This window comes from Euleptes europaea, chromosome 15 (genome assembly GCF_029931775.1).
Source record: "Euleptes europaea isolate rEulEur1 chromosome 15, rEulEur1.hap1, whole genome shotgun sequence".
Classification (NCBI taxonomy): Eukaryota; Metazoa; Chordata; class Lepidosauria; order Squamata; family Sphaerodactylidae; genus Euleptes; species Euleptes europaea.
The window spans coordinates 890,328-962,067 of NC_079326.1; the positions used below are offsets into that span (position 1 = coordinate 890,328).

The 71,740-nt window shown below is 46.5% G+C and overlaps 1 protein-coding gene across 1 annotated transcript; it reads left to right on the top strand.

The window, feature by feature from the left end:
- Positions 1-30,666: 30,666 nt before the first annotated feature.
- TMBIM1 (transmembrane BAX inhibitor motif containing 1) lies at positions 30,667-47,163 on the top strand. The gene is made up of 11 exons (XM_056861411.1): positions 30,667-30,868; positions 35,180-35,274; positions 35,946-36,010; positions 38,530-38,583; positions 39,694-39,744; positions 40,224-40,263; positions 40,905-40,942; positions 43,287-43,374; positions 43,824-43,919; positions 44,356-44,409; positions 47,009-47,163. Exons 1-11 carry the CDS (start codon positions 30,667-30,669, stop codon positions 47,153-47,155), a joined length of 930 nt encoding a protein of 309 aa, XP_056717389.1. The 3' UTR covers positions 47,156-47,163.
- The last annotated feature ends 24,577 nt before the right edge of the window (positions 47,164-71,740 follow it).

The following is a 71,740-nucleotide window of genomic DNA, read 5'->3' on the forward strand; positions in this document are numbered from 1 at the left end:
TAGCTTTATCACAAGTCCACCACATATGATAGAAGGAACCAATTTCCTTATTACATTTCCAACACTTAGGAGATGTCACTTTATATATCTTTGCAATCGTCTTAGGTGTTAAATGCCATCTATACATCATTTTATAAATGTTTTCTCGAATTGATTGCGTATTTATTCCTTTCAAATCTTTTGACCATAGTCTTTCCCATTTATTTAAAGCAATATCATGTCCCATGTTTTGAGCCCAGTCGATCATAGTTGGTTTAATCGTCTCCTGCTCACAATATATTGTTAAAAGTAGATTATACATTTTCGAGATCAATTTCAAATTATTATCTAATAACATCTTGTGGAAAGGGGACTTTTCTTTAGAAAATCCATTTTTCATATCTTGTACAAAAACTGATTTAATCTGACAGTATTGCAACCATTGTAGATCCTCTTTAATGGAGGAGAGGGGTATTCATGGCTTTTAGTTAGAATGGATACTAGTCATGCTGCATACCTATTCTCTCTAGTATCAGAGGAGCCTGCCTATTATTTTGGGTGCGGTGGAACACAGGCAGGATGGTGTTGCTGCACTCGTCTTGTTTGTGGCTTCCTAGAGGCACCTGGTTGGCCACTGTGTGTACAGACTGCTGGACTTGATGGGCCTTGTTCTGATCCAGCAGGGCCTTTCTTATGTTCTTATGTTCTTAAGAGTTGTTTTCTGTTGCCCCAGGAGGTTGGACCAGAAGCAACGGGTTGAAATTAAATCAAAAGAGTTTCCGTCTGGACATTAGGAAGAATTTTCTAACAGTTAGAGCGGTTCCTCAGTGGAACAGGCATCCTCGGGAGGTGGTAAGTTCTCCTTCCCTGGAGGTTTTTAAGCAGAGGCTAGATGGCCATCTGTCAGCAATGCTGATTCTATGACCTTAGGCAGATCATGAGAGGGAGGGCATCTTGGCCATCTTCTGGACATGAAGTATGGATCACTGGGTGTGTGTGGGGGAGGTAGTTGTGAATTTCCGGCATTGTGCAGGGGGTTGGACTAGATGACCCTGGTGATCCCTTCCAACTCTGTGGTTTTATGATTCTAGGTTTAATTATGTACTGTAAAGCAGCTTTCAGATGCGATGAAAAACACTGGTTTGTTCATGACAAGCAAGCCTGGTTCATTCTTGACTTGGATGTTCCCTATTTTCATTGGTGGGTGGAGTATATCTGTTATTAGACTTCTAGTTTCATTCTGGTGTACCCTGCTTGGGTTCTTGTGCAAGTTCCGCCACGTGGCCTCTCATCCCCTACTGTAGTTAGAAACCAGTAGTTATGCAGCACTTATATCCCTGTTCCTGAACATGTGTGAGTGACAACATGGGTGAAATATGGAAATGTTTGTATTTATGGAAATACATAAAGAAAATATCTGTTTGTGCTCTGCAAAGAAAGTTGTCAACTCCCACATATTATTATATAATAAAATGTATGTTACACACCTGAACTGACAATAAAGGGCTGGCCATTCCTTTGGAGAAAATAATCATCATCACATATCACTGGGTGACCTGGGGCCAGTCACTTCCTGTCAGCCTAACCTACCTCAAAGGGGGTATGTTCTGTGGAAACAATGGAGAAGTACCTCATAAAGTGTTGGGTCCTTATTGGGAAGAAAAGCATGGTGTACATATCTAAATAAATAACACTGGTGAAATCCAGCTGAAGATTTTCCCCCCATAAACTTGTCCAATACTAAAAACAAGGGGTGGGGGGGGATAAGATTACTAAAATATAGTAATTAAGACTGAAAAATAGAAGAAGAAGAAGAGTTGGTCTTAAATTGATGAAGAAATCCCAGTGTAAAATAAGGAAGAGGAAGAGTTGGTTTTTATTTGCCGACTTTCTCTACCACTTAAGGAAGAATCAAACCGGTTTACAATCACCTTCCCTTCTCCCCACAACAGACACCCTGTGAGGTAGGTGGGGCTGAGAGAGTGTGACTAGTGCAAGGTCACCCAACTGGCTTCATGTGTAGGAGTGGGGAAACAAATCCAGTTCACCAGATTAACCTCCGCCACTCATGTGGAGGAGTGGGGGAGTCAAACCTGGTTCTCCAGATCAGACTCCACCGCTCTTAACCACGGCACCACATGGGCTCATACTTTCTTTCTTTTTTGGCCATCAAGTTGCAGCTGATTTATGGGGACCCTATAGGATTTTCAAGGCAAGAGACAGACGAGGTACTTTTGCCATCGCCTTGCCTCTGTGTTGCAACCCTGGACTTCCAAGCACTAATCAGGGCTGATGCTGCTTAGCTTCCAAGATCTGATGAGATCAGGCTATCCGGGCACTTAGAAAATAGTTTTGTAATCAGAGTATTTATTTATTTATTTTTCAGATTTGTAGCCTGCCCTCCCCAGCCTCAGCCAGCTCAGTATATGTAAACGCATAGCATAAAACGTAACACATAACATAAAATGTAAACGCATAACATAGAGAGACACTGTCCTTCAGTGTTACTCCTCTGAAGATGCCTGCCACAGCTGCTGGCGAAACGTCAGGAAAGAAAATACCAAGACCACGGTTACACAGCCCGGATAACCTACAAGAACCAGCATAACATAGAACTACATTATTTGTGGTTAGCTGCTTCTGGACTAATGAAAAAGATTCCACTTCTAATCACTTTCTGTGCAATGCAACACAATAAGTAATTAACGCAGTGGTACTAAATGTTGAACATTTTATTTGTGAATGTATGTAACAGCCAGATCCCCCCAGCTCCTCCTTGCTTTCCTGCCCTAGAGAGATTCTTGTTATCTTCTACTTATTTAGGGCCCACCCATGAGATGTTCATTGTGCTGCAGAATCATGTTCCCTTCCTCCCCATCACAGCCTAATCTTTCAGGCAACAGCTTTTTGCCGGCACACCCAGGTAATCAGAAGTAGCGTGAAAAGAGAACTCTTAGGATGTCCCACAGCTGACCAGTAATTGTGTCATCCTCACAGGGGTTGAACGAAAGTGACAGAGGGGGGTTGTGTCTAACAGTATATCTACATTGTATATTTATATATGTATGTGTGAATGGAAAGGTGCCCTGGCCTGAATAGCCCCAGACTAGCCTCATCTCAGAAGCTAAGCAGGTTGGCCCTGGCAAATATTTGGATGAGTGACCTCCAAGGAATGCCAGGGTGGTGAGGTGGAGGCGGGCAATGGGAAACCTCCTCCCAACGTCTCTTGCCTTGAAAATCCTGCCGGGTCGCCCTAAATCAGCTGTGACTTGACTGCACAATAAAGATGGAAAGGCAGCATATATGGAACATTTCCATACAATACACACACTGGCAAACTAAGTGTGGGTTCAGTCATCATTCTGTGACCTTTTCACAGCATAGATCTTTAAACAGTTCTTCCCATATAAATATTCCTTAACCAAGATTCAAAATGTTTCCCTTCAAGTAACTCTTTTTTTGAGCCATCTTTTATGTAACTATTGCCTAGCAACCTGAGGAGTTTTGTGTCTGGAACCCCTGCGATCGTACTGTGTGGGCCACCCCCAAGTTTCCAGTGAGTCCACATGGGATCCACTGTAGCTGTTTCCCATGCTGTTTAACAGTTATGTGAAGCCGCTGGGAGAAGTTGTCCAGGGACTTGGAGCTAAGTGTTGTCCTTGTGTGGTTTATGATGTATGGTGTGCTGTTTCCTTTGGTAGCCACCTTGGCCCTGATTGGGCAGAAAGGTAGGATGCAAATGTTGTAGATAAATAAATACAACTACTCTTTCTCAGGAGGCTGAGGTGAGGCAGCCGATTCACTGAACCGGGGTGTGAAGTTGGTGATAGGCTGGGTGAGGCTCAATAAACTGAAACTCAAACCAGACAAGGCTGCAGGGCTGCTGGTTGATACAGCAGAGGAGGGGAAGAGGAGTAGCCAGTCTTGGGTGAGCCTTCATTCCAAGCAAGTTCAGAGCTTGGAACACACTAAGAGTTTCAGATGGACCCTTGGGTCTCACCTGTGGTATGTATTGCTTTTAATCAACTTTGATTGGTTTACCAGCTACGCCCAGCTGGTGCAACAGACCATCCTTGTGCCACCACGTGGGCGAGTGTGCCACCGGTTGGATGCCTTCCTGCTTGCCCGTGTGTGTGTGTTTGTGGGTCATCTGGGGCAGCTGCCTGCTTGGGGCTTGGTCGGCTAATTTTTAAGTTGATAATTTTGTATGGCCCACGAATGATGTTATAACTTTCCAAATGGCCCTTGGCAGAAAAAAGGTTCCCCACCCCTGCTCGAAAGACTTTTCTGTTCTAGTAGGCATTCAACATTAGCTAGTGTTTATGTTGATTTGTACTGGCTGGTATTGCTTGGCTTTCAAGACTCATTTACTGTTTTAGTTACTTGTGTTTTTTTTCACGTTAGTTGCTGCTTCCAAATACTAGCGTATTAAACTGATTTATTGCAGCTTATTTTTTCCTGCTTATTGTTGAATAGTGATTTTCTGTTTTGTGTTGGCTTGCTTAATTGTGAACCACTGGGATCCTCTTGCTGAGAGCCAATTGAGAAATCTTTTAAATAAATAGAGGCGAGATGACAGCTTGCAGTATTCTGCTACTGATGTAATAGCTGTTTATCCTATATGAAGTATTGGCCACAGAGGCCTTTCGAGCACAGCTAGTCACAACAGAACATGTGGGGGTTCTTGGTATGGCCCTGTTTCATGGCTGCCGTCTCATGAGCGTCCTCTTTGAGCTCAGCATGTTGGCAGGCGGAGTTCCGTGTGCCGCTCCCTGTTTTCCAAGCAGCCAAATGCTTGAGGCCTGACTCAGAGGGAAGCGTTGAAGAGCTAAGAATAGAACTCACTCTGCAAGAACAGAGAACAGTATTGCTCTGGCAGAAGCACATGCAGCAGCCGTACCTGCTTAATAGTTAAAGGCCCTGTTTTCTTTGCTCTTTGGACTAAAGGCTGCTGTGTACTGAGTTTGTGCCTAATTGTAGACTTTATCCTCCAAATGCATTCGTTTGATCACTAAAACGTTAAATTTCTTGCTCTGGTTCTGCGTTGGATAACATTGCTGTCATATGATAACTATCTTAATGTTGGAGATGGCTAAGCACAAGGGGTAAGGAATTTGCAGAGGAAAGGGTGAGGGGACCCACCTGAATGCAATGGTACAGGGGGCTGCCATCAGCTGTTGTCGGATTCTTCCTTGTGCCTGTGGATAACTGGGCTGCTTCTTCTAGAGTCAGTGAAAGGGAGAATTTCTCCCTAATTGTCCCTCTCCTTACAGCTGTTCCCCCCCCCCCCATGCCATGTGCCGTTTTGTTCATGAGGCTCCCTGGCACTTCAGCATCAGCTCTTCAGGCAGGAACAGTTTGGGGAAGTGTTTTCCCCTCCAAATGCCACTGTGTTTGGTGCTTGATTTGACAGTTGGAAATTTTGGAGATTTATAGTATTCCAGTATTTAAAAAGCCTTTCTTCTAGCAGGAAGAAAGTCTGTGTCCTCATGCATGTTTAATATATAAGAGTTTCATGAAAACAGTTCATCTCACTTCCTTACAGTCCCACTCTGGGTAGACCACTGTATAAATGCAGCTATTTGGAATGCATGTTTAATATATAAGAGTTTCATGAAAACAGTTCATCTCACTTCCTTACAGTCCCACTCTGGGTAGACCACTGTATAAATGCAGCTATTTGGAAAACAATATTTTCAACTGACAATCAGGCAAGAGAGGATGCTTTAATGTTGTCCAGCATTTGGTACATGGACCCATACACCTACGGAGGATGCCCATTAATTCTTTGGCTTTTGTATTCCTGGAAGATTTGGTAACCCAAAAGATTGAGAAAGAGTAAAACAACGACAAAATACCTAAATAAAATCAGATAAATGTCTTTAATAAATCTCATCAAGTACAATAAATATCTCAAGGTATCACCTCCTCATAACATACAATTCACAAGGGACATCAGTAGGTCCTCGGGGTTATCTAAAATTGATCAGCATTACAAGGCCAGCACTTGGTTGTTAGCATCGTCCTCAATGCAGGACTTCCATGTACGGTACAATTTTGGCTGTTTCATAATGCACATTTTTGCAAATATGTTGCATTTATATGTGATCTGTTGAATCAGATCTTTGTAGTTTTTTGTACTTGACACCTGTGTGCTGTGCTTGTTCACGTCAGACTTTTTTTTAGATGTAGGGGGTGTTACTTTGATTTATTATTAAAGACATCTGACATTTATACAAATATGTTGTTGTTGTTTTTCTCAGCCTTTTACATTGCCTAATCATTCTGTCTTCTCTGGTTGAATCTTTATTCCTCTTTTTTGTTTCCCTATTCCTGGGTCAGGATATCAGAGCTGGAGTTCAGAATTCTGTGCAGTTGGAACTCTCGTCAAGGCATGTGGGTAGCAGGACAAATTGCCTGGGACTTAGCATAACAGCCCCCCACCCAGAACTCTTATTGATTTTGCAACATCTCAACAATATTATAATGCTCCTTGGGCTTGATCACTGGAAACAGACAATAATGGGCCGGAATTTTTGCTCAGTCATTTGTAATCTGGGGAAGTATCTTCGTGGGCATGTTGTCGTGTTTCTAGGACTAGCTAATGGAACAGGAAGCAGCTGCCTCATCTGTTCCTTTCTCTGTACTGCTTCTCTCCCCCTCTTTCATAACTCTGGAACCAAGTACTCTGCATTTTGCATTTCAGCAGTAGCTGTATCTGACCCCCAGGGGTAGAAAAAGCTTTTCCAGCCCTTTAGTTTCCTGTGTAATAGGTCATTTCTTCTTGTACTTTTCCCTGTGCCATCTTGGCCACCTGATCCCCACGGCATTAGGTGATCTGTGGAGATGAACTCTGGTCTGGTGCAAACAGTTTGTATACCATTACTGAAAAAAGAAAGTGCCAAGATGTGTCGGTTGTATGCCCTTGCTTTTGTTGAGACTATAATAACTTCAGTGCATTTTTAAACACTGTATTTGCTTCATTTTTATTCTGCCCTTTTGCTGAGTCTCAAGGCAAATTACAAAATTAGAAAACAATGGAATAAAAATTAAAAAACATTGCAATAGAAATAATGTGACAAAAGTGGGTTATATAATTGGAAAACAATGCAATAAAACATTGCAAAAACAAAAATACGTAAGTAAACAATGCAATAAAACTGCCTAGGATTTTTCACAGACACTAAAACTACAGGCCTATTTATAAAAAGGCCCTGTCCTTCACCAATTCTGTTTTGCACATTCTGCAGAATTATAAAATCGGTGGGGGGGGGGGGGCGGACACGACATTCCTGACCTCATCAGATTTCTTGCCCTTCTAAAATATGCCTGAAAGCACATTGTTTCTGCCCTAAGCTGTGGGAGATGGGTTCTTAGCACATGTAGCTGGATGAGTATGACCTTCTCCTATTATATTCTCATAAGCCCCTTGTTAGTTGTGCTTCATTTTACTTGAAAACGTCATCCTACATTCTGTAATGTTACTTCCATAAAACGTAATAATGCTTCCCCTATTTTTAAATACCCTGTGATACAGACACATATGTGATTGGATTTCCTACCGCCCTGTTCGCTCTAAAGCAGCCACTGGGGGCTGCTGGAGGAAGGAGAAGGAAACTTTCCTCCCTGCTGTAAGCTCTTGACCCATCGAACCAGAAATCACTACAGAGACAATCAGATTCCAAGCAGATGGCTTTACTGGTCAAATAGGCAATACAGTGCATTGAGGATAAGATGACAGCTATGGGTTGTCTTGCCCGTTATTTGGAAATATAAGGCAGAGAAACGGCGGGAGATTACAAAGCATAAACAGAGCATTATTTCCCAGGGGTAGCGTTCCCAGGCTTTGGTATGTGTAGCCGTCCTTGAAGTCTGGACGGTTCAGCAGAGAAACGAAAGGAAACATCTAAACGGAGATAACAGCCTGACATCCTGCCCCCCTTAAGGCCCCCTCCCATCCGGCAAGGGGGCTGGTCTGTCCGGGTAGGCATTGTGAAAGGCGTTGACGAGTTTGGGGGCGGAGACATCCCGTGCGCGAACCCATTCGTCATAGGCAGGGGGGAAGTGTTTCCAGCGGATCAGGTATTGCAAGGCCCCGTGGTGTATGCGGGAATCCAGGATTTTGGAGACTTCGAAATGTTCTTCCCTCCCCCCACCATTATGGGTTGTTCAGGAGGCGGCTCCGGGTGCCATTGTGGGGAAGCAACATGGGGCTTTAGAAGGCTGATATGGAAAACGGGGTGCACACGCCTCAGAGTTTTGGGGAGAGACAGTTCCACCGTGACAGGATTTATGAGGCGGGTGATGGGAAATGGGCCAATGTATTTAGCACTGAGCTTATGGCACGGACGGGTGGAGCGCAGGTTCCTGGTGGAAAGGTATACCAAGTCACCCACTTGCAGGTCCCTACCGGGGGAACGATGCTTGTCAGCCTGCGCCTTGTATTTGCGCTTGGCTCGGTCTAGGTTGCTAAACAGCCAGGGCCATGTTGTACGGAGGGTGTGTGCCCAAGAGGCAATGTCGGCATCCCCCTCCCCCTCTGATCCTTCTATTGGGGTGATAGGACCGAAGTCCTGTCCATACACCGCATAAAACGGGCTGAAACCTGTGGACTGATGTACAGCATTATTGTAGGCATATTCTGCAAAAGGCAACAGTTCCACCCAGTCATCTTGGTGGTAATTGACATAACAGTGCAAATAGCATTCAAGTACAGCATTGACACGTTCGGTTTGACCATCCGTTTGGGGATGGTATGCACTAGACAACCCCTGCTCCACCCCCACCAATTTGAGAAAAGCTTTCCAAAACTTAGCAACGAAACTACTTTCGCGGTCGCAGATTATCTTGCGCGGAAACGAATGTAGTCTAAAGACATGTGACACGAAGAGGCGGGCCAACTTCTGAGCGGAGGGGATCCCCGCACATGGAACCAAATGTATTTGCTTAGAAAATAAGTCAGTGATAACCCATAACACAGTTTTTCCCCCGCTGAGAGGGAGATCTGTCATAAAATCCATAGCAATCACTTCCCAGGGTTTGCTGGGTATTTCAAGTGGTTGCAGTAGTCCTGGGGGCTTGCCTTGAGATCGTTTGACTGTGGCGCAAACAGGACAGCTGCGAATAAAAGAGTCAATGTCAGAACGCATTCCCCCCCACCAAAATTGTCTGCGCAACAGGTGAAGGGTCTTTAGGAACCCAAAGTGTCCAGCTGTTTTCACTCCATGAGCCAAGTGTAAGACGTCTTTTCGGAGCGCTTTGGGCACATATAATTTCGAGTCTTTATACCAAGAGCCTCCTTGTTCGATTACACCAGGAGGCAGGGTTTGAGCAGAGCGTTCCATAAGGCATTGTTCCCGAAGGTGTGAGGGTCTCTGTGTCTCTGACTCTGTGTCTCTGCTTTCCATCACCTGCTGTGTTATCAGTGAACTCATAAAAGCAGTTCACACCTTCAGGTCCCAGGCGCCTGGCCTGATCGCCCCAAGTATCTCCCCCCGCTGTTCTTCCTGTCTGTACTCCCTCAGGCCGGTGCGGCCTTGGAAGTGTGATAGCTTCAGCAGACTTCCTGGGACTCGTTTGATGTTTTGTATTATGCCAAGCTTGTAACTTCCCATAACAATAAGTGTGAACCCCAGTGCCCCAGTGCCCTGGAGTCAATATATTCTGTAAACCCGATAAGCCCCTCACTTGCAACTTTCTACCTGTGCCTGTCTCATCTCCTGATGTCTTCAATAAATCCTTTGTTTCCGTATCAACGCCTGAGCAATTGATTTGGAGAATTAGACTCAGAGAGGGGGAACTCTCACATTAAGTTGCAAGTCTTTGCCTCTCGGACTGCAGCTGTACCTATTGGGACAGAATGTCAGCCGACGAGGAAACCACCCCTACCCCAGAGGTACCGGAGGAACCAGAGGTGCCGGAGAAACCGGACCCCAAGGAGGAGGGCGCCAAGCCAAAGAAACCTAGGGGTCCCATCCCCGACCAGGGCCGGGAAGGACGCCCCCGGGGATTCTTCAACAACTGGCTGGACTCCCCCAAAGGTTGGTCCCTCTCACGGACTGCGGCGAAGGAACGCCGGTTGGCCTTCCCCAGTACGGGACTCGAGGGGGATCCGGCACGCAAGGAGGCTGTAATGGAAGAGGAACGGCGGCAGTGGCAGGAGGACCGCCAAGCCATGCAGGAGCAGATGGAGACCATGCAGCGTGTGATGGGTGAGATGGCAGCGGCCCTCGATGCACTGAAAGTGCAACCACCCGCCGGCAATCCCCCGGATGGGGCGCCGACAGCTCCTCCCGCACCTCCTAGCCTCCCGTCCCGTCGGGACCTGAAAGTCACGTATGACGGTTCAGGGGACCAGTTGACCTTTTTTATGGTCCAAGTGGACATTTTTATGCGGGAACAAGGTCGGACCTTCACCTCCGAGGAGTCCCGGGTGCAGTACGTGGCTTCCTTACTGCAAGGGGAGGCGGCCGCCTGGATGGTGTTGCAGTATGAACTCCGCTCGCCGGTGCTGCGAACCCTGGACGAGTTTATGGTAGCACTCCGAAACCGCTTTGAGGACCCGACTCTGGGCGAGCGGGCTAAAGCCTCCCTGATGCAACTGCGCCAAGGGACCAAGTCGGTGGCGCAGTATGCAAGTGAGTTCCAGTCGCTGGCTAGCCGAATTCTGGACTGGAGTGAGGCCACTCTGGTACAGTGTTTCAGGGAGGGTCTCAACCCGGACCTCCAACATTGGGCCTTCATGCAAGGGAACCCCCCGGATGTGGAAGGCTGGGTTCGCCACGCTGCGGACATTGAGAATCGTAAACAACTCCTGAATTTGTCTAAGCAGCGCATCAGACGAGACCCGAGACCCCGGAGTGACCGGGGCCGAGACTTCCGACCGGGAGGGAGCGGGGGTCCCTCGGCCGCTGAACGCCGCAAGCGTTTTGAGACCGGTGTCTGCCTGACCTGTGGGGGAAAGGGACACTTTGCATCGCAATGCCCCTCTCGTTCGGGTCGTCCCAACCCCCCTCGCCAAGCCCCGACCGAACCGCAGAAGGCGGCTGCTGAGGACCAGCCCCGCCGCAGGAGCGGACCACCGGGCCGACGTTCCGGCGCACCCTCCGCTCTCCATGCGCGCCCCCAGGATGTGATCTCCACCTCTACAGGCCCAACGGGGTCCCGGATTACAAATACTACTTTTGATTCGGACGGATCCCCGAACGCCACCACTCCGTCCCCCTCTTCCAGCGAGGAGGAAGAGTGGGAACAGCCGGCAAAAAACGCCGTCGGTCTGCTGTAGAGGGGGCTCCGCAGCAGACCGCCCCTGTCGTTGTACAAGGAGCTCCACCGATGGTAAGCGCCCAAGAGGACAATGTGTATGTGCGTGTTCACCTGTCCCTACCCAAAGGGGGTCCCAGTTTAGAATTCCCCGCTTTGGTTGACTCGGGGTGTGCCCGCACCATGATTAGTGAGGAAGCTGCCAAGAAACTGGGAGTCCGGCGCAAGCGGCTTCCGGGACCCCTCCGCTTTTCCCAAATGGATGGGAGCGATTTTAAACGGGGCCCAGTGACCCACAGAACTGCAGCCGTGATTATGTCTGTGGGGGAACATTGGGAACGCTTGTATTTTACCATCGCCCCTATTGTAACCCCCGTGGTGTTAGGGATGAACTGGCTACGGGGACATAACCCCTCCATTGACTGGGTTAAACGGGTGCTCTCGTTTCCCGAAAGCCCTTGTGGGTTGCATGACAAGGAACAGGTACTCAGGACTCCGGCCGCCGCATTGGTAGGGTCCCCCACCCCAGCCTCCGTTCCTCCTCAACTGCCCACCGAATACTCGCAGTTTGCGGATGTCTTTGATGTTAGAGAATGTGACGAACTACCTCCCCACAGAGAGACGGACTGTGCCATCGAAATTGTGGGGGAAGGCAAGCTGTCTAAAGGGAAGGTCTATCCCATGAGCCCTAGTGAGAAGGCGGTGTTACGGGACTATCTGGATGCCAACTTGGCGAGGGGTTTCATACGCCCTTCCAAGGCTCCTTATTCGGCCCCAGCCTTCTTTGTGAAGAAAAAGACGGGAGATCTAAGACTGTGTATTGACTTTCGTAGGCTAAACGCAGTCACCCAGTCTAACGCTTACCCTCTCCCTCTTATTCCCGACCTTCTAGCACAATTAAAGGAGGGCCAAATCTTCACCAAACTGGACTTGGTGGAAGCATACCACCGCATTCGCATTAAAGAAGGAGATGAACCCAAAACGGCCTTTTCCAGCTGTTTTGGAATGTTTGAATATCTAGTCATGCCGTTCGGACTTTCGGGGGCTCCCAGTGTTTTTATGCAATTGATTAATGAGGTTTTACATGATTTGCTGTTTCGTGGGGTGGTGGTATTTCTCGATGACATCCTTATTTACTCTGAAACCATGGAAGAACATGTGCGTCTGGTTCGAGACGTGCTCCAGCGGCTACGGGAGCACAAACTGTATGCTAAAGTGTCCAAATGTGAATTCCACCAACCTTCCATTACTTTCCTTGGGTACGTGATCTCCCACCAGGGTTTGGAAATGGACCCCGCTAAGGTCCAAGCGGTGCGGGATTGGGAAACCCCCACTACCCGCCGCCAACTCCAGCAATTTTTGGGGTTCGCCAACTTTTACCGCAACTTCATTCCTAACTTTGCCCAAGTTGCGCTTCCCCTCACTGCCCTGTTGCGTACCAAAGACAAGGGGGCTAGCGCCGCGCTTCCCTCAGCCCGTTTGCAGTGGTCCCCCCAGTGCCAACAGGCTTTTGAACGGTTAAAACTACTTTTTTCGTCCGAACCCGTGTTGGCTCACCCTGATTGCACTAAACCTTTTGTGGTGCAAGTAGATGCCTCGGATGTGGCCATGGGCGGGGCCCTATTGCAAAGGGATGTAGGGGGGCGGTTGCGGCCGTGTGCCTACTTCTCCAAAAAGTTTTCCCAGTCCGAAATCAACTGGGCTATTTGGGAGAAGGAGGCGGCAGCGGTCAAACATGCCCTCACCATATGGAGGCACTTCTTGGAAGGGGCCGAACTGCCATTTGAGGTGTGTACCGATCACAAGAATCTTGAGGCTCTCAAGGGAGCTAGAAAGCTCAACGCCAAACAAATTCGGTGGGCCCAATTTTTCGCCAAATTCCGGTTCACCCTCAAACATGTTCCTGGCAAAGAAAATGCCCTAGCCGATGCTCTGTCACGACTTCCCCAGTATCGCAACGATTTCGATCGCCCGGTCGACTCCCTGTTCACTCCCGAGCAGCGAGGGGAGGTCCCAAGCTTGGCCGTCACAACCCGGTCCCAGGCCCATCAACCAGGGACCCCCCCTACGCTCAAGGGTATCCCGGAAGCCTTTCAACAGCGGCTCCGGAACGCCTCCTTACAGGAGGAGGAGCACCATCTCCTCCCCACTGGCATGGAACGAACTAACACCTGGTGGGTACAAGGGGGAAAGCTATATGTCCCATCTTCCCTTCGCAAAGAGGTGTTGGGACTTGTACATGGTGCCAGGTTGGCGGGTCATTTCGGCTTCATAAAAACTCTGCACCTGGTTAGGAGGCAATTCTGGTGGCCCGGTATGAGGTCCGATGTGGAGCTGTATGTGCGCAGCTGCCCCACTTGCGCCACAGCCAAGAAACGAATGGGAAAACCCCCCGGGCTTCTCAAACCGCTTGAGAACCCCTCCCGTCCCTGGGAAGTCATAGCCATGGATTTTATCACCGACCTACCTCCCAGTCGGGGAAAGACGGTCCTTTGGGTAATCACGGACCTTTTTTCCAAACAGGTCCATTTCGTTCCATGTGCGGGACTTCCGTCGGCCCAAGGCTTGGCTAAACTGTTCGTCACGCACGTCCTCAGACTACACTCGATCCCTAGGAAGGTCTTCTCCGACCGGGGGGTCCAGTTTGTAGCTAAATTCTGGCGAGCCTTCCTAAAATTGATGGGGGTGGAGGAACAGGGCCTCTCTTCCGCCTATCACCCCCAGACTGATGGTCAAACTGAACGTGTAAACGCGGTGGTAGAATGTTATTTGCGTTGCTATGTGAATTTCCACCAAGACGACTGGGTCGACCTGCTGCCATTTGCCGAATATGCGTACAACAATGCGCCCCATTCCTCTACCGGCTTTAGTCCCTTCCAAGTAGTGTACGGGACGGAATTTGGTCCTTTCGGTTCCGCCCCCGTCACGCCAGAGCTCCAGTCCACCCCCGATCTTCAGGAGTGGATTCAGGTAGTTAAATCTACCTGGCCGTGGCTGCTCAAAAACCTTGAGAGGGCAAAAAGCAAGTACAAGGAACAGGCAGACAAACACCGGTCTCCGGGATGGGAACTTAAAGTGGGGGAGCAAGTTTATCTGTCCACCAAAAACCTCCGCTCTCTTCGTCCCTGCAAAAAACTCAGCGACCGTTATGTGGGACCTTTCCCCATTACCAGGGTGATCAACGAGGTTACCGTGGAACTAGAACTCCCAAAGACCCTCAAGGGAGTCCATCCCGTCTTTCACATAAGCCTCCTCAAACCCTATGTGGCAGCTCCCCAGTTCCACCCCCCTCCCGAACACGAGATTCCTACCGTGGTGGGAGGGGATACCCATTTGGAAGTGTCCAAGGTTTTAGATTCCAAATGGAAGAAAGGGAAACTGTATTACTTTGTTCGTTGGAAAAACCTTGGATCCGCGCACGACGAGTGGGTGGCCGCACCCCACATGGCGGCCCCTCGCTTGGTCCGAGAATTCCACCTCGCTTATCCCGATAAGCCTCGTCCTCTCGAGGACGCGGGAGGGGGGCCTTAAGGGGGGCAGAATGTGAGGGTCTCTGTGTCTCTGACTCTGTGTCTCTGCTTTCCATCACCTGCTGTGTTATCAGTGAACTCATAAAAGCAGTTCACACCTTCAGGTCCCAGGCGCCTGGCCTGATCGCCCCAAGTATCTCCCCCCGCTGTTCTTCCTTTCTGTACTCCCTCAGGCCGGTGCGGCCTTGGAAGTGTGATAGCTTCAGCAGACTTCCTGGGACTCGTTTGATGTTTTGTATTATGCCAAGCTTGTAACTTCCCATAACAATAAGTGTGAACCCCAGTGCCCCAGTGCCCTGGAGTCAATATATTCTGTAAACCCGATAAGCCCCTCACTTGCAACTTTCTACCTGTGCCTGTCTCATCTCCTGATGTCTTCAATAAATCCTTTGTTTCCGTATCAACGCCTGAGCAATTGATTTGGAGAATTAGACTCAGAGAGGGGGAACTCTCACAGAAGGGAATTTAAGAAAGACTCGGAGACGGGAACCCCCCCCCCCTGTTTACGGTGGTAGTAGGAGCAGTTATGGGGGTTGACGAGGGGGAAACGCTTACGTGCGGTGGTGTGCAGACTGCAGGCAGCTGGGCGGCCGGTTGGGTTGGAAGAGCTGGAGCGTCGGCTATCGTGTGCTTCCGTTGTGGGGGCAGCTGGGCGGCTGGTAGGGCTGGAGGAGCTTGCGTGCCGGCTGTCGTGTGTTTCCGCTGGGGCAGCGTTTGGGATCGGGTTTGTACAGCCAGTATGGGCAGGGCTTCTCTTTGCTCGGGCGTAAATAAAGAGTCTGTTGGCCGATCGAGTTTAGCCGGGTATTGAGGCAATCGGGGGAGAGCATCTGCGAGAACGTTTTGTTTTCCAGGGACATGCTTCAGGACAAAACGAAACTGAGCAAAGAATTCCGCCCAACGTTGTTGTTTCGCGGATAACTTATGGGTTCCTGTGAGGGCGGCCAGATTCTTGTGATCGGTCCAAACTTCGAAGGGGACTTTAGACCCTTCCAGGAATTGTCGCCATAGAGTAAGCGCATGGTGAACGGCCGAGGCTTCTTTCTTCCAAATGGGCCAGTTCAATTGGGAGTGTGCAAATTTCTTTGAGAAGTAAGCACAGGGGTGAAGGAGACCATCTGGTCCTCTTTGGAGCAGGGCCCCTCCCATAGCTACGTCGGAGGCATCGACTTGTACAATGAACATTCGTCCCTTAAAGTCCCTTAAAGCACTACTGAGGGGGACAAAATACTAGGGCCAGTCCAGCTACTTATATCTAGGTTGTTTCTCCAGTAGAGCTAGTAGCACATTGGGGGCCCCCAGGGGATACTTCAGGGAGATGACTGTGAGAGAAAAGTCCAGCCTCCCCTTTCCTAGTGCTGCTGCTCTGATCAAAATCATTCCCCCCCACACACACACACGTTTCTTAAAGCCCCCAGTGGGTCAGCGGACGACAGACCCGCTCCTGTCCTGTCCTGCTGTGTCGTGGTTCACAGGTTCTGCTGTGAGTGGACGCTGCAATCTGCTAGCCGGGCGATTCCGTGTATTGGGGACCAGAGAGCTCTCAGCTCCTTCTCACTTGTAGCATCACTTATGGGATCTCAGAGTTCTCATCCAAACCCAATCAAGCCATTTAATTGGCTCTCATCCAATCAAAGAGGGTTGCGAAAATTACCCAACCCATCTAATCGAATAGGTTGACTGGGTTTGGAGGAGAGCTCTGAGACGCTCCTCAGATTCACAACACTTTTGGCACGATAGCCCAGGAAAGCAGCCTGGGTCACTCTAGGATCTCGCTGGCCAGACAACGAACAAAGAATGGCTTTTGTGGGGGTGTCGTATTCCAGCCCTCCCAGCTCCCTCTGTCCGGAAAGTCCTGGCGCGTGTGGGCATCTTAGCCAGGGCAGCTTTACTCTCCAGCACAAGCCAGTTGGGCTCTTGCGAGTAGTCAGCTCACCTCAAGAATTCTTCCCTTTGTCTGTCTGGGGTTACAGTAAAGTTACTAGTTGGTTGCACAGCTCCTTTGTGTCCTTGTCTTCGCAGTGCCTACTTGTTTTGCAATAGGTAGCTTTGTTCAGCACAGGGTGTGCTGAAAAGAATTGTGTGTGTTAGCTGTGAGGTGAGTAAAGCAGAATATCTGTTCTCGTGGGCATTCCAGCTCCTTTCCCTGAACAGTTAGCTTTTGCTTGAAATGGGGCTCGAGGCGTTTCACTTCATGAAGAGAAAGGAAAAACTCCGCCACAGGGTGGGGAAGCTTTGTCAAAAGGATCCCCTCTTCCCCACCTTTCCAGTATTTTGTCCAGCGCTTGCGAGTCTCTAGCACAAAGATGGGGTGCATTTTAAATTTGCATTCAGCTTTAAGAAAACGTGCATAAAAAAATCCCAAACACGTTTTTATCTTATTGTCAAACATTTTACACATTTAAAACATTAAAAGGTTTTAAAGAATTTAGGATTTTAAATTCAAGTACATTAGACAAGTTGTATTTTAAGGTCTGACTTTTCCCCACAGGCCCCCAAATGTGAAATTTCAGGTTACCTGTGTAGTAAGAAAGAAATGCCCCAGTCTATAACTTTGACTCATAAGGGTTTCAAAAAGCTCTTGGGAATTGATCAACCGTGAAAATGGCAAAGCCTGACAGAATTAGTCGTTGGGCCGGCAAGATCCCCACTCTGTGTTTGTTCCTTTTTCTCTGGTGGAGGAGGGATAGAAAGAGGAGGCAAATCCAGACAAGCAGTTTATTGTGCTTAGGACAGAGCTCTCTTCAGGGCAGAGTTGTGTCTCGGAGGCAGCGTGTGGGATTCTCTCACCTCCCAGAGAACATCCTGCCTGCAGCCTTCAGAGCGACAAGCCAATGGGTGCATAACGGAGCCTGTGATGCTCGTGCACCTCTTGCTTCTGGGGAGGGAGGAGGAGGAGAAGGAGACACCTGCCCTGCCTGCCGTTTCCAGAGGAGAACTTTGTTAGGGAGGGGGCTTTTTTCTTTTATGCAAGGAATGGGAGGGGGCCCCCTCTCAGTTGGAGACCTGGCTTCTAGGATGCAGTTCTTCCTTGCTTTAGGTGATAAGGCAAGTGTGAACCTGTACTATATAGGTGTTTGTGGCAGCTCAAACTCCATCTGCCATCCAGTGCTCAAGGAAGTGTTTTGTGATGAAAGTTAAGACTTTTTCCTCTTTCCAGCACCAACTTATAACAATGTTGGACTTGCATCAACATCTCCCATGCTGCACAGCAGCTAGGTTTTTTTTTTTTTAATTGGGTACCCAAGGTTGTGGCATTTCTTAGGGTTGATATCTGTAACCACATACCAAACGTGTTTCAGCTGATTGGGCCTTCATCAGTGGTTAATAAAAACCATGTTAAGCCTGCACACATTTACAGAAATAAATAAATACATATACAAACAGTTCAAATCAAACCAGGCATGTGTGTAGATTGTAAAATCTATTACCAATTACTCAAACATCTGGTCATATTGGTTCTACTTGTAATACTGGTTTGTATATGTCTCTAAAATACGATGTGTGCGGGTATCAACCTAGTAGAGCAGTCTTGTTTTTTTTAACAACATAGTTTGGGGTTTGGATTCTATATAGTGTCAGTCAAATGAGATAACTTCACTGCTGTTTCTTTCTACTTCTGAATTCTAAGTTTTGGAAACAGAGTTTTCCCTGACTCTCAGACACAGATGAGAGAATGCAGGCAAGAGCACGTGCTCACTTCACTCACTCACAAAGGTCAGGGCTGGGTAGTTGAAGAGTGGCAAATTGACCTTCAGGAAGACCAGTTGCTCAGCCCTCCAGAGGAGAAGATGGGGGGGTGTAAGGTCTGAGTTCACCTGTTGAATCCCAATCACTAAACGTCCAGACAGGGTATTCTAAGAGGCTGGTTTATTTGGGAAGCATAAGGTGAGTAGCAGGAACTTACAGGGGAAGGTACGAGGACTCTACTGGGGGGAATACAAGCAGGTTGGAACTTATACAGAAAACCAAAGGCACAGTTGGTTACCAGGCCGAGCCTGGTTCCCATGGTAGATTACAGTTATCACACAAACGGAGAGTAAGCAGTCATAACAAACTTCTGAGAAACAGAACCTGGACCTCTCATTCTGCCCCCCCTAAGGCCCCCCCTCCCCTTCTCATTCGATGGGGCGGGTTTATCCCGATACGAGGCATGGAACTGACGTAGTAGGCGAGGGGCGGAGATATGACGATACTTAACCCATTCATCATGGGCGGGGCTGAAATGCTTCCAATGGACTAGGTACTCCAGCCCCCCCCCCCATGGATACGGGAGTCAAGAATCTTGGACACTTCACAGTGTTCCTCCCCCACACACACACACCATTTCGGGAACCTCTGGGGGATTTTCTGGGTGCCACTGAGGTGCTGGCATGTACTGTTTCAGTAAACTGACATGAAACACTGGATGGATTCTCTTTAACGTTTTAGGCAGTTGCAACTCCACCGTTACCTCGTTAATGATTCGAGAAATAGGAAAAGGCCCGATGTACTTCTCACTTAGCTTTCTAGAGGGTCGCAGAGACCGCAGATTCTTGGTGGAGAGATAAACCAGATCACCCACCCTGAATGTCCAACCAGGGGCCCGATGCTTGTCAGCCTGGGCTTTATACTGTCTCTTGGCCCGTTCTAGGTTTTTGGTTAACCAAGGCCGCGTAGACTGTATGGTTTGAATCCAATCCGATATCTCCGCGCCCCCTCCTCCCCCGACTCATCCACCTGACCTACAGGTCCAAATTCTTTGCCGTGCACAATGCGGAAGGGACTGAAACCTGTGGATTGATGAACAGAATTATTATATGCGTACTCTGCAAAAGGTAATAGGTCAACCCAATCATCTTGGTGATAATTCACATAACAACGGAAATAACATTCTTAGTACAGCATTGACTCTTTTGGTTTGTCCATCCGTTTGGGGTGAAATGCACTTGACAACCCTTGTTCCACTCCAACTAATTTGAGGAACGCTTTCCAAAATTTGGCTACGAATACCAACCCGCGGTCGGAAATTATCTTGCGCGGGAAGGAATGATATTTGAAAACATGTGTTACAAACAAGTGAGCCAGTCTTTGAGCCGAGGGCATGCCAGCGCAAGGGACTAGATGCGCCTGTTTGGAAAAAAGGTCAGTAATCACCCATAGTACAGTTTTCCCCCGGCTTAATGGCAGATCAGTCATGAAATCCATGGCTATGACTTCCCATGGCCCCTGAGGCACTTCTAAAGGTTGCCGGTAGGACGTTTTGCATTGGACAGCTGCGGATGAAGGAGTCCAGGTCTGAACGCATACCCGCCCACCAGAACTGATGACAGAGCAATGCAACGTTTTAACGAAACCAAAGTGTCCAGCGGTTTTTCCTTCATGAGCAAGTCCTAACACTTACGCCCATAAAACTTTAGGCACGTACAATTTAGTGTCTTTCACTCATATTTCCCCTCGTCGCTCAAGACCAGAAGGTAGGGCATTGTTACTCATCTCTGCTTGGCATTCACGGATCAAAGCATCACGGAAGGAACTGTTCAGTCTTTCCGAGACGACAGGTTCACTCCCTGCTGGGGGCTGGGCTGGAGCGTTACCGCTAGCATCTCCGAGCGACAGCGGAGGAACAGGAGGTGACGCCCCCTCAGTGGGCGGAGAGGAGTTACTCACAGTCTGGGTTTGCCACGCTTGAGCGCGCGTTTGAACTACTAGGGTGGGTAGGATACCTCTTTGCTCTGGAGTAAACAGGGATTCGGTGGGGCGCTCTACCTTAAATGGGTATTGGGGAAGCCGGGAAAGAGCGTCAGCTAAGAGGTTTTTCCTGCCTGGAATGTGTTTGATCACAAAACGAAATCAAGAAAAGAAGTCCGCCCATCTAACTTGTTTTGCGGTGAGTTTGTGAGTCCCGGTTAAGGCCTCAAGGTTCTTGTGATCCATCCAAACCTGGGAGTTTTAGAACCTTCAAGAAAGTGTCTCCAGACTGTCAATGCGTGTTTCACTGCGGCTGCTTCTTTTTCCCAAATGGGCCAATTAAGCTGAGCTTGGGAAAACTTTTTTGAGAAATAGGCACATGGGTATAATTGGCCGTCCACACCCTCTTGCAGAAGAGCCCCTCCCATGGCTACTTCAGAAGCGCCTACTTGGACAATGAATGAGTGGTCACAATCCGGATGCTTCAGCACCGGTTTGGTCGTAAACAAACGTTTCAAAGTCTCAAAGGCTACCTGACATTCCGGGATCCAGTCTATTTTTGCAGAAGGCTGGGTAGCAGCAACTCCCTTCCCCTTGGTCTTTAGGAGATCCATAATTGGAAGCACCATCTGTGCAAAATTGCTGAGGGAATCCTCGTGCGCCTTCAGGGAAGCCCCGTGAAGGCGCGCGAGGGGGGGGAAACAGATCTGCGCCTCCCAGCTGGAAGGCGCAGATCTGTTTAAAGTGCCCCCCCCGCCCAGCTTCAGGGAAGCCCCCTGAAGGTGTGAGGGGGCTCTAAACAGATCTGCGCCTCTGTAAACCCTTGGTCCAAAAGAACCAGAAACCACATCATAGACAATCAGGTCCAAAGAAGCTGGTCTTTACTGGTCAAATAGATTTACAGAGCATAATAGCAAAGGTAACAGCAATGAAGCCTGCTGGCTTAGCTTGGTAATATAAAAGCCTGGAACAGGCAAGAGATTACAAAACACAAACAGCGCTGTGATCCCCACAGCTTCAAACGGGGCAGAAAGCCATAACAGTCCTTGGGTCTGGATAGTGGGAAGCGAACGTACAGAGATACAGAACGTCACCTGCTGAGAAACAGAAACCGAGATACAGGCCTGACATTCTGCCCCCCCTAAGGCCCCCTCCCACCTTGCAAGGGGGACGGTCTGTCCGGGTAGGCGGAATGAAAGGCGTTGACTAAGTGTGGGCGGAGACGTCCTGTGCCCGCACCCACTCATCGTAGGCTGGAGGGAAGTGCTTCCAGCGGATTAGGTATTGTAGAGATCCATGCCGTATACGTGAATCCAGGATCTTGGACACTTCAAAATGCTCCTCCCCCCCTACCATCACAGGCTGCTCGGGAGGCGTTTCTGGGTGCCATTTCGAGGAGGCGGTGTGGGGTTTCAGGAGACTGACATGGAATACAGGATGAATACGTTTCAAGGCTTTGGGGAGAGTCAGTTCCACAGTCACGGGGTTAATGGTTTGGGCAATGGGGTAAGGACCAACGTATTTGGCACTAAGCTTGTGGCAAGGACGAGTGGATCGCAGATTTTTGGTGGAAAGGTAAACTAAGTCACCAACTCGAAAGTCCTTACTGGGGGAGCGATGCTTGTCGGCTTGCGCTTTATATTTCCGTTTGGCTTTGTCCAGGTTGCTCACTAGCCAGGGCCATGTAGTACGGAGGGCATGTGCCCATGAGGCCACATCAGGATCCCCCTCCCCCTCAGTTACCTCCACAGAGGCAATAGGACTGAAGTCCTGCCCATACACAGCATAGAAAGGGCTGAAACCAGTAGATTGATGTACAGCATTATTGTAAGCATATTCTGCGAAAGGCAACAGGTCTACCCAGTCATCTTGGTGGTAATTGACATAACAACGCAAATAACATTCTAATACAGCATTGACACGTTCAGTTTGCCCATCTGTTTGGGGATGGTAAGCACTCGACAACCCTTGTTCCACCCCCACCAACTTGAGAAAAGCTTTCTAAAATTTAGCTACAAAACTACTCCCGCGGTCGCAGATTATCTTGCGCGGGAACGAATGCAGCCGGAAAACATGTGACACAAAGAGGCGGGCCAACTTTGGGGCGGAGGGGATCCCCGCACATGGAACCAAATGTACCTGTTTGGAAAATAAGTCAGTAATAACCCACAGCACAGTTTTACCCCCGCTAAGTGGGAGATCCATCATAAAATCCATGGCAATGACTTCTTAGGGCTTGCTGGGGATTTCCAGCGGTTGCAGCAGTCCCGGGGGTTTGCCTTGAGACCGTTTGACGGTGGCACAAATAGGGCAGCTGCGAATGAAGGAGTCTACATCAGAACGCATCCCCCCCCCCACCAAAATTGTCTGCGTAATAAATGAAGGGTTTTCAGGAACCCAAAATGTCCCGCGGTTTTAGCTCCGTGGGCTAACTGTAGGACTTCCCTGTGAAGTATTTTAGGCACGTATAGTTTCGAGTCTTTGTACCAACACCCACCTTGCTCGAGTACCCCTTGGGGCAGGGTCTGGGCAGTGCTTTCGGCTAAGCACTGAACACGCAGGGAGTCCAGGAAGGTGTTGGGAAGGGCCATCCTCCCTCCTCTCGCGGAAGAGGGTGCTCTGGGAGCTGGGGGGGGAGATCGGTAGCTGCGGAGGATCGGGCGGTGCGAGGGGTGCCGGCGGGGGAGCTGGCTGATCAGGGCTGAGTTTCCCGTCGGCTCCGGTACGGGGTGCAGGCTGAGGTCGAGTTTGGAACTGTGTTTGTACGGCTAGTCCGGGTAGGGCACTGTGCGCTGGGGTGAATAAAGAGTCTGTCGGTCGCTCAAGTTTTGTTGGGTATTGAGTCAATCTGGAGAGAGCATCAGCCAGTACGTTTTACTTTCCAGGCACATGTTTAAGGACAAAACGGAATTGGGCGAAGAAGTCTGCCCAACGCTGCTGTTTTGCGGACAATTTGTGGGACCCCGTGAGGGCAGCTAGATTTTTGTGATCAGTCCAAACTTCAAAGGGGACCCCGGATCCCTCCAGGAATTGTCTCCATAGAGTAAGGGCATGGTGGATGGCTGAAGCCTCTTTCTCCCAAATGGGCCAGTTCAGCTGAGAATGTGCAAACTTTTTTGAGAAGTAGGCACAGGGGTGAAGGAGACCGTCTGGTCCACTCTGGAGAAGGCCCCCCCCCATGGCTACGTCGGACGCATCGACCTGTACAATAAACATTCGGTTTGGATCAGGGTGCTGCAGCACTGGTTCAGAAGTAAAAAGTCGTTTGAGGGCTACAAAGGCTGATTGGCATTGGTCAGACCAAAGTATCTTGGCAGAGGGCAACGTTGCCGAAATCCCTTTACCCTTTGTTTTGAAGAGATCAGTAATTGGCAGTGCCACCTGAGCGAAGTTGGGGATGAAACCACGGTAAAAATTGGCAAAGCCTAGGAATTGTTGCACCTGTTTGTGGGTGGAGGGTGGAGTCCAGTCCAGCACCGCTTGGACTTTAGGAGGGTCCATGCTGAGGCCCTGATGTGAGATTATATATCCTAAGAAGGTTATTTTCTTTTGGTGAAATTCGCATTTAGACAGTTTAGCATAGAGCTGGTGGTTGCGCAGACGTTGCAAAACTTCTTTGACCAGAGCAACGTGCTCTTCGATGGTTTTAGAATAAATAAGGATATCATCCAAATAAACCACCACGCCGCGGTACAGTAAATCGTGAAGGATTTCATTAATAAGTTGCATGAAGACCCCTGGGGCCCCTTTTAACCCGAACGGCATCACCAGAAATTCATACATTCCAAAACAGCTAGAGAAGGCAGTGAGGGATTCGTCTCCCTCACGGATACGGACTCGATAATAAGCCTCCACCAAGTCTAATTTGGAGAAAACGCGACCCTCCTGCAATTGTCCCAAAATGTCCGAAATCAACGGTATGGGATAGGCATTGGCTTGGGTAACTGCGTTGAGCTTCTGGAAATCAATGCATAAGCGTAGGTCCCCCTCCTTTTTTCGGACGAAGAATGCAGGGGCAGAATTGGGAGCGTTCGATGGTCGAATGAACCCTCGAGCAAGATTCTTATCCAAAAAGTCACGTAACACAGCGCGTTCGGAAGTGCTCATGGGGTAAATCTTGCTCTTAGTCAGTGTGCAGTCCTTAATCACTTCAATTGCACAGTCGGTGGTACGGTGGGGGGGGCAAAGTATTGCATTCTTTAATGTCAAAGACGTCGGTAAATTCTTTGTATGTCTCGAGTAGAGACTTTGTTAAAGAGGCATCAGAAGTTAATGCCGGAGCGGGTGGAGGCACCACCGCGAGTTCGTGTCGGTGCTGGTCGCACTTGGGGTTGGCAAAGGTAATAGTGTCCATTTCCCAGTTTATGTAGGGACTATGACCTTTGAGCCAGTTAATCCCCAGAACAACTTCAAACCGGATGGGGGCTATGGTAAAGTCTATTTGTTCCCAATGAGAACCGATACCCATCGTCACTCCCCGAGTGCGATGATCGACTGGTCCCCCTTTAAAATGGCTCCCGTCCATCTGGGCGAATTGGACGGGGGCTGGGAGCGCTTCAGACTTAACTTTGAGGGCTGCGAACGTGGCTTCACTAATTAAAGTGCGACCGCAGCCAGAGTCTATAAGTGCCTTGACAGGCAATTTGGGACCCCCTTTGTAGTGTTGTAACACTGCATCCACATAAATGGTTGTTTCTACTTCACTGACCTTGACAGGAGCTTTGGGTTCAGCAGGTGATTCTGCAGGGGTCTGTGGAGACGCTCCACTCACCACAGACCATATCCGTTTTTTGACAGGTCTAGAGGGGTGTCCAGATTTAAAGCTGGAGAATTCCATTGATTATCCTCGTCAGAAGAAGGAGAGTTGTCCCCCATTGGGGCACTTGTAATCCGGGACCCTGCGGGGTCACTTGATGCAGGCAGAGTAACTGATTCCTCAACGTGAAGTGCAGAGGGTGTGGGTCGTCCCGGTGCTGCGCTGCGGGTGGCTGCGGTGCCTCTGCGTTGAGGTCTCCCTCGAGCCCGGGGCGGCATGCTGGGGCGAGAAGTCTCCGGGCGTTGAGGACAGGTTGCCGCAAAGTGACCCAGTTCACCGCAAACGAGGCAAGCCCCCCTCTGGAACCTTGTTTCGCGATCCTGAGGCGGTCGCGTTGGTTTCCGCAGGCTGGGGAGCGGTACTTTTGACGGGGGCTTCTGGGCACTCTTATCCTTGTTACGTTGCCAGACCAGGGAAATGAAACGCCGGCGGCTTTCAACCTCTTCAGCCAGTAAAATCCAATCTTCGAGGGTGTCAGGATCGCCCCGCATATACGACCAGTTCAGAATGTCAGGGTGTAAGGCTTTCCTGAAGTAGTGGATTAGGGTGGTCTCCGGCCAGTCCACTATTCTACTGGCTAGTCTCTGGAATTCATCTGCAAACTCTCGGACTGGAGAAGAACCTTTTCTGAGTTGCAGAAGTTCAGCTTTGGCTCGTTCTCCCATAAAGGGATCCTCAAACCGTCTCCGCAAGGCAGTCATAAAATTGTTGAGGGAGCGGATGGAACGGGACCGAGTGTCAAATTGGAGGACCATCCAGTCAGCTGCTTTCCCCGTCAATAGAGAAGCTACGAAACGAACCCGACTATCCTCTGTGGGAAAGAATTGTCCTTGTTCTCGCATGTAACTGTCCACCTGATGTAGGAAATAGGGTAGAGTCTCGAGTGAGCCATCATAGGTCGTTTTCAACCGGGGTTGCTTCCATGGGCCGGGTATGGGTTGTCCCGGCTGTACGGGTGCCCCGGGAGCTGGTGCAACTGGCGCTCCGGGGACCAGTGGCTGAACGGGGAGATTAGCTGGTGGTTGAGCTGGGTGAGCTGGCACAACCGGCTGACCTGGTGGATGAACCGGTGCGGCGGGCCCAGGAAGGATGGGCTGCGCCGGAGTCATCAGCGCCCGCTGCAAGTGCTCGTTTTCCTGGAACAAATGTTCCATTTGATCCTGGAGACGGTCTACACGATCGTATAACTCCCGGTTTTGAGCCCGCAACAAGTGCACCTCTTCCTCAGGTCCACCTGTACGATGTGCTCGGCTGGCCTGGAAGCCCGTGGCCCATTGGGAGCCGTCCCCATACAAGTCCTCCTCGTCAGAATCGTCGGATCCCCAAAGCCGTTCTGCTAGGCGCCGCGCGCAATGGGCGGTGCGAGACTGGGCAAAAGCCGGAGAAAACGTTGGCCCCCACGAAGGGCCGGTTCGACCAGGGTCTTTGGGGCGTACACCCGCCCGTGCCCGTTCCGCAGCCAACTGTTGTTCCTTGTCCTGTGCGGCCTGAGCTTTGGCCGCCGCCTCTGCCGCCACAGCTTCTTCTCTATCCGCGAGAGCTTGGGTGGCCTCGAGTTTCAGGGCAGCAGCTGTGGTCACAAGCGGTAGAAGTTCCTTTTCCAAGAGGGCAAGGAGCGGTTTGGACTCCCCGCCCAACAGCGGTTTAATCTGGACCGCTAGCGCAGGTGCATCAGCCCCGAAAGTTGGGGACAACAATTGTGATAGAGTGGCTACCGTGGTATCCTTCGTTAGTTCCACAAATAGGAGCACTGTTTGGATAGCGATCCGTTTCGCCTCTGCTTGACAGTCAGCTGCATTCAGCACCAAAGAAAAACTTGCCGGCGTGGCTCCTGCCATGGCTTCTGTTGAGTGAGTCTCACGAGCAATAAGTTTATCCAACAAACCAGTTAGTATTTGTAAATCCTCCACCGCCAGTCGGGCATCATCCACCAACCGATCAAGGGCTTGGAGGTCTAAACGGGTGTTAGCATCCTCAACGTCAGACAGCCAGGGAGAAGTCACTAGAGAACGCCACTGGGTCTGTATTAATCCATTTAGGCGACTAACTTCCGTGCTAGTCCTGCTTAGTTCAGCTACAACGTCCCGTACGAGATTGGGATTGTCTTCCAGGGTTCTTCCAGGAACCCGCAACCCGGGGATCACAACCGGCGGGTCTGGGGCGAACCACACGGGGCTCCAGCCCCTGTTGAATCACTCGGAGAGCGCTCTCCTCGCTCCCATCCGAGTGGCAGGCAAACCCTCCTGGGCTCCAGCCTGACAGAGGAAAGAAGGGATTGCTGTCACAATGTAAGCCCTTGGTCCAAAAGAACCAGAAACCACATCATAGACAATCAGGTCCAAAGAAGCTGGTCTTTACTGGTCAAATAGATTTACAGAGCATAATAGCAAAGGTGACAGCAATGAAGCCTGCTGGCTTAGCTTGGTAATATAAAAGCCTGGAACAGGCAAGAGATTACAAAACATAAACAGCGCTGTGATTCCCACAGCTTCAAACGGGGCAGAAAGCCATAACAGTCCTTGGGTCTGGATAGTGGGAAGTGAACGTACAGAGATACAGAACGTCACCTGCTGAGAAACAGAAACCGAGATACAGGCCTGACAGCCTCTCAGCTGGGAGGCGCAGATCTGTTTAAAGTGCCCCCCCCGCGCCTTCAGGGAAGCCCCCTGAAGGCGCGCGGGTGGGGGGGAACAGATCTGAACAGATCCCCCTGAAGGCGCGGGGGGAAGAGATCATGCGGGGGGGGGCTCTTTAAACAGATTGCACCTCCCAGCTGGGAGGCGCAGATCTGTTTAAAGCGCCCCCCGCCCGGCTTCAGGGAAGCCCCATGAAGGCGGGGGGTGGGGGACTGAAAAAAGGCGGGAACGCCGAACTTGCTGAATTTATTCGGCGATCGCCCCGAATTTGCTGAATTCGGGGCATTGTTTTCCCGCCTTTTTTTAGTTCGGTTCCATCCGAGCTGATAACAGCCGAATCAGGGGAAATTCGGCTTTTTTTCGGTTGGGGAAAAACTGAATCGACAGCCCTATATTAGACCCCAGCAAAACAGTGCAAGCCTTTGAAAGGCTTTTAAACCATTTTAAGAACAGCAGAAAACCAAAACCAAAGAGAACTATTTTTAAAAAGAACCAGGAAGAAAATAAAGGATTGCTCCCAACTACAACCTTGGAGGCAAAAACAAACAAAAAACTCAGAAAAACATTAAATAATAACTTAAAGGGCAAATCAGACTTGGCACAGAACAAGAAGAAAGTTTTCCCAGATAGGCAGCAGAAACAATCCAAGGCACACAGAGCAGGGCCCACACCACTCCCCGACAAAATCTTACCCTGAACTGGAGTCAGGCTGCAGCCATGCCTGCTTTTTATCCTCTTTGCCCATGCTCAGAGAGCCATCAAAGACTCATTGTAACTGGGCAGACAGTTCTAGTGCTCTCTCTAATGGGTAGGGGTTGCCAGCTCTGGGTTGGGAAATACCTGGATATTTTTGGAGTGAAGCCTGAGGAGAGCGGGGTTTGGGGAAGGGAGAGACTTCAATGCAGTATAATGCCGTACATTCCACCTTCCAAAGCTGCCATTTTCTCCAGATAAACTGATTTCTGTTGCCTGGAGATCAGTTGTAATAGCAGGAGATCTCTAGCTACCACCTGGAGGTTGGCAACCCTATTAGGGTGGCCAACTGCCAGGTAGTAAAGTATACACTAGTTAGCCTGCTGTATAGTGTGTTGACTAAAGATAAACCGGCAGTGTTGCCAAACAAAGAAACCATATGGTAAATATGCTTGGTAGTTAGTTATTCACATATAACATAACAAGTTACAATTTTTGTTACAAGTTACTAGAGTACAGCGTAATGAATCTCCTATGAATAGGAGGATGAAGTCGGAGACACTTATATGCAGGGCATTTTTTTCTCCACTATGTGGCAATCAAGAACAAGTTGATCCGATCCCGTTCTTCCGTCACCAGGACTTGCTGAGATTGACAAGTCCTTTAGGTGCGGTTCTTCTACACAGTTTTCTACCCTTTGATGATGGGGGTATCGGGGCAGAAAACTGCGTAGAAGAACCGCACCTAAAGGACTTGTCAATCTCAGCAAGTCCTGGTGACGGAAGAACGGGATCGGATCAACTTGTTCTTGATTGCCACATAGTGGAGAAAAAAATGCCCTGCATATAAGTGTCTCCGACTTCATCCTCCTATTCATAGGAGATTCATTACGCTGTACTCTTGTAACTTGTAACAAAAATTGTAACTTGTTATGTTATATGTGAATAACTAACAACCAAGCATATTTACCATATGGTTTCTTTGTTTGGCAACACTGCCGGTTTATCTTTAGTCAACTGCCAGGTAGTAGCAGGAGATCTCCTGCTAATTCAACTGATCTCCAGGCGATAGAGATCAGATCACCTGGAGAAAAATGGCCGCTTTGGCAATTGAACTTTATGGCATTGAAGTCCCTCCCCTCAGCAAACCCCGCCCTCCTCAGGCTCTGCCCCCAAAATCTCACACCGGTGGCAAAGAGGGACCTGGCAACCCTAAACCCTACTAATGTGCAATACCATTGTCTGGGATAGCAATGACTCCCTCCTCTCTCCCTTTCATTGCATGGGAATCTGCACGTGGGAAGAAAAACAGGCTTTGGGAGGCTTAAGATGCCTGGCATGGATATTCCTGAATATTCCTGGAAATATTTCAGTCTTGGATACCAGTATTCCAAGAATCTAGAATACTGCTCTGGATACATATTCAGACTGGAAATATCTGAACACATATCCCTCAGCCCTATGTTCTTTCTAAAACCCTTGGCAGATGCCCATAAAGGTTGGAGGTCCCTGGTACAGGGACTCAAATACACATGACTGACTGGATCCTCATGACTCTGAGGCTCTGTGCAGCAATTACTCTTTAATACTGTTTCTTCCATGGCCTGGTTCTTGAAGTCAGGGCGTGGGGGAGGGGAGTGCCCATGTCCGTGGGCGTGTGGCTTTCTGTTCTGTGCTGGCTTTGCTTGCAATAGCTCTGACCACAGGGCTTTAACTGTCTTTTAAGATTGGGATGAACTGGTGTCCCTCTTTAACTTCAGATATTCCCTTAATGCTAAATAGTCCCTTAATGCTAAAAGATCTGTCTGTGGCGGAACTAATAGCAGAGCCCAGGTCTCCTCTCTGGGGCTGGTTATGCTTAAAAGAAACAAAGTCATACAATTAAAATTGCTCTTTTGTCTTTTGTTGTTTTCCTCTGGCTCCCCCTGCTGGCCATTTTGGAGAAGTTGTTTTGACACACGGTGTGATCTGATTGGGTGTTCGGTATTCTAGATATTTTTGGATGAGAAATGGGCAGAGGTCGTAACAGGGTTTGCCTCTTTGTTTTTTCCCCTAGGTGCTCTGAGTCTTGTTGAGGCATCATGTCCTATCCCAGCGCTCCCCCCCCTGGCTATGATGATAGGAACCCCCTCCATCCACCTCCACATGGGGGATATGCTGGGGGGTATCCTACCGGACACCCAGGGGCTTACCCACAGCCTCCACCCTATGGTGGCGGGTATCCACAGCCAGGAGGCTACCCACAACCAGTTCCTGCTATGCCAACTTTTCCAATGAGCTTTGGTAAGCTGATTTTTCTTCTTAGTACGGGGGTGGGTCAGGAGACTGTCTTAATTGAGCACCAGATTTAAAAAAAACTAGAGAAACTGCTGCATACTGTAACTGGAAAAGTTTTATGCCTAATTTTAAAAACACATTTTTAAGATAGGCTTTAAAAAGGGATGTGTGTGTTGAAATTCAAGCTGTTTTCTAGAAGTATTCAAAGCTTGTTTCTGCTCTGCAGAGCAAAAAGTGATTCAGTGAAAATGTAGTTGAATTCTGGAGTGGATTAAACAATGTGTTCTTTGTGACTCGGGACCAGTTCCCTATACTCAAGATCACTTAGGGTTGATTCCAGTGTTTCCAGGGGTGGAAGAAATTCTGCTGTGGAACGTTAACTTTTCCACCTTCCCCCATCGCTGCAGCCCCCAAAGGGCCCCTTTGTGATGTTGCTGCTTGGGGTGTGTGTGTGTGCGTCCCTACAGTGGATCTCAGGTAGCTCTTAACACCCTGTAATTACTTTTGTATTCTGCCAGTCAGGGTGAGAAAAGGGGTTTCCCCTCACTGTTTCAGTACCTGCTTATAGACAAGGTATACATTCTAATCTGATTTAGTGATTGTAGAACACTATTACCCTGCCTCTTTTCATCAAGAGTGGTATCCTAAAAAGAGTTTAGTGTGTCAATCCATCTCATGTTGGGTGTTCCTCTTTTCCTGCTCCCCTCAACTTTTCCTAGCATGATTGTCTTTTCCAGTGACTCTTGTCGTCTCATGATGTGACCAAAGTACGATAGCCTCAGTTTAGTCATCTAGAACACACTTATTTATCATTTTGGTGGTCCACAGTATCCGCAACACACTCCTTCAACACCACATTTCAAAGGAGTCTACTTTCTTCCTGTCAGCTTTCTTAATTGTCCAGCTTTCACACCCATGCATAGTAATGGGGAATACTAAGGCATGAATTAACCTGATCTTGGTGGCCAATGACACATCCTTACACTTCAGAATCATTTTTAGCTCCTTCATGGCTCCCCTTCCCAGTCTCAATCTCCTTCTGTTTTCTTAGTTGCAGTATCTCTTTTGGTAAACAGAGTTACACCCTTCTAAATTTATTGAATTCAATGTATTTGGAAAGCTCTAACTATGATTAGGATTCACAGTGGGTAGCCGTGTTAGTCTGTTTGCAGTAGTCAAAAAGGGCAAGAGTCCAGTACCACCTTAAAGACTAACAAAAATATTTTCTGATAGGGTATGAGCTTTCGTGAGCCACAGCTCACTTCTTCAGATACAGCTAGAATGTGAATCCATCGGTCTTTAAGTAGAGGAACAGTATGTAAATGTGAATAGCAGGCTTGATGGGATTAGGTGTGATATGCAGAAGAGTCTGTGATGTCCAGGGGAGAGATGGGTGTGGAGAAATCAGCATTGGTAATGTGCCATGAATGCAAGGTCTTTATTCAGCCCAGGTAAATGCATTGACTTTAGTTTGAATATCAACTGTAATTCAGCAGTTTCTCTTTCCAATCTCCCTTTAAAATTCCTTTGTAAGAGAACTGCTTACAAAGGAATTTTAAAGGGAGATTGGAAAGAGAAACTGCTGAATTACAGTTGATATTCAAACTAAAGTCAATGCATTTACCTGGGCTGAATAAAGACCTTGCATTCATGGCACATTACCAATGCTGATTTCTCCACACCCATCTCTCCCCTGGACATCACAGACTCTTCTGCATATCACACCTAATCCCATCAAGCCTGCTATTCACATTTACATACTGTTCCTCTACTTAAAGACCGATGGATTCACATTCTAGCTGTATCTGAAGAAGTGAGCTGTGGCTCACGAAAGCTCATACCCTATCAGAAAATATTTTTGTTAGTCTTTAAGGTGGTACTGGACTCTTGCCCTTTATGATTAGGATTGTATTGCAAGACAAACCTAACCATATAAAGCTGTCCGAGAGTGGGTACTTAAACAGAGCAAGCTGCCCTACACTGGGAGAATTTTTGATAAAGAAAGGGCTTGGTTATGAAATAAAGAAACTCCTCTCCAAATACATTTGGACATGACCACTATGTAGTGGGATTATGCTGCAGCCCAAAAAATTACCCCAAACCAGAGCCCGTAATTCTAATGCTGAAAATTGGTTCAGAATTGCCCTCTCGGAGGGCACAGGTCCCTTGAATGTGGGGGTGTATATGTGGTGGTCCAATCCTTAGTTTGGGGTGCAGAGCTTTTAAATTGTGCTCTGTATCAATCAGGAACTGGGATATGTGAATAAGGAACTGGGAATAGGGAACGAACTGGGAACCAGCTTCAGCCTTCTAAGGCCCTCGAGGAGAGGAGGCGGAAGTGGGTTCCCGGTTCCCTACTTCGTTCCCTATTCCCAGTTCCTTATTCACATTTCCTAGTTCTTGAATGATATTGAGTGCCTGGTCCAAACACCAGTTCTGGCATCACCAGCTTCTGTTTGGGTCCCCACCGGGAGGCCTTTATCTCAATGAAGATTTGAATAAGGAACTTGAACTACAGGCCCTCTGCAGCCCAAAATAAGGATTGGACCACCAGATGTCACACACACTGTAATATGGTGATGTGTAGTTTGGGGTGATCCAAAGATTGGTTTGGGGTGCAGCTGAGCCCCAGTGTCTGTATGTGCCTTGGTCCTGAGGAAACCCCACTTGGGAGCAGCTGGCACAAGAACTGGACTTTGGACCAGAACCCAGCATCTGGGAAGGGTAGCCTTCTTTCGAGAGGTGTTGAGAGGCAGAATCCTGAGTTGACATGTGGTAGGATTCAAAATGATATGTGGAAAGAGGGACTAGAGAGGGTGAGGGCTGTTAAGCAGGGCTTGCATGACTAAAAGGGGGCATCAAAAGGGTGCAGCTTTTTAGTTATCGCTATAATGAGAAGGGGCCAGGGACTGGGGGGGGGGGGGAAGAAAGCTGGGGATTACAAAGAACTGGTATATTTTAGCAATAGATAGTTACATTACTGCACTTGCGCACAATAGCAATTACCATATATACTCGAGTATAAATCGAGTTTTTTAGCCATGATTTTTGGCTTAAAAAACTCACCTTGGCTTATACTCGGGTCAATACGGTAATTCGCCTGCCGGGCCCTCTCCCAGCGCGCTCCCGCCGGCCAGCTGATGGGCGGCTGTCCCGCCTTCAGCCACCCCACCCCACCCGATCGTGCCTTCTGCACGGCGGCGGTGGCTTCTTCCCCCCCCCGATCACTCCTTTTGAGCGATCGTCGCACCTTTTGTGCGCGGCAGCAGCGGTTTCTTCACCCCCCACCCCCCCACCTCACCCGGGCCAGTCCTCCCACTTGCCAGCTGACCCTGCGGGGCCTCCTGCCCACAGGGAGGGGGCTGCCACTGCCCCCACCACCTGCCTGCGCGCCTGGAACCCGGTCAGGTAAGCCTGCGGGGGGGGGAGGGGGTGCATTTCCCCCTCGGCTTATACGTGGGTACCTAATTTTTCCCCATTTTTTGGGGTGAAATTAGGCACCTCAGCTTATACTCGGGTCGGCTTATACCCGAGTATATACGGTACTGGTTTTTTTCGGCCCACCATCAGCTGACAGAAGAAAGTACACACAGAATTCTTGTGGGGCCACTCTGTAGCTCTTGACGCTTGTGGTGGTGATGGCAGGCGCAAGAGAGGGTCCTTTGCCACGTCAGTGCAGCCCTTTGTAGAGGCAAGTTGCAGCAAGGTTTTAGTTGCAAGGTTGCAATGCTTTCTATTAATAAATTAAAAAACCAGATACCAAATGGAGACTTGGGCATACTTCCCCCCCCCCCATCTGCCACACTTCCTGTAGTCCACTTGACTCACAGGGACAGCTTACCCTCTGTACCTGGAGAAGGTATGCCAAAATAGTATGGTTTTCAGTCATATTTTCTGCCCAGGGTTCACTCTTGTCACTGCTGATGTTATAGGGAAGAGAAAGCAAGCAAGAAGGCAGGAAAGGGGCAGGTTAGGGGATGGGATTTATGAGAATGAGTTCAGCAAAATGAGGGGTTAACTGACTAGACTAGAGTCAGTTCCAGAGCCATCCTATATCTTCCACCCTCCCATATCCTTTGCAAGGCAATCAGGTGCAGAACTACTTACTGGTTTCTGCTGACATCTCTTTAAGAAAAGGGTTTGGTTTCTGAAAAAAGGGGACCTGGTATATCTAAGGGCCCCTGGACCCCTGTGTGACCAATGTAGCTACGGGCCTGGTGGTGGTGGAAGGGGAAATGAAACATTTCCCCAGGTTCCTGTTGGTAGAAGGTAAACCCTTGAAATGCCCTGGTCAATATCAGCGCTCTATCTTGACAGGTGACAGCTATGGCAGCGGTGGTACAGAAGGGACTGAGGCCTTCAGTTCAGGAGACTGGGATAACAAGAAAGTTCGACATGCTTTCATCCGCAAGGTACCTTTGATGCTGTGCTGTGCGGGCTCCATTGTGATCTCTTCTTCTCTGGAGGAAATTGGGCTATATAATAGCACAGAGCACACTGGTATGTCAAAGGAGAGTGTCTGGAGAGATCAGTCCTTCATACTCCACAGGGGAGATCCTCCTTGTGCTGCTGCAGGAGAAGTACTACCCTTGCTTGGGAAAAGGAATTAACTGGGATTACAGGGGGCAGCAGGAATCTAGAGACAGGAATTCCTATAGCGGACAATTAGGATATTATTGTGATCAACAAACAAGGCCAGATCGTTTTTTTGGAAACCTTCCTTCTGTTATGACTGGATGACTGTTTTAAAGGCACAGGAAGGGGCGCTTAAGCACAGTGTGCCTAGCTCTAAATGCCTAATTGAGAATCAGACCGGTGGGGATGCATCCTTCAGTCTCCTGAATGGCTAGCTTGGATTGCTCATTTCAGTTTCCACCGGTGTAGGGCAAGAGCCAAGAAAGAGCTCCTGCAAGGTGCTAAATAAAGTCTAGGCCTCAGCCAAATAAGGATCCTGCTGTGGTATAATCAACATCATGACTTGGGCCATGGCTGCCAGGCACTCTAATCCAGCCCTAATGTCTGTGATAGTTTTCCCTGTTCATTTATGCACCCTCGCGCACTAACACTGTGTCCTCTTATTCAGGTGTACAGCATTATCTCGGTGCAGCTGCTTGTGACGGTGGGCATCATTGCAATTTTCACCTTTGTGTAAGTTCTTTCCCTGGCCATTGTTTCCTAGTCCTGTTTTCCTATGGACAATTTATGTATCAAACTGGTTCTGCTATCTGCCCAATAAAATAAACAAAATGATATGTAATTCCTTTATTTGTCCAGAAGCTCAGAGTAACAATTTTCCATCAGTGGTATTAATTTTCCTGGAGTTAGCCTGGTTATCACCGCTGTCTTTATAATGCTGGTAGCTCCATAAAGTGTTAATCATGACTGGAGTTAGTACGACTTAACAGGGGGAAAATGCAATTGTTTTACAACTGCAGTGAGAAAAAAAAAGATTGGTGGGCAGCTGAAATGGAGACAAAACCATGTAATTTGTATATCTTCCAACTGTATGTTTAATTGGCTCGTGCCAGTCTTCTGAATGTATTTGTTATGATGGTATGTGGTGAACATGCCCAATTTTGAAACTGTTAGCATTTAGTGGTAAGGGAGATCAGAATGGGAGTTTGAAAAGCAAGGTCTCAACATTTGTAGTAGAAGCTGGCAAGGCACAGCACAGATTGGCTGTTATCTCTGTATGATGTACCCATCTCACACTTAGCCACAGAGCAAGTCTGAAATTTAAAAATTAATTGAACAAATATTCATATAGTTATCTAAAAGGTGAAGGCAAAAATGGACAGCTAAGGCTCTGAAGCATGCAGGAAAGGACAAGAAGGGTGATCATCACTGGTGGACCTGTTGGTGTGTAAAAGGTCTCTCTGCACAGTGAAGTAAAGAAGAAGCTAAGACTTAACCTACAGGCAGAAAACTTCCTGTTTCCATAGCGCATTGGGAGGCAACCAGACACTGTGATCATAGTGGCCACTAGTGCCGTCATCCCTGTTAACAATATCTTAGTTGACTAATCATATACATCAACCCAATATGCATATATTTTAAATATAAACACAGCAATAATTCTGAAGTATACTGTCGTTGTTGGAAGCAGGCATGTTTCATCTTTAAGAGGCTTTCCTCCTTTCTCTGTCACATCACAGAGAATGTCTCTTCTAAGATGGCCTTCAGTTTCACTATGTACTTGGTGCTAAACATAATTTACACTTTCAAAATCTGCTGCTTTGTTAATTAGGAAGCACTTTTTTAGTTGATCTACAGTGTTTGAATAATTCTACCCAACTGCACGTAAGTACACATGAAGCTGCCTTATGCACGGCCCAAGCATAAGTTAAACTAGATGCACATAAAATGTGCAGTGCACACTTCATTTTTCTTTAAACATGTTAAATGATTCTGTTGTGACATCCAGTGCATTTACAGCTGAATGTAAATTTATCCAGGTAGTAGTCCTCAGCTTCATATGTAACGTGAGTGTGCATCGGCTTTTTCTTACAAACAAATGTATATGCATTTACATGCATGCAGGATGCCTGCGTGTTCACTGTAACATGTGAACAGGGCCAGTCATAGAGCGATCAAGGTCAGTATTGTCTATTTGGACCAGTAGCAGCTCTCCAGGGTCTCAGGCTTTCACATCATCTGTTACTGGATCCTTTAAAGCAAGGATGCCAGGGATTCAACCTGGGAGCTTATAACAAATGGCATACCAGTTGTGATAAACTTTGAAAACACATCAGGAAATAACTGTATCCCTGATTTACTTGACTCCATGATGGTCATTAGTATACAGAAACATGGTGGCAGTTCAAAGACTGGAATTTTCTGCTGTATGACCACATTTCCTTTCTGCAGTCCTCTACAGAAAGCAGTGTAGGCATCTTCCCAGTCACTTCTGTCCCAAAACAGGAGACCGTACATGATGGGAGTCCACTGCCTTTTTCCTATAGAGGCACCCCCCTCCCAAGCCACTAGATTGCTTTGAAGGGGTTGAATGGGACACTGAAAACTTGTGCTTTGGAAGAGAGGGAGGTCCTCTGGCATCTCTGTACTCTAGGGCATCTGGTCCTGTTATCATATACTAAAACTACATTATTCTAGACACATTTCAAACAGCAGTTGTACATATCTTTTCAGCATTTGGACTAATTGCACAGAGCCCACACCTGGAGTTAAAAAAGAAGTGAAAGGCCGAAAATGCATGGCCGTTTTGTCCCCCGTATCTCCCCCGGTTGCAGCAAATCCCACAAGGCCACACGCATGCTTGTTAATGGTTCCTCATCCACTTGACTGTTGGGCTCTGGGCTGCATGCTGTGAGGTGGGCGAAACCCCCGGCTGGTGGCCAGGGGAAGGTGGAGGACAGCACGGGGGAGAGGGGGGGGGAGAGAGAGGCGCGGGTGGGGCGGGGGAGGAGAGAGAGGCTGCTGCTGCTGCCCCTTCTCATTTCTTTGTCCCTGTTCCCTCTCCCTGTGTGTTCAATTTTTTGAACATGGGATTGGAAGGCCTGAGATAGGACAGGGACAAACAAATTGGAATACAGCCATGCGTTAATGGCCATATTTTTTGTTTGCTGTCTTCAGACTGAAGTGTGAAGACATTGTGGTTGCACAATAAGGGCTGTTTCCCCCTTTCATGTCTCCTTCTCTCTCCGCAGCACCCCTGTCAGCAGTTTTGTACGACGGAATGTTGCTGTGTATTATGTGTCTTAGTGAGTACGGCCTGTTCCTTCTTTCTGTGCAGGTGCCAGGTGCCCGTCTAGCAAAGGGCAGGAGTCCATGTAGAAAAGAGCAAGGCTGGTACAATCTCTGGCAGGGTCTGAGCTTTCATGAGTCACAAGTCACTCAGGTGTCCGTGGGTGTCTGGAGGGCCACTGAGGTGACCCCCAAGCCCTTATGCCTCTCCCAGCACTATCCTGCTCACTGCTCTACCAGCAGTTGAAAGTCCAGCAGGGAGGGTGGATGGAGGCTGGTGGAAGGGATGCAGATGATCTCAGGATTTCTTGAGGAAGGGCAGATCTTCTGCCTAAGAACCTTAGACACCTGTGACTCGCTGTTAGCAATAATGCTGTCTGAAGTATCCGTGTGTAATAAAAATTGCCCCGTTGCATGGGACCAGCTTCCCATACGGTTGCATGCGCACTATCCTGTGCCCGCCAGTGATGGCTGAAGTGTAGCTGGCCATCCGTAGCCTGCCTTCTGACATGGCTGGAGGTGGGAGGGAAGAACCACACAGGACTCTCCCCCAAAGTCAGAAGCAGGGCATTGCCTTGGCACCAGCCACACTTCTACACTGCAGAGTCTCCTGTTCCCTTGACCACTGCCCTGGATAGTAGAGAGGGGCACAAGAACAATCCTGCACAGAAGTACCAGGGAGAAAGTACCATTGACTTCACTGTGCCTTATTTTTGCATAGGATGGGGCTGCAAATCACCTCTGTCGTGCAAAAGGAGAAACAAGCTTAAAGAGATCCACTCCAGTACTCTCATGCGTACAGGTCTCGCGGCGCAAAGACTGCAGGAGAAGCAGTGGGGGGGGGGGGGGTGGCAGGCCCAGCTCTGCTCAGATGAGATGTGTACTAGAGAAAAAGCAACAGAAGTGAGCGTTCTCCTTGAGGCGTAGGGGGCAGTGATAGGGACCTGCCAAAGCACCCTACAGGCCTCTGTATGCCAATCACACATATGCAGTCAGCTACTAGAAGACCCAGAGGTTTTTGTCAGGTAGTTTCTTGTGCATCTGAAATCCCATCCTTGTGTGTTTGGGAGTGGTTTGGTCTGAGCTGTACCTACAGTTTAAAAGATTATCTCGCTTCCTTTCCCCAGTGCTGTATTCCTGGTCACTTATCTGGTGTTGGTGTGCTGTGAAGGCCCACGGTGAGTATGTTCTCTAACTTGTGATACGAGGTACCAAGGGTGGTTGAGCAGGTTGGCTGCATGTGGCAATCAGGCAGTCTAGAAAGACTGAGACGCACAACCATTCCCAGAAGACCCCTTTCTTTGATCTTTTGCAGGTGGCATAAGGGTCACAGCATGGTTTTGGACATGGGAGGGGGCACATGGGGGGGGGACTGGTGGAAATGAGTCACAAAGAGTTCCGTTTTGGCCAATGGGAAAGTGCTGACAGGGTGAGGGCTGGACTAGCCATGAGACAAAAAGAAGTGTGTTATTTTTCTGCTTCTTATCTCTGTCATTTTAAAAAGAGAAGGTGGGTCAGTCTACCATGGAGGGCGGGGGGATGTCATTTTGACTTGGTGCTTGTGGTGTCAAATGGCTTGTTAGTACTTGGAGGATTTGCTTATTACACTTGTTCCAAAACGGCACCCCTCTTTGAAATGTTACTGTTTACTCTTCAGGAGGCGCTTTCCATGGAACATCATTCTTCTGTCCGTCTTTGTAAGTAAATGTTTTGCTGTGGGACCTGGGCTAAGTAATGCAGTCATAGGAAACTTTCTATGATGTGGCAAGAAATGTTTTAAACGTACATTCCACTCGAATGTATGTCAAACCAATTTGCTTGTGTCAAATCCATCAGCTGTTTTTGATGCAAACGCAGTCTAGATCTAGGGATGGTGTGTGTGGTTACGGAGAACTTATAGTTCCTTACCAGATGTTTCTCCAGTGGTTAATATCTCACCTGTCAATTTTGGAGATAATTTATTGCTGTGCTAAACAAACTTGGGGCCATATTCAGCCAATAGTTATTGTTTGGAGATCATGTCCTGTAAAGATAACAGGATCCTTCTCTCTGGGTCACGTCCTAAGAAGTTGGCAACAGCATCCTTGTTATGGGATTCTTGCCGGTGTCTTATTAGTTATACTGTTTCTCATGAATGAGCTTATTTCACAAGGTCAGTTACAAGAAGAAATTGTAAAAGGCAAAAGTTCTCTGAGATTTGCTGTCTGGATGAGTCTGAGTCCTGTTCCCTGTGTGGCTTAGGCATTGAGGGGTATTGAAGATTGTGGTGATGATTGTGATATGGTGGGAGACAGTAATCTATTGGTCATTGTTGTTGTCTGTTTATCTTTTCCTCTAGACATTGGCCATGGGTTTCATGACAGGCACCATTTCTAGGTAACGTACACAAATTCCTTCCCTTAATGTTCTTTTGGCTTGTTCTCTAGCAGTTAAACTTTGAGCTCAACATTAGAGGGGATATTCTGAATGCCCGCTCGGTGGGGGGCTTTGTTGGGATTGTATGAAGTAAATCTCCCCCTGTTAAAAAAGGAAAGAACATCCAGCAATTAAAATCCAGAAATGGTTAAATGGAACAGAGTTAGAAAAAAGACTGTAGCTTTGTTTGCCAAAGCAATTATTTTTCATTCAAGTTCTAACAAAAAATCCTTTTCTAAACAAATGCTACTACTGTGCGGGGGGCGGGGGCACAGATTGGGCCCACAAACAGCTAAGTTTTGGACACAGGCTTGATGAGCTGATGGAGGTATAATGTTCTACAGAATGCCAGACAGTAGATGAAAGGGGATGAGGGTGACACATCTTCCCATACTCAGATCATTGTTATTCACCATATTTTTCTAGCAAGTTACAAAAGTCAATGTGGTCAGACTCCATTAGAGTATTGTAGTAGAACTGAGGAGACTCAAGTTCGAATTCCTTCTTGCCATGAAACCTACTGGGTGACCTTATACTAGCTATTTTTTCTCAGCCTAACATACCTCACAGGTTGATTTTAAGAGATGTGTGTGTACTGCCTTGAGCTCCTTGGAGAAATGGTGGGATGCACCCAAATAGAATTTATTTAAGTATTTTTGCTTTAGTTTTCTTCCCGAAGGGGCCTAAAGCATCTTACTACAACAACAAGACACTAGTCACACAAAAGTATAAACAACAGAGCAGCAGCACAACAGCAAACTACCTCCTGTACCCCTGCACTGCCTCTTCTGAAGACTTGGGCTGGGAGCTTTGGGCTGACAGCCAAGGGCCAAGAACCCTTTTGCTCTTGCCCTTCCTCTTGGGCCCAAGTCTTCATACTTCTGGCCATGCCCAAGCTTTATAGGTACCAGAATAGGAAGGGAGGGTTAATCCTCAGCAAGACAGTGCAGCTGCTAAAGATGTTCCTCTGCTCTTTCCCTCCCTCAGCAACTAGCTTGGAGAGCCATTTTTAGTAGGGGGTAGAGGTTTGTGGGCCCCGGCTATGCCTTCCCTCCTATATGGGGGGAAAGTCCCATATCTGTAGCTGTTCCCTCCTTCACTTTAGGTTCATAACTGGAAAACCAGGTAGCACCACTGGGTCATAACGGTTATTTAAGGAGCAATTGTGATACAGGCATTGAAGAGGGCTGCACATGCTGTACGAACTTGCCATGGCACCTGTTGATCAAAACCACTCTAGCCAAACTCAGCTTTTCCCATTGCAGCATCTTTTGCTCTGTTTCTGTTTGAGAGCTTATTGGATTCTTTGATTTACAGCTAATATTCCCATTTTAGTCCCACACTGGGAAATGTGTGAATCATCCCGAAAGGAAGCTCTCTCCGTTCCTTGCTTTGTGGGGGGGGGGGAGATTTTCTGTAGCTACAATCCTTGCCATACTTGCTTGAAAGAAAGTCTGATTGAAATCAGAGGGATTTATAAATAACACCTTTAATTGTATCAATGCCACTTTGCATTTGCTAACATTTGTTTTCAGGAAAGTACTTACCTGTGTTAGTATTTGCATTAAAGAGCAGCCCAATGACAGATGCTTCTGTTAAGTGCAGCATTAAGTTAGGATGAGATAGGCTAGGATCATCAATAAAATTACTTGACAGAAAATTCAGTTGAAATCAGTGTAACTTGCTTAAGTCAAAATTAGCTCATTGTAGAGAGGGTAGTAACTCACAGACTAAAGTTTGCGTTGAAAAGAAGGTAATGTTTGCGATGATGGTCAAGTGAGGCTTGGTGGAGAAAAGGAGGCCCCCTGCCCATCTGGTGGAGGTAGCGGAGGAGGGGAGTGGGTTCCCTGGTGGCCGCCTGCTGCAGCCAAGGGTGCCACCCAGGGCAAACTCTGATGCTGAGAGTGGGTGGTGGGGGTGGCGAGGCTGGTCGGTGCCCTCAGCCATTGGCACCTTAGGCAATTGTCCAGGGTGGCCCTAGTGTACAAAGTTATGACAATATTAAAACTTATTCCAGTTTTGAATATTGCAATTTTGATTCTACAAACTATTGCTGAGTTTTATTTAAAAAGAGAAGTGTGATGTTCTTCCAAACAAATGCACTTGGGGTTTGGGGTATTAAACAGTTCCTTTTAGCTACCAAAGCAGGGTAAATTCTGTTCTTTTGTGACATGCTAATGTGTGTGTGTGTGTATAAATTCTCTTGACAGTATGCATTAAAGATACAATTCACATCGTCTTTTGCCACTGTCTCTGTAATGCTAAAAGCTCTGAGTGAAATAAATGTTTAACTCTTTGTTTGCAGCATGTACAGTACAAAGGCTGTTCTCCTTGCCATGATAATCACAACGATAGTCGCCATGATTGTCACTATATTCTGCTTCCAGACAAAGGTGAGTGTCTATAAGACGGTATGATTTGCATGTAATACTGTCTCCCAGCTTTTTTCTCAAGTGTGTCACAAATTCCTTGGGGAATTTCTCATCCTTAATTTCTTTGGTAAATTATCAACCTTAATAGATGAGAATGCCAGGCTTCCCCGTACAATCAGTGCTGTTTGTACTCTCAATATATAACTTCAGAAATTGGTATCGACTTTCTAGTTTGCTACGCTGCAAGGCTTGGTTTTTAACTTACAAGTTCATACCTCATGTGGCTATGAAGATAAGCCTGAAAATGTGTGGACAACTGTGAGTTTTTGTGAGATTTTCAATATTGTGGAGTGGGCAAGGCCTTGAAGACTTCTGCAGGGTAGGTTGTGGTATACAATAGAGTGGGGAATGTGTTGTCTGCATCCCTCCTTCCCATCTTCTCTTAACCTATGTGTCTGTCTCATTGGCAGGTGGATTTTACATCCTGTGCTGGCTTGTTCTGTGTGTTGGGCATCGTTGTCATGGTGACTGGGATTATCACAGCGATTGTCCTGTCCTTTAAATACGTAAGCAGTTGACGGTGAATCCTGAAGGGCCTCTGGAATCCATTCCAGTCCCAATGGGCTCTTCTGGAAGTGACGCTTCAGTCTTTCCTTATGGCTGCAACCATATGTGCATGGTGTGCCTATAGAAGCAGGAGTGTCACTGAGTCTTACAGTTGCGGCAGAATGTGTATTCTTCGCTAATATTATTTAAAAGAACAATGTATATAACCAATTGTCTGACCCAGTGGAAGTGTTCACTTATGATTGGGAGGTTTTGGGTGGCCTAATACCCTGCTAACTTTCTTTTTAAAAATCATGTAATCTCTCCATCCCTTTGAATGTGTTTTGTCATTTACATTTAATTTCTGGCTATTGTTGCTCTTTATGCCAGGTGAAGAGGTCTAGAAAACCTGCTGCATCAAAGGCACCACTACACTGATTCTCTTCTTTTTTGTAGGTGTACTGGCTTCACATGCTGTATGCAGCTATTGGTGCAATTGTTTTCACCCTGGTTAGTAGAGTTACTTACTTACTGGACCATTGTGTGGAAGGACATGTGCTCCAGCGGCAGCTTATTTAGAGCTGTTGCCTGTCCTATCACAAGGGCTCGAGGCAGGCCAAAGGACTGTAGAATAAGTGGAAGGGTTTTTCTATATCTTGTTGTCCTTGTGCTTTGCTCCCCTTTGTTCACCTCTTTCTCCTGGCCTGGCTCCTCTTTTGCATTCCTCCTTGTCTTTCAGGACAGGCAGGCATCTGCTGCTCTCCTTTAAAGTTGCATGTGCCCCCCCTCCTTTCCAACCTAAGAGGTCTTTGCTTTAAGATAAGATGGACAGGTAAATACCCCATCGGTAGCCTAGGTATAAATGATGTGTAGGGCACTCTTCATTTCTCATCCAACATTTAAAGTATCATTGGCTTATTGTAGTGTGTGGTCATAGTGCATAAGCACATGGTAGAGCTATGGCAACTGCACATGTAGCTCTATTCCTGCAATAGTGGGGCATTTGCCTTGCCAATTAAAGGCAATTTTAACTATCACAGTTGATCAGGAAGTAGTTATAATAATAACAACTTATTAATACGGTCACTGACCAGCAGAAAAAACAACATCAAATGAACTAAACCTAAAAGTTACATATTACACGTATAAATAAAATTTATATAAACATCACATAACTTTGCCTATCTCCTTTAATATTTTAAATAATAAAATATTTGGTTACTCTTATCCTACCAGGGTATGGTGTATTTTGATAGCTGCAGCACAAAATTTAGTGGTCAGGAGTGAAAACTGGTTTTTCATCTATTAAGAGCTTCTTAGCCAGAAACACATCAGGTTGGCCAGGGAAAATGTTAAACAAAGGGGAAAGAAACCTTGTGCAGACTTCTTGGTAGAACGAACAATGGATTAAAACATGTTCTGAGATTTCAGTATCCCCTGACCCACAAGGGCAAAGGCCTTTCTGCCATAGGGACCTTCTTATATCTTCCTTCTATTACCGCTGATGGTAAAATCTGGCACCTAGCAAGGGTGAAAGCTTTCTTATGATTGATAATTTCTAATTGGGAAAGATCGGCTGTGGGGGAGTACCTAGATTTTTCAGGTGATAGGAAAAGCAGTGATCTCCCAAGATCCGCCCTACATTCGATATAATTCGCCCTTTGCTTCAGAAGGCATATTTGCCTGATCTTTGCCCTAAGCAGTTAAATATGAGCCTTTTGATGCAAATGAAGGACATGTATTAATTTGGTATGGTAGCACTGTATGAAACCAAAAAGGTGTTATATGTCCAGAGTAATGTTTGGATATTGGAAGCCAGAAATGAACTGACTCCAGGCCTGTGAGATGATGATTATTTAGGAAGGCTGAAGAGATTGGGGATGTTGGCCATGGAAGTTCAGAGGTGCAAGTGAAACGGGAGTTGTCTTCTTTACTATCCCTACCTACACTTGCAACATAGATTGATTCAGGTTAGTCTAGTGTTCCAAATGTCTGTGAGATTAAATGCTTACTTCAGTTTAATGTCATGCCTGGCCTCATTTCATTAATATTCATAGACACATTACCATACAAGGTTCATTATTTTGAATTATTCTGCGTTATAATTTTTCACGATTTATATTTTCTCTGGTTTACTTAGTTTAATTTTTTGTTTGAATGGGAACTTGTAACTTGGAAATGTTTTGCAATTTCTTTAGGAACAAAGGAACTGTTCTTGTTAGGAAGAGAAAACCCAGAAGTACATGGGGAATTGACAGGGAAATGATTGCCTAAAACCTATTGAATGGAAGTAAATGTAAAAGGGGAGGAGGTGGAACATTGGAAGGCAAAGGTGGAAGATCTTGGTTAGACTTGAGGTCACTCTGTATATTAGAATATTACTAGGTAGACCCATGACTCCCATTGTACAAGTTCAAGAGATGGTCCCTGGATTTCTGTAGCCTGTACATACAATGGGTAGTGGATGCTGATTCACATGAACGCATGAATCAGACCCTTGGTCCATTGGTATTGTCTACACATTGGTATTGTCTACACAGACAGCCAGCGGCTCTCCAGAGTCTCAGGCAGAAGTCTTTCACATCACCGATGTGCCTGGTCCCTTTAACTGGAGATGCAGGAGGTTGAACCTGGGACCTTCTGCATGCCAAGCAGAAGCGCTGCCACTGAGCCACAGCCCCTCTCTTAGAGAGCTGAGTACAGGAGCATATGAACACATGAAGCTGCCTTATACTGAATCAGACCCTTGGTCCATCAAGGTCAGTATTGTCTACACAGACAGGCAGCGGCTCTCCAGGCAGAGGTCTTCCACATCATCTACTTGCCTGGTCCCTTGAACTGGAGATGCCGGGGATTGAACCTGGGACCTTCTGCATGCCAAGCAGATGCTCTACCACTGAGCCACAGCCCCTCCCCTCAAAAAAAGGTGTGTTTCCTTCTCACATGTTGCAGTTTTGTAACACACGAACTAGCCCTCGAAGCCTAGGTCTTGGTTTATATAGCCAACAAGAGCAGGGAAAATGCTTTATTATTGGATAATCTCTTGAAGTACACAACTAGCTGCTTTTTCATGGCTTTTTTCTTTCTTTCTTTCTTTTTTTTTTTGCAGTTTCTTGCATATGATACCCAGTTGGTGTTGGGCAACAGAAAACATACGATCAGCCCCGAGGAATATGTCTATGGAGCCCTCAAGATATACACGGACATAGTCTACATCTTTACCTTCCTTTTGCAGATTATAGGCAGCAGAGATTAGGAAGCGGAAGCCCTTCACCAGAGGCTCAGAGGAACCCCATTCTTTCTGGATTCAATGTCCCTGCTGCTTTGCTCTTACCTCCAGCACATGTATAGAAGCCACTAGTGGATTCATATAGTGGACAGCTATAAGTGGGGGGCTGCAGATTCTGTACAGTGTGGGCATTGACTGTACTCCATAAAATAACTGCATTTCTCTGTTTCCATTCGACAGACCTATGCTGTATCTAGGGCCCTGTATATAAGAATGCAGTGTGCATATTTTACCACCTTGCTGTGAAGTATCATAGTCCTTTCAGCTTCTCTTGAAGTTCTGTCAGCATACTTAGCCAATATGTAAACAGTTCTTCCAATAATAACCTTCCAATTCCACATCATGTATGCAAATAAAATTTATATTTTTGAATAAGGTGATACTCCAGGTTTGTGTGATGGAGTGAGCAGAAATTGCATTTGTTTGTTTTAGTTTCACACTGAGTGCAATTCTAAGAACATTTTCTTGGGGGTAGGATCCACTGAACATACTTGAGGGGATTCTGAGTAGGTCTGCTAGGTTTGTTCTCTAAAGCTACAATCCTAAGCATAGAATCTTAGAGTTGGAAGGGGCCATACAGGCCATCTAGTCCAGCCCCCTGCTTAATGCAGGATCAGCCTGGAGCACCCCTGACAAGTTTTTGTCCAGCCTCTTCTTAAAGACTGCCAGTAAGGGGGGGCTCACCACCTCCCTAGGTAGCTGATTCCACTGTTGAACAACTCTTACTGAAAATCCCCCCCCCACAATATCCAGCAGGTACCTATCTGCCTGCAATTTAAACCCATTATTGCGAGTCCTATCCTCTGCTGCCAACGAGAACAGTTCCCTGCCCTCCTCTAAGGGACAGCCCTTCAGATACTTAAAGAGAGCAATCATGTCCCCCCTCAACCTCCTCTTCTCCAGACGAATCGTTCCCAATTCCCTCAGCCTTTCCTCATAGGGCTTGGTCTCCCGGCCCCTGATCATCCTCGTCGCTCTCCTCTGCACCCGCTCTATTCTGTCCACATCCTTTTTGAAGTGAGGCCTCCAGAACTGCATACAATATTCCAGGTGCAGCCTGACCAATGCAGAACTATGATATCTTGTGATTTGGATGTTATGCCTCTGTTGATGCACCTCAAGACTGCCTTAGCTTTTTTTGTCGCTACATCACACTGGCTGCTCATATTTAACTTACGGTCCACCCGTACCCCAAGATCCTGTTCACACACACTGCTGCCCAGAAGTGTATCTGCCATCCACTATGCATGTCCCTCCTTTCTGTTACCCAGATGTAGAACTCGGCACTCAGATGAAATGCTACTGACAACTACTCTTTGAGTGTGGTTCTGCAACCAGTTCCCTAGCCACATAACTATCCTAGGGTCCAGTCCACAGTCCTCCAGTTTACCCATTAGATCATCATGGGAAACCCTGTTAAAAGCCTTACTGAAATCCAAGTAAACAACAACAACCGCATTCCCTCAATCCAGTAAGCTCATCACTTGATCAAAGAAGGAAACGAGGTTGGTCTGGCAGAACCTGTTGGGGACAAATCCATGCTGACTTCCCCAGATCACCGTTGTCCTTCAGATGCTAATATCTGCTCCAGTATCTTCCCTGGGTCAGAGGTCAAACTGACTGGCCTGTAGTTTCCTGGGTCATCCCTCCTCCCTTTAATGAAAATTGGGACAACTTTCTCCCTCCTCCAGTCTTGTGGCACATCTCCAGTCCTCCAAGAGGTCTGGAAGATGATGGACAAAGGCTCTGCAAGCTCTGTACAAAGTTCTTTGAGCACTCTTCAAAGTAGATAGACCACATTATACTCGTCATTTGAGAGGTCCAACTGAACTCTCTGTGGTCTATCTACTTTGAAACTGCACTTCATTCTTGCACACGGGCTGAGTAAGCAATATTTCAAAACGAGGAATAATATAGCCGGAGCTCTCGTTCCTGCACTTCTGGGCAAGTTCACAACCCTGAATTCTTCTGAGCAAGCTACATCAGCATTAACAGCTTCGGATGTGGGCAGGTTTTAGTTGTTCTTGCTTTGTTTCAGTGTGTTGTGAGTATTTAGAGTGTGAACAGGCTTCCATTTACAGTGAGGGGAAAAAGTATTTGATCCCCTGCTAAATTTGCCCGTTTGCCCTCTGACGAAGAAATGACCAGTCCATAATTTTAATGGTAGGTTTATTGTAGCTGTGAGAGACAGAATAACAACAGGAAAAACCCCAGAAACCCAGAAGACAAAAGTCAGAGATTCATGTGCATTATAATGAGTGAAATAAGTATTTGATCCCCTATCAACCAGCCAGATTAGGGGTAGGGGTAGGGGTAGGGTTCTGCTGTCGACAGAAGCAATCAATTCATCAGATTCCAAACTAGCCACCATGACCAAGACCAAAGAGCTGCCCAAGGATGTCAGGGACAAGATTGTAGACCTGCACAAGGCTGGACTGGGCTACAAGACTATTGCCAAGCAGCTTGGTGAGAAGGTGACAACCCTAACCCTAACTGTCAACCTCCCTCGGTCTGGGGCTCCATGCAAGATCTCATTTCGTGGAGTTGCAATGATCATGAGAACAGTGACGAAGCAGCCCAGAACTACACGGGGGGAACTTGTCAATGATCTCAGGGCAGCTGGGACCACAGTCACCATGAAAACAGTTGGTAACACACTACGCTGTGAAGGACTGAGATCTTGCAGAGCCCGCAAGGTCCCCTTGCTCAAGACAGCACATGTACAGGCCCGTCTGCAGTTTGCCAATGCACACCTGAATGACCCAGAGGAGAACTGGGTGAAAGTGTTGTGGTCAGATGAGACTAAAATCGAGCTCTTTGGCATCAACTCAACTCGCCGTGTTTGGAGGAGGAGGAATGCTGCCTACGACCCCAAGAACACCATCCCCACCGTCAAACATGAAGGGGGACATATTATGCTTTGGGGGTGTTGTTCTGCTAAGGGGACAGGACACCGTCACCGCATCGAAGGGACGATGGACGGGACCATGTATCGTCAAATCTTGGGTGAGCACCTCCTTCCCTCAGCCAGGGCTTTGAAAATGGGTCGAGGATGGGTATTCCAGCATGACAATGACCCAAAACACACGGCAAAGGAGTGGCTCAAGAAGAAGCACATTAAGGTCCTGGAGTGGCCTAGCCAGTCTCCAGACCTTAATCCCATCGAAAATCTGTGGAGGGAGCTGAAGGTTCGAGTAGCTACACATCAGCCTCGAAATCTTACTGACTTGGAGAGGTTCTGCAAAGAGGAGTGGGACAAAATGCCTCCTGAGAGGTGTGCAAACCTGGTGGCCACCTACAAGAAACATCTGACCTCTGTAATTGCCAACATGGGTTTTGCCACCAAGTACTAAGTCATCTTTTGCAAAGGGATCAAATACTTATTTCACTCATTATGATGCACATAAATCTCTGACTTTTGTCTTCTGGGTTTCTGGGGGTTTTCCTGTTGTTTTTCTGTCTCTCACAGCTACAATAAGACCTACCATTAAAATTATGGACTGGTCATTTCTTCTTTAATTTGAGTGTATGAGTTATAATAGGTTTGATTCTGAGATACTGAGTTGTTGATGCCATCGTACTGCTTTGGTTTGTACTGATGAATGAAGTTGTTGTGGCAGATAATAAGGGCAGTCCCACAGATATGAGGCTCCAAAGCCATGAAGGGTTTTGTATGTCACTACCCTGAATTGAGCCCAGTAACTGATGGGCAGCCAATGGAGTGACCTCAGAATGACAGTAATATGCGTGTTCAGCCTATGGTTCCTGATAATATCCAAACATTTTCATCCATTTGATGTTGAGAAGCAACATCTTTCATTTAAGGATTAGTCTCCATTGTGAATAGAGCCCCCAGTCTCACTGAATTGGTTGGCACATTCGAATGTTAAGAACAGGGAGTTGGTGCCAGGTCCGTCCCCCCCTCCCCCCTGGCCATCGGTGGGGGATGGGGTGTGTGTTAGGGTTGCTAGTTTGAGGCTGGAAAACTCCTTGAGATTTGGGAGTGAAGCCTGGGGGGTGGACAGGGACCTCAGTGGGGTACAATGCCATGAAGCCCACTTTCCCAAGCATCCGTTTTCTCCAGGGGAGCTAGTCTCTGAAGTCTGGAGATGAACTGTAATTGTGGGAGATCCTCAGCCCCCCCCTCCCCGGGAGGCTGGCTATACCTAGTGCCCACCATTACATGGCTTGTAGGGTGTCCTGGGGCCAATGACAGGATATGGGAAAGTTGCAAGCCAAACACTCTCTTTATGGCAGAGGCTCCCTGCTGATGCAAAGTTGATGCCTCCTGGCTTCTTCTGAAGCAATGAGGTGGAAGAAAGACACGGCTGACAATCTCCTTTAGGAAGAAATAATGGGCGTCAGGACACCTATCAGACACTTTGGGTGCCCATTGAAAAAAGCAGATAAAGAGTACCTTAATTAACCAACAGTGCTCACAAGTGCAGCAGGAACTCAACTTGCCGCCTTCACGGGAAGGAGCCGGGTCAGACCTCTAGTGCCTGAAGCCCTTGGAGGTGTTTGCAGAAGGGATCATTTATTGTCTGCAAGAAGAATCAGAATGTGGGTTCTCTGAAGGATGCCAGCCGGGTTCAGGGCCTGCCCCTCTGAGCCAGACGTTGGCAACGGGTGCATTTGTTTCGTTTAGATGGGCATTCTAGGCTTTCCCTGAAAACATTTAGGGCGCTGGGGAAGTTTTGTGGTTCTCTGAATGAGTCCCAGGTGAATTTGGCTGGCAGACTAAAAAGTCTGACCATGTCCCAATCTATATTTGTTAACATATTTTTATTGGAGGAGGTCGGTTAGTGCAATGTAAATAATACAGGAAACGTTTATCCGCCCCCCACACACATTTTGTGAGCACTTGTCCCATGGTAGTCCCACAAACAGCATCCAGAGACAAAGAGTCCAAAAGAGAGCTGATTTAATGGAAAACATATAGGTATGCAGAGCTTACAGGTACATTGGCACGAATGGCAATTGGGAGCACGGGGTAGGCAGCCTTCCCTCTACTAAGGAGTTGTTCCCACAGGATATCTGGAATACGAATTCAGCAGTTAGCAGTTTGGCCTTGAGAGGCACTTGGTAGAATTGAAGCTAAAACGGTCAGAGTCTGACAGGCTGCTTAGAGCTGTGGAAAGCAGGCCTGACATTCTGCCCTCCTTTAGGCCCCCCCCACCGTCCGTCACTGGTCCAGGCTTGTCAGGGTAGGTGGTATGGAATTGGCGGACCAAACAAGATGCAGACACGTCATGTGCACGTACCCATTAATCGTGGGCGGGACCGAAATGTTTCCAACGGATTAGGTAGTGGAGAGACCCATGACGGACGTGAGAGTCCAAGATTTTTGCAACCTCAAAATGCTCCCCCCCCAACCATCACTGGTACATCAGGAAGTGATTCAGGATGCCACTCGGGGGACGGCACATGTGGCTTCAGCAAACTGACATGAAAGACAGGATGGACTCTCCTGAGTGATTTTGGGAGTGAAAGTTCCACAGTGACTGGGTTGATGATACAAGCAATGGGGAAGGGACCCACGTACTTGGCACTGAGTTTGTTACACGGGCGGTTGGACCGTAGATTCTTGGTGGACCATGTCTCCGAGTAGTCGTTGCCCGGTGAGCGATGCTTATCAGCTTGACTTTTGTATTTACGTTTAGCTCGCTCTAGATTATGTACCAGCCAAGGCCAGGTTGTCTGAATCGTGTGCACCCAGTTAGCAACACTTTCTCCCCCCTCCACACCGGAGACATCGTTACGGCTTATGGGACCAAAGTCTTGCCCATAAACGGCCCGAAAGGGGCTAAATCCAGTTGACTGATGCACAGCGTTATTATACGCATATTCAGCAAAGGGTAACAATTCAACCCAATCATCCTGATGATAGTTAACATAACAGAGCAAGTAGCATTCCAACACAGCATTCACCCGTTTGATTTGGCCATCGGTTTGGGGGTGGAAAGCACTTGAGAGACCTTGTTCCACCCCCACTAATTTTAAGAAAGCTTTCCAGAATTTACCCACATAGCTACTTCCGCGGTCGCTGATCATCTTGCGCGGAAAGGAATGTAGACAGAAGACATGTGACACAAAGAGGCGGGCCAGTTTTGGGGTGGACGGGATACCTGCGCAGGGGACGAGATGCACCTGTTTAGAGAACAAGTCAGTGATTACCCAAAGTACAGTTTTTCCCTCGCTGAGGGGGAGGTCAGTCATAAAATCCATAGCAATAACCTCCGAAGGTCTAGTGGGGGTCACTAATGGCTGCAACAATCCAGGAGGCTTCCCTTGGGCCCTTTTTACCGTAGCGCAGACTGGGCAACTGCAAATGAAGGAATCCACGTCAGTCCGCATGCCCGCCCACCAAAGCTGCCTCCGTAACAAGTGCAATGTTTTTAGAAACCCAAAGTGTCCCGAGGTCTTGGCTCCATGGACCAGCTGTAGGACTTCTTTTCGGAGCGCTTTAGGCACGTACAGCTTAGGCTTGGTACGCGGAATGAAGTGAAGTTAAAAAAGAGTCTGAGAGCCAACCCATCTGGTGGTGTAGGCTCTGTGGTGGAAGGAGGGGACGTCCCTGAGGGGGGTTGGACGGCTGGATTGTCCGAGTGACTGGGCGCCGACGGAGCTGGTGAAGGAGGTGAGGGGGTGGTCCGGTCGGGCTGACCAGTGTGGTTGGGCTTGAAGTGTTCCCCCCCTTGTGGGGGTTGCAGTGGGAGCCAGGTTTGCGCTTGGGTTTGGACTGCTAGAGTGGGTAGCAAACCCCTTTGAGCAGGAGTGAACAGGGACTCCGTGGGGCGTTCAACCTTGGTTGGATATTGGGGACGTCTGGATAGAGCATCAGCCAGGACATTTTGTTTCCCCGGCACATGTTTCAATACGAAACGGAACTGAGCAAAGAAGTCCGCCCAGCGAACTTGTTTCGCGGACAGTTTCCGGGCCTCCGTGAGTGCTTCCAGGTTCTTGTGATCGCTTCACACTTCAAAAGGGACTTTAGACCCCTCCAAAAATTGTCTCCACACCGTAAGGGCATGGTGGACAGCAGCCACTTCCTTTTCCCAGATTGGCCAGTTGAGCTGAGATTGCGCGAACATTTTAGAGAAGTAAGCGCATGGATGCAGAAGACCATCCCTCCCCGCTGTAAAAGTGCCCCCCTATTGCCACGTCTGAGGCGTCAACCTGAACTATAAACATTTGATCAGGATCGGGATGCTTCAACACTGGTTCAGAGGTAAACAGTTGTTTGAGAGTATCAAAGGCAGTTTGGCACTGGGGGGTCCAGTTGATTTTGGCTGAGGGCAACGTGGCGGTGGTGCCCTTCCCCTTAGTCTCAAGGAGGTCCGTGATGGGGAGTGCGATTTGAGCGAAGTTGGGAATGAACCCCCTGTAGATGTTAGCGAACCCAAGAAATTGCTGAACCTGTTTACGGGTGGAGGGTGGTTCCCAATCGGTTACCGACTGCACCTTGTCAGGATCCATGGTAAGTCCATGGTGTGAAATTATATAGCCCAGGAAGGTTAACTGTTTTTGGTGAAATTCACATTTAGACACCTTAGCATAGAGCTGATTGTCTCTGAGGCGTTGCAATGCTTCTCTCACCAAGGCAACGTGTTCGTCCATAGTTTTAGAGTAAATAAGAATATCATCCAAATAAACCACCACGCCCCTATACAAGTCATGTAGGATCTCATTAATGAATTGCATGAAGACCCCCGGGGGCCCTTTTAATCCAAAAGGCATCACTAAGAATTCTTACATGCCAAAGCAACTGGAAAAGGCAGTGAGAGGCACGTCGCTCTCTCGAATCCTGATTCTGTAGTAGGCTTCTACCAAGTCAAGTTTTGTAAAAATGCTCCCTTCCTTTAATTGTCCCAAGAGATCCGAGATCAGAGGGATGGGATAGGCATTGGATTGGGTGACTGCATTGAGTTTCCGAAAGTCAATGCATAAGCGCAAGTCACCCGTCTTTTTGCGCACAAAGAAGGCAGGGGCCAAAGAAGGGGCGGTAGATGGCCGAATGAAACCCCTCGCTAGATTCTTGTCCAAGAATTCACGTAACACGGTACGTTCGGTAGCGCTCATGGGGTAAATCTTACTTTTGGGCAGTTTTTCATTTCCCACCACTTCAATAGCAGTCTGTCTGGCGGTGGGGCAGTACATCACATTCCTGTACATCAAAAACGTCCGAAAAGTCTCGATATTCAATAGGTAGAGGAAAGGACGAGGGGGGGGGGTCTGAGACTAAAGCTGAGGCCGACGGAGGTGCAACAGCTACCTCGAGACGGTGTTGATCACAATTAGGATCGGAAAATTTTATAGTTCCAACCCCCCAGTCAATAAAAGGGCTGTGCCCTTTGAGCCAGTTGATTCCCAATACCACATTGTATCTGATAGGGGCTATGGTAAAGTCAATTTGTTCCCCGTGGTGGCCAACGCCCATTGCCAACCAACGAGTGCAATGATCCACTGGGCCCCCTTTGATATCACTGCCATAGGAGATGGGGATACTATTGGGGGAGGAGGGGGGGAGGGGTATTATACTTGGGGGGAAATTTGAGTTACTAACCAACAAATGATGAAGATACTATCATGGAATGTTAATGGTTTAAATTCTCCAAATAAGAGGAGAAAAATATTCTATCATCTACAGAAATCAAAAGCTAACATTTTTTGTTTACAGGAGACACATATTTTAACAAAGGAGGTTTTAAGATTAGAACAAAATAAATTAGGTAAACTGTTTACTTCATGTAATGATAAGAAAAAGGTTAATGGAATAGCTATGTACATTCCTTTAATATTTGAACCAAGTATGTTGTATAAAGACAGGGAAGGGAGGATTTTGATGGTAGAGGTTCTGTGTGGTTACCAAAAAATAGTATTAGTTGGTATATATGCACCTAATAATAACCAAAAATTATTTTATATGGATTTAATATCAACATTGGCTGAATATGCTACGGAAAATATGTTATGGATGGGTGATTTCTTTTTTTTTTTATATATATATAAATTTTATTGGGTTTTATGATAGAAATTTTCCATTGCATTAAACAACATCTATAACAATATCGAATTTCAATTCTAACCTAAAGTTGTTATAATTCCATATCATATAATTAAAAAGAAAAGAAAAAAGAGAAAAAGAAATGGAAAATTTTTTGACTTCCCCATCACCTCTATCTGCCTCTTAATAAAAAGTTCCTCCCGTCATAGGTAATCTAATCTTGATAAAATATCAATACCATATATAAAAAACCATAATCTGTTAGTAAATATAATTATGCTTATTCAATATAAAAAAAAATCAAAAATAATCCTCTGGATCAGATTAGAAAATATTCTTCCATTCTTCCCAATTTTAACTCATATTCACAATAATGCATCCACGCCCCCCATTCCCCCAAAAACCGAACGTCATTTTCTTCATTTAGAATAGCTGTGAGTTTTGCCATTTCTGCCACTTCAAACATTTTAACAATCCAGTCTTTTTTCTCTGGAGTTTCTAGCCCTTTCCATTTCGCTGCATAAAGCAGTCTCGCAGCTGTTGTGGCATATATCAAAAAGGTTCTTTGTGTTGCTAAGTCGTCTGGAATCATACTCAATAACATCATTTCTGGTGTTTTGGATATATTCTTTTGTAGTATTAATCTCAGTTCGTTATAAATCATGTCCCAGAAGTCTTTGGCTTTGTCACAGGTCCACCACATGTGATAAAAGGAACCAATTTCTTTGTTACATTTCCAGCAAGTAGGGGACATCGTTTTATAAATCTTTGCAATTTTCTTGGGTGTTAGATACCATCTATACATCATTTTATAGATGTTTTCTCGCACTGACTGTGCTTTTATTCCTTTTAAATCTTTAGACCATAATCTTTCCCATTTATTTAAAACAATATCATGTCCCACATTTTGAGCCCAATCGATCATAGTTGGTTTAATCGTGTCCTGCTCACAGTATATTGTTAAAAGGAGATTATACATTTTAGAAATCAGCTTTGTATTATTGTCTAGTAGAATCCTTTGAAAAGGAGATTTTTCTTTAGAGAAACCTTTTTTTGCATCTTGTACAAAAACTGATTTGATTTGGTAATATTGAAGCCATTGTAAATCATCCTTAAGCAGTTGAAAGTCTTTTAGTGAGCATTTCTTTCCTTCCCAATTAATTAGATCTTGATAAGTAATAAATTTGTCTGGTCTAAGTGGGCGCAAAGTTAGCATTTCTTGGGGCGATATCCACATCGGTGTTTCTGGTTCCAAAATGTGTTTATATCTCATCCAAATACGAAGTAGAGAGGACCTGATTATATGATTACGGAATGTTGCTTGTAACTTAATTTTATCATACCACAAGTAACCATGCCATCCACTTAAGTTATTATAACCTTCCAAGTCTAGCAAACGTACATTTGACAAATCCATCCAATCTTTTAGCCATACTAAAGCTACCGCTTCAGCATAGAGTTGAAAGTTAGGCAGTGCTAAACCTCCTCTAGTTTTTAGATCCACCAAGTATTTATAAGCAGTCCTTGGTTTTTTTCCTTGCCAGATGAAGTTTGAAATGTCTTTCCTCCAAGTTTCAAAATATTTTGTTTGTGATATTATTGGTAAATTTTGGAATAAGAAGAGCATCCTCGGTAAGACATTCATTTGGATCGTTGAGATACGTCCCATTAATGACAATTTTTTGTTTGACCATATAATCATATCAATTTTAATCTTACCCCATAACTTGAGGTAATTGTTGGTTAACAGATCTTTATTCTTTGCAGTGATCCAAATTCCCAGGTATTTAACTTTGTTAGCTTTCTCCCAGCCAGTATATGATATAAATTCCTGTTGTTGTATTTCTGATAAATTTTTAAATATTATCTTTGTTTTTTCTTGATTCACTTTAAAGCCTGATACTTTTCCAAAATCATCCAAAGTCTCCTGAAGTATATTCATTGACTGTGTTGGGTTTTCCAAAATTAGCAGTAGGTCATCCGCGAATGCTCTCAACTTAAATTCATGTTTTTTAATTCTTAGCCCGCGGATGTCCTCCATACTTCTTAGTTTCACACATAGCGGTTCCAACACCAACAAAAATAAAAGTGGAGACAAGGGACATCCCTGTCTAGTCCCTTTCGTGATTTGGCAGTTATCTGACATTGATTCATTAACCAAAATTTTAGCTTGTTGGGAGGTATAAATAGCCGATATACCTTTCTGAAAACGATCTCCAAAATTCAATTTATCCAAAATCCGTTTCAAAAAGTTCCAAGAGACCATATCAAAGGCTTTTTCTGCATCCAAAAATACAAAAGCCGCAGTTTGTTGAATATTATGGTCATAATATTCCAGTGAATCTAGTAAAATTCTTACATTGTCTTTTATTTGCCTTCCTGGTATAAAACCTGCTTGGTCCTCATGTATAAGATCCTTAATAAATTGCTTTATCCTACATGCCAAAACCGAAGCAAAAATTTTGTAATCCACATTTAAGAGCGATATAGGTCTGTAATTAGATGTTTTTTCTGGATCTCTTCCTTCTTTGGGTATCAGTTATATAAATGCGTGTGACCAAGTCTCCGGGGATGTTCCCTCGTCCAAAATTGCATTGTAAAGTGAACCAAAAAATCCAACTAAATTGTCACTAAATGTTCTATAAAATAGTGCAGTAATTCCATCTGGTCCAGGTGTTTTATCCGTTTTTTGTCTCAGTATTGCTTCTTGTATTTCTTCCCTTGTTACTGGAGCTTCAATACATTCTCTCTGGGTCATTGGCAAAGCTTTCATCTGTATTGAGTTTAGAAATTTATCTATTTTCTGTTTTGGAATATTTTCTTTCTGATATAACTTAGAGTAAAATGAAACAAATTCTTTCTGAATTTCTGAAGTTGAATAAACTGGTCCTTTAGCAGTTTGGATTTTTGTTATAATCTTCTTTTGAAATGAGTCCTTCAGTTGTGTTGCTAAAAATTTTCCTGGTTTATTTGCATATTCAAAATACTTTTGTTTAGCAAGTTTCAGATTTTTATTCATTTCCTCCATTATTACCAAATTTAATTGGTGTTTAGATGCAGAAATCTGTATTTGAATTTCTCTTCTCTCCTCTTCCTGTGTTACCATTACCAATTTCTGCTCCAAATTTTGTAAATTCCAAAGTATGTTGTTTGTAAATTGCAATTGAGTCTTCTTCCAGGCCGAGTGTTTCTGTATCATAAAACCTCTCAGAACAGCTTTGAATGCGTCCCAAACTGTATTTAAAGAAGTTTCCCCATTAAGGTTAATTTCAAAAAAGTCTTTCATTAAAACCTGTAATTCCTTTTGTATCTTGTTGTCTTTTAAAAGTTTATCGTTCATTCGCCATCTAAATGCTTGTTTATTGTTCCAATCAAAGGTAACAGGATTGTGATCAGAAAAAGTTCTAGGTAAAATATGAATTTTACGTAGTTGCGTGAAAATTGATTTACTGGCCCATATCATATCGATTCTGGAGTGTGAATCGTGTCTTGCTGAATAAAAGGTGTATTCTTTAGCTGTTGTATTCATTGTTCTCCAAATGTCTTGTAATTCTAATTCTGAAGCCATGGCAAAGAAAGTTTTAGGCAAGCATCCATCATTGATATCTTTTGCTTTTGATTTTTTGTCCAGAGATGGGAGAATAATTCCATTGAAGTCGCCCATCAATAAAATTTGGTCTTGTGCGTACTGGGTTATCAGGTCATGTAATTTTTCATAGAAGGATTTTTTTCCCTTCATTGGGTGCATAGATTCCAACCACTATTGTCCTTTGTCCCAATATTTTAGTTCTGATAATTACAATTCTTCCTTCATTGTCTTTATATACTAGTTCTGGACAGAGACTGGGGTGGGCATAGATTACCACTCCCTTTGTTTTAGTTTTAGCAGAAGCAATAAATGCTTGTCCAAGCACCTGTTTCTCCAAGTGTTTTTTATGCTTTGAAGCTATATGGGTTTCTTGTAGGCAAATTAGGGAGTATTTATATTTCTGTAGATATTTGAAGATTCTGGCCCTTTTAGTTTTCTCATTCAGTCCATTTACATTCCAAGAAATTGCTTTTGCCATAATGTAGTATTTTTTAGCAAAATAAAAAGTCTATAGTTTAGTACCACCTTCTGCACCCTGTACCTCTTCTTCTTCCTCTTCTTCTTCCTCCTTCTCTCCAGGTAATTCTTTAAGGTCCATTTTATATTTTCTCAAAAATTTCCCCACATCTGCTTGGGATAGAATTGTCGTTTTCACTTCCTTATAGGTGAAAGCCAAACCTTGTGGCATAATCCAACGATATTTGATGCCATTAGCTTTCAGTATAGACACAAAGTCTTTGTAGTTATTCCTCTGTGAAAGTAGATGCCTTGGAATATCCTTCAGTAGTATAAGAGAGGAGTCTCCTGCTGACACTGGATTTTCATAATGAATCTTCATAATCTTGTCTTTAACTCTGGTGTCATAGAACACTATCATCAAATCTCTTGGCTTAGATCTTCTCATTCTAGCAGGTAGTGGTATCCTGTATATTCTATTAATGGCTTGTTTTAATTCTTGTTCATCTATCTGAAATAAGTAGGCCAAATTTGGTATTGCAGATTCTTTATTATCTCCCATCATATCTGGAAAATTGCGTATACGAAGGTTGGTCTCTTTCACTCTCATCTCCATCATTGCCATTTGATTTTTTGCCGCCATCTGATCCGCTTGTATTGTTTCAATCTGTTTTTCTTGGCTTGTTAATTTTTTCTTTGTGTCCTTGTGCTCATCCATCACTTTCTTAATTGATACATCCATCGCTTGCATATCTGTCTTCATAACAATCATTTGAGTTTTTACTTCTTTCAAGTCTCCAGTGACCACATCCAACTTCTGATTAATAGCTTGGGATGCTTGACCAAGATTTGTCATCATAGAAGTCAACTGTGCCATCTGTGTAGACATCTGTTCAAACTGTTTATTTGTTGCCTCAGTTTGTTTAGTTAGCATATCCTGTAACTTTTTTTCCATGGTCGAGGTTTGTAAAGAGTCCCTTAGTTTAGTATAGGCAGGGCTATGTAGTGAGCCAGAGCGGGGTCGAGACATTTACATTCAAAAAAAGCTGGTAAAATACATGTCCACCGACAGGGCCTTTAAGGTGCTGGTTAAAAGATGATAGTTCAAAGATCAGCCTAATAATTTTTTCGGGTTGAAAAGAGTCGAAATTGGCTTTAAAATTGCATTTTAAAGTTTTAAAATACCAGTGAGTTTTTTCGGTCGCTCTAGATCGGATTAATCAGGAAGTAAACAGGAAGTTACTAGTGCTGCAGACCTTCTATCGCCTCTTCTCGATGGTTATTCCTTCAGGAATGATTTGAAAGTAACTCGAGTGCGACGGATATTCAGTCCCGCGGCTACTTCCTGTTGTTTTGGTTCCAATGATAGAGAGGGTGTTATAGAGAGTCTTCCGTTCCAGGCACTCCCTTACTGCAAACGTGGCAGGAATTCGCCGGAAAATCAGGAAGAGAAATCACCCTCCCCTTCCTTCGGACCTTCTCATTGGTGATAATTCTTGTCAGTCTAAAAGGTATCCTTCCGACTCTTTGTTATGGTTTAGGCTGATCGATCCGATAAGGCTCCTGTCGCTAATCCCGATGACTAACTCAGATCAAACTTTTTCAGTTCGGATTATGGAGGGGTGGGGGTCCCAGAAATATTCTTATCAGCCTCCCGTCTGTTCAAATTTCTAGTAAGTAGACGAAGAGTTCTTTTGTACTCACTTGGGTGTCAAGAGGTGAGGTTCTTTTCTTTATGTAGTCCTTATGTTGGTATTAAGGCGGTGGAGGGTAGAGCTTGCTGCCAAAGTTGCGTTTTGGCGATGTCCTTCCCTAGTGCCCTCGCAGGACCGGCGTCTAGGACTCCGAGGGGCTTAAAAAAGCCCCCTCAGAGTACCTAGGAGGTCAAACCGCGTTTGCGGGCTGCAGGGAATTCCTGCTTTCCAACCCACTTGCAAGGGTCGGATTGGGGTATCTATGTACCCCAAAAATAACGCAGACTTGGATTTCTCCCAGGACAACCTGGGGAAATGGAGTGCTCTCTCCAACGGCACCACCGGAAGTCCGATGGGTGATTTCAATGGAGTAACAGATCCTCGTTTAGATAGATCAGCAAAAAAAAAAACGGGAAATTTGAAGGTAAAATACCCGGTATTTTTGATCATTTAACAGAACAATGGGAAATGTTTGATGCGTGGAGAATGAAAAAAGGTAATAAAAAGGGATATACTTTTTACTCTTCAAGACATAACTCTCACTCTAGAATAGATATGATTTGGCTATCTAAAGATATTATATGCAAATTAGATGACCTTGAAATTTTACCGAAGGTTCTTTCAGATCATAATGCACTGTTGTTGCAAATGAATTTGGGAATTAAGAAAAACAAATCTTGGCATATTAATGAATATTTATTAAAAAATAAGAAAATTACAGACAAAATAAAAGTAGAAATACAACATTATTTTCAAGATAACATAAATAAAGGCACATCTGAAGATGTTGTCTGGGATGCGGGGAAAGCAGTGATAAGAGGCATTTTAATACAACAAAACTCGCAGTGGTTTAGAGAAAGAGAGTCAAAAAAGAAAAAAATACTGGAGGAAATTAAACAGGCGGAAATACAATTAAGACAAACACAAACCAAATTATCATCACAATTTGAAATACAAAAGGGCACCAGACAAGGGTGCCCCCTTTCGCCATTGTTGTTTATTATTATCTTAGAGGTATTGATGAGAAAAATTAGAATGAATGCAGAGATTGTAGGTTATAAAATAGGGAGAAATCATTATAAAGTTAAGGCATATGCAGATGATTTAGTGTGTTTTTTAACTGATCCTATTACTCAGATAGTTGAATGGAGCAAAATGATTGAGGTTTACGGAAAACTTGCAGGCTTTAAAATAAACAAAAATAAAACTAAAATATTGGTCAAAAATGTTACACTCTTGCAGCAGCAGGAATTAGCGAGAGTAACAGGTTTTGGTATAGAACATAAAGTAAAATATCTGGGAATATGGTTAACTTCTAATAATTTTAACCTATTTAAAAATAATTATGAAAAAACATGGCAACAAATAAATACCGATCTGACAAATTGGGAAAAAATACCCTTATCGTTGTGGGGTAGAGTATCGGTAATTAAAATGATGGTATTACCCAGGATGCTTTTTTTATTTCAAAATTTACCAATTATTAAGGGGTTCAAAGTTTTTAAAATTTGGAAGAAGGATATTCAAAAAATTTTGTGGGGAAAAGGAAAACATAGAATAGCGTATAAAAATCTGATTCAATTAAGAGAAACAGGAGGATTAGGTTTACCTGACTTGCAACAATATTATGAGGCTTCCTGTTTTCTCTGGTTAAAAACCTGGATTAAATTAGAAAATTATCGATTATTAGCGTTAGAAGGGTATAATCTTCGATATGGCTGGCATGCATATTTGTGGTATGAAAAGGTAAATAGGGATTTTAAAATTCATATTATTAGAGCTGGGTTATTTCAAATTTGGACAAAATATAAGAAGATTTTAGAAAATACGACCCCGGGGTGGATTAACCCAATAGAAGCTTATATGAAGAGGGGAAAACAGTTAAATTTAGATATAGAGATGTATAGGGGTATTATTGAATGGAAGGAGAGTAAATGGGTTTTAAAAAGCAGGGAAGAATTAAATATAAATGACTGGTTTTTATATTATAAACTACAAGATATTTTTAATAAAGATAGTCAACTTGGATTCAGTAAAAATAAATCCGAGTTAGAAAAGATATTAGATAAAGGAAATAAAGGATTGATTGGTAGGATGTATAGATTATTGATGACTATTAATTTAGAACAAGAAAGAATTAAACCAGTCATGATCAAATGGATGCAGGATTTAGGATTCAATATAGACCTGGATAAATGGGAAAATTTATGGAAGAGGGAGTTTAAATTTACAATAACTAATGAAATTAGAGAAAATCTCTATAAAATGTTTTATAGATGGCATATAACGCCAATTATGATATCTAAAATGAACAGTCAAGATAAAGGAATCTGTTGGAAATGTGGAAAAGAAAGAGGAACTTATATGCATGTCTGGTGGACTTGTAAAAAAATTAAAAAATTTTGGAAAAAAATAGTAAAAGAAACAAATAATTTGATTAATAGTAAAGTGAAAAGAAAACCATTATTTTGTTTACTGGGAATACCCACAAACGATATTCATGATCGGGATAGGATTATCTGCCAATATAGTTTTGCTGCTGCAAGGATTGTGATAGCTAGAGTATGGAAACAAACAAGTAAACCCTCAATTATAGAATGGAGAGAGAAAGTGTGGTTATATATGAGGATGGCCAGATTAACGGAAATTCTGCATGGAAATGATTTGGAAGAATTTAAGTTAACATGGTTTAAGGCCACCTCATATTGGGATAAGTTTGCAAAAATGGATTTTTGTTATTTAGTGAGCTATAGAAAATTATTTTTTAAGCAATATTAGAATTTAGATAATTAATAAATAAAGCTACCGGACACTTCTATGGAAGTCATGGTGATGGGTCACTTTTGGTGGGTGGGGGGAAAGGGTATTTTCTTTTGATGAATGTATTAAAAAATGAAATGTATTCAATATGTTATGTGAATACCCTTTTATATCTGTATATATATTTTCTTTCTTTCTTTTTTCTTTTTTTTCCTTTTCTTTTTTGTATTGTAAAATTCAATAAAAAATTATATATATAAAAAGATATCACTGCCATCCATCTGGGCGAACTGGATGGGAGCAGGTAGGGGCACTGACTTGGCTTTGAGCGCCTCGGAAGTGGTTTCGTTGATCAGGGAACGGGCTCACCCAGAGTCTATAAGTGCTTTAACTGGTAACTGGGGGCCCCCTTTATGGCGTTGTAATACTACGTCCACATACACAGTCTCTTCGACCTCACTCACCTTCACCGGAGCGTTGGGTTTTGCAGGAATAGCTGCGAGGGTCCGCAGTGTCGCTCCACTCACCGCAGACCCAGCCCGTTTTTTGACAGATCCAGAGGGGATTCGAGATTCAAAGCCGGGGGGTCCCAGTCTTTGTCCTCATCTGAAGACGGCAAGTTGTCCCCCAGTGGGGCACTTGTAATCCGGAACCCCGATGGGTTTGCTGGTGCAGGATCTAGGGGCGCTTCTCCGACGTGAAGAGCTGATGGCACGGTCAGTCCAGGAGCAGCGCTACGGTTGGCCACGGTGTTTCTGTGCTGAGGTCGCCCCCGATTCCAGGGCAGTCCATCTTGCCGAGAAGGCAACCGGTCCGGCCGAAGCGGGCAGGCGGCTGCAAAGTGGCCCATGGTTCTGCAAACGAGACAGGCTCCCCTCTGAAACCGAGATGTGCGGTCTTGCAAGGGTAGAGCAGGTCTCCGTAGGAGCTGCGGCTTTGGTCGGGGGCTTTTGATTGCCCCCCTCCCTGGCACGACGGCGGGCTAGCGAAATGAATTGGTGACGACTCTCCACTTCCTTGGCCAATAAGATCCATTCTTCAAGAGTGTCTGGGTTACGTTGCATATAAGCCCAGTTTAACATGTCAGGATGTAAGGCTTCCCAGAAATAATGTATTCAGGTAGCCTCGGTCCAGTCCACTATTTTACTTGCGAGCCTTTGGAATTCGTCTGCGAATTCCCGCACTGGCGTAAAGCCTTGTCGAAGTTGCAGGAGGGCTGCCTTGGCCTTTTCTCCCAGGAAAGGGTCCTCAAAGCGGTGCTGTAATGCTCGCATGAACTCATTGAGCGAGCGTATGGATCGGGCCCGAGTGTCAAACTGGAGGACCATCCAGTCAGCGGCTTTTCCATTCAAGAGGGAGGCAGCGAAGCGCACCCAGCTGTCTTCGGTGGGGAACTGCTGTCCCTGTTCCCGCATATAACTGTCCACTTGGTGTAGGAAACATGGTAGGGCTTCGACTGAGCCATCATAGGTCACTCTCAACCAAGGTTGCTTCCATTGTATGGGCAGGGGGGCAGGCGGTTGCCCTGAAGCCGGCAAAAACGGTGCTCCAGGGGCCGGCAACACCGGTGCTCCGGGGGCCGGCAAAACTGGTGCTCCTGGAGCCAGTAAAACAGGGGCTCCAGGGGCCAGCAAAACCGGCTGAGCTGGCGCCGGTTGGGCTGGGGTAGTTAGAGCTTATTGCAAACGTTCATTTTCTTGAAGCAATTGTTCCAATTGGTCATGCAGGCGGGCCACACGATCAGTCAAGTCCTGGTTTTGGCCCCGCAAGAGACGCATTTCATCTCCAGCTCTCCCTGTGCGTCGGGACTGGCTGACCCGAAGACCAGTAGCCCAGTGAGGTTCCTCACTATATAGGTCTTCCTCATCCGAGAAGTCCGGCTCAGTGAAGCGACCTGCGCGCCGACGTGCGCGTAGTGTGTCGCGATATGGACCAAAACTCGGAGAAAATGAGGGGATAATCCAAATTCGGTGCTGTCTTTGGGACGCACGTCTGTGAGCATGCAGGCTCAAACGGCTGCCAAACGTTGCTCCTCTTCCTGCGCAGCCCGCGCCCGAGCCGCCGCATCCGCAGCCCGCAACTGTTCCTCGGCCCGTTGTCGGTCTGCGAGCACTTGGTCGGCCTCGAGCTTGGTGGCAATCGCCGTAGTGACAATTGGGAGAGCTTCGTCATCCAAAAGCAGAAGGAGTTCAGAGGAATCTGTTTGGTCCAATAAAAGTTGAACCCGAAGTGCCAGAGTAGCAGCGTCTGCTCCAAACTCAGGGGTTAAAAGTTTCATGAGGTCAGCCACCATGGCTGTAGTCGAGGTCAGCCCCAGGAACAGTAAGGCTGTTCGGGCTGCAACATCCCGTGCTTCTTTCAAGCACAAGTTGGGATCAGGACGGTTGGGGCCGGAGTCTCCTCCGCCCGTGATCCCGCCATGGATCGGGGCGGAACGGGGCGGATTGGGGCCGCTACCGGTTCTTGTTATCCTTCACGTATAGTTAACCCCGCTAGCAAGTGGGTCAAAGTTACTAAATCCTCCTGCGCCAGTCGAACTTCCTCAACCAAACCGTCCAATACGCGGAGTTCGTGCTGGGCACTTTGATCTGCGCCGGGGTCCATCCAGGGGGTCGTGTTAGCTAGACAACGCCACTGAGCTCAAAGGAGTACAATCAGGCGATTGATCTCCGCATCTGTCCGCAGCGCCTCAGCAAGAATGTCATCTAGCAAAGAAGGATCATCGGGGTACTCGTCCAACGGATCCAACGGAAGGCACCAAGGTTCTAGACCCTCCAAGGTTTCAGCCAGAAACCCTCTTCCCGGGGAGCGTCGTTTCTGCTCCCACCCGGGGCGTAGGCAAACCCTCCGGGGCTCCAGCCACAGGTAATTCACTCGGAGAGCACATCTCCTGCTCCAATCCGAGGACCCGGCGAACCCTCCAGGGCTCCAGCCAGGCAGGGAAAAACAGAGAAGGGATTCGTGCCAAAATGTGAGCACTTGTCCCGTGGTAGTCCCACAAACAGCATCCAGAGACAAAGAGTCCAAAAGAGAGCTGATTTAATGTAAAACATACAGGTATGCAGAGCTTACAGGTACATTGGCATGAATGGCAATTGGGAGCACGGGGTAGGGCTATAAGGGAAAGTATTAGTCACAACAGGTCAAGGCGCCCCCCCTCTACTGAGGAGTCGTTCCCACGGGAGATAGCACTGGAACAGGAATTCAGCAGTTAGCAGTTTGGCCTTGAGAGGCACCTGGTAGAATCGAAACTAAAACGGTCAGAGTCTGACAGGCTGCTTAGAGCTGTGGAAAGCAGGCCTGACACATTTATATTATAAAAGTCTACACCGTCCTCAGGTTGTTTTCAAAAAGCCTACCCTCCCCCATCAAAACTGGTCCCTTTGAAGTATTGATCTGAGCAATGTGCGAAATGTCTGGGGTGCGGGGGAGGTGCGTGCTGGCGGGCGCTCCGTCTCCCCCCCCCCGGTTGTATCTGGTGGCTGGAAAAGGGGGTGCGGGAAAGGGTGGGTTCCCCCTCTTCTCGGCCGCCTGCAGCCAAAACCCGCCCCCCCTCCAGCCGGCCGGCTGTCATCACGATCACCATGCGGCGGCCGTCACGCCTGTCCTGGCTGCTGCCACCCCCCACCCCCCCACCGGTCCCCCGGTCCAGCGACCCTGGCTGTCGCTCAGGGTCCAGGCCTTTTTTTGGGGGGGAGCCGTGAGCTTTCGGTCGCTGGACTACAACGGCTTTGAGGAGGGGGGGAGGGCGGTGGCCTGTGGGTCCCGCGGAGCCCCCCCACTGCACGGGCGTGCAGCCACCGCTTCTCGCCTCGAGGGGGCAACCGCCCACTCCCCCACCCGCTTGATCGCGGGCTCCTCTTCCGTGGGCTCTGCCCATTGGGGGTGGGGGTCGCCTCCTCCTGCTGCTGCCGCCGGTTCCTCTGTGGGGAAGCTGGGGGGTGGGAAGGCGACGAGGGGCCACAGCAGCCAGAGTCCGTCTGGCCGGCCAAGGGGCTCTTAGGAGGAGGGGGCAAGGAGCAGCCCCTCCCACGGGGACAAGTGCAGGGGAGGGGGGCTCGCTCCTGTGGAGCAGGGGTGGGTGGGTGGGTTTGAAGTGCCCCAAATAAAGGTCTTTTACCTGTGGCACTATAAACTGCCCCTGTGTGCATAAACAGGTGCAGGAATCGTCCTTTTAGATGTGACACCCATGTAGATAAATGCGTGTCAAGAACCGCCCCCCCTTCCTCTCCTAAGTCACTAAGTCTGCAAAGAAGCCGACTCACATACATTTTCCTCAATGTTGCAACATCCCAACCAAGGGCCAGTTTCCTCTGCTTCGCCAGCTCCTCATCTCATCACAAGGACCTTCGCGTCTCAGCAAAACTTTTTTTTTTGCAGAAAGGGCTTGTTAAGAATGACAACATGGGAAAATTAGAAAATGTAGCCTTATTGTTAGAAGTCTATAAAGCTTGATCAATTCTAAATGAAAATGTGATTCTTTCTGCAGTTTGACTCTTTGGGTTTCGGCTGGAGAGATTTGATCCCAGCTTGTACTGTTTAAACTGGTACCATTAAATAGCATAAACTGTAAAAAGTGATTCCTGATCTCCAGTGCGTTATCCTTGATCAGATCTACCTGGGGTAACGTTTTCTAGGCACAACGGGGGCGGGGGGGGGAGGGCGGTTCTTTCCGTTTCCAAAACGCTAGGCCCGGCTCTCGAGTCCAGATTTAAGTCCTGTGCTCGGATAGGCCACACGGGGTGGGGGTGGGGAATAGGGGCGTCGTGGACTCCTCCACCGAGAAAGAGCTTTCAACTCTGTCAAGTCGCTTCCTTTGTTGTTGACGATGGAGCCAAGGAACAGAAAACCTTTAACAATTTCAGTGTCTTCCTTGTCAACCTTACAGTTGAATAAGACAAGCTTTCAGCTTGTTGTGTTGGAGTAACCAGGTATTGCATTATCCTGTGCACCTTTACTTTGGATAAAACCACACTGAAATCACTGTTAGCTTCTGAGTAACATGGCTTTTTACTCAATGGATATGTGGATGCTGAATTTTGCAACGGGTCTTAGTTAAGTGGTAGAGCACATGCTTTGCAGACAAAAGAGCCTAGATTCAATCATCAGCATCCCCGGCTAAAGGATTTAAAGTAGCCATGTTGTGAAAGGCTTCTGTCTGAACCACTGGGGAGCTGCTGCCTGCAGCCAGACAACACTGGGCTAGAATGATGAATGGCCTGACTCTGTATAACACAGCTACAAGGTTATACAGCTAAGGCTACATGCAGAGTCTGTTTGAGCTTGCTTAGAGGTCAGAACTGTTGATGTCAACTGTTGCTGCTTCTAGAATCTGGCCATGCAGAAGCTGTCTGCTATTTAACCAACTTAATTTCTGCTCCAATTATCAAGCATTTGAGTCCATTTTATATTGAGAAGCAACATCTTTGTTTATGTGAGGTATCCTGCGTTGTGTAAGCAGCTGCAGTTGTATCCTTGGACTATAGCATTTCCCTGTGATGAAATGTTGGAGATACAAAATTATTATTATTTTCCATCAAGTTGCAGCTGATTTATGGTGACCCCCATAGGGTTTTCAAGGCAAGAGACAGAGGTTGGTTGCCATTGCCTGCCTCTGTGTAGTAACCCTGGTATTCCTTAATAGTTTCCCATCCAAGTACTAACCAGGGTCCATCCTGCTTAGCTTCCGAGATCTGATTAGGCTAGCCTAGGCTATCCCCAAGGACAGATTATATAGCCTGATTTAAAGTGTGTGTCTAAAAAGACTGTTGAATATTATTCCTGATGTAACCAGGCAAGTGGTAACTAATCCTGGGCAGCCAACAGGCCCCTCTGCCTCTAAAAGAAACATTTTGAAGTGGTACAAAAGTTAAACTAGTGGACAGCTGACCTTAGGAGCTGACCCTAACCCTATCCCAAAAACATTTAGTGCCTTCTTTTGGGGCATTGAGGAAGTTTTGTGGTTCTCTGAGTGAGTCTCACATGAATTTGGTTTGCAGACCAAAAAGTCTGACCATGTTCCAATCTATGTCAGTTAACATATTTTGACTGGAGGAGGTTAATGCAATTTAAATAATGCATGAAACATTTACATTCCTCCCACATTTATATTAAACAAGTGAAATCTACATGCATCATTTTTGTTTTACATATGCTCCCTGCTCCAATTTCACCATTAAATCTAGTCCCTTTAAAATATTATTCTGAAAGGCCTGTAAAAAAATCTGTGGGGAGTATGTGTGTGGAAACATTAAATTTACATCTCTTTCTTCCCATTCCGTTTTGTTCTAGACACTGTGGCTGGAAATGGGTTAATAAAATTATAGTGTTACAAGCTTTCATTTCTAAAATATGATTCCTGGCTGTCTTCGAGGAACCCCCCCTTTTAAAATCATTACTATTGTTACAAAAGGGCTGTTCTGTCCCATTCCACCTATTACAACCATCGATCTGGCATGTTGCTTGGGGCTCAGATGTTTGGGAATATGATCTCTCGGTCACTCTGATTTTTGGTGGCCTTAAATTTGGGTTGCTTGTGAGGGGCCCAAACAGGGCCAGTTCCAGGTGGAGGAGGATTCTGGGCAGAAGAGTACCTAGGCTTCCTGTGATCTCCACCAGAACCCACGTTCGTGCCTTCCTTCCAGCCTACCCACATTAGCACCTGCTTGTGTCCTTCCTTCCCCCACCCTCTGTGAGCCTTGGCACTGACTGAATGTCCTTTCCCCGATGGTGCTTGGTGGTGTAAGCAGATGGGGACATCACCACCATGGGGTGCTGCTTGTACACCCCTTGCACATCCTTCACTAGCAGTGTGTAGTTGGGGGGGGGGCTCTGTGGCAGTGGACACAGCCAGAAACCCTGGCCCCCGGCAGCTGCCCTGCCTCAGGGAATGCTGATGCCGGCCCTGGGCCCAAGCAGCACTAGATCCCCGTGGTGCTCTTTGAGTACAGGCACCTTTCTTCAAGGCTTTTCCAAGTCCTGAGTCTTGTGCCCACGCCACTCAGCTGGAGGAAAAAAAGAAGAGGTGGTAGGTTGGTGCAGGAAAG

What these genes read in the sequence shown, in the direction of transcription:
- TMBIM1 (XM_056861411.1), top strand. Translation starts at nt 30,667, where the DNA reads ATGTCCTATCCCAGCGCTCCCCCCCCTGGCTATGATGATAGGAACCCC. An exon ending in ATTGCAATTTTCACCTTTGT is followed by an intron (nt 36,011 to 38,529) that starts GTAAGTTCTTTC and finishes CTCTCTCCGCAG; the next exon opens with CACCCCTGTCAGCAGTTTTG. An exon ending in ATGACAGGCACCATTTCTAG is followed by an intron (nt 40,943 to 43,286) that starts GTAACGTACACA and finishes CTTTGTTTGCAG; the next exon opens with CATGTACAGTACAAAGGCTG.